Source organism: Calonectris borealis, chromosome 2 (assembly GCF_964195595.1).
Source record: "Calonectris borealis chromosome 2, bCalBor7.hap1.2, whole genome shotgun sequence".
NCBI lineage: Eukaryota > Metazoa > Chordata > Aves > Procellariiformes > Procellariidae > Calonectris > Calonectris borealis.
In genome coordinates this window covers 55,925,730-55,982,358 of record NC_134313.1, presented here as the reverse complement: position 1 = coordinate 55,982,358, position 56,629 = coordinate 55,925,730, and the positions used below count along the sequence as shown (strand labels likewise).

The window sequence follows — 56,629 nt, the reverse complement described above, 5'->3', positions numbered from 1 at the left end:
GTCGAAGAAAGAAACAGCGTGTCATGAAATTGTAAGAGGGATGCTTCTTCCACACTGGAGGGAATTTTTGTACAGGATTCAGAAATACTTAAAGATCTAAGACAGTTAGTTCTGCCTTCTGAATGCAAATGTTTAAACAACGGAAAGTAAGCGATCGCCTACGGCGGATTTCGGCAGGTGGCCGTGTTTTCCTCCCTGTGACACGCAGAGGACACAACAGACGCGGAGGGGCAGAACGGCGGCCCCAGCCTTTAACCGCAGACCCGTGCGACAGCCCGGCAGGTACCCCTGCACAGCCCGAGCGCGCGTGCGGACACCCGGCACTCCCGCAGCCGGGGGGCGCCCGCCAACCCACACGCGCCAGATAACTGCTTTTTAAAAATCCCGCCTAAATTAACGCCCCGCCCCGCCCCGCCCCACCCGGCCCTACCGCTCCTCTCGGAAAGCCGCGACGCCGGCGCGGCGGGCGCGGACCCCGCGCGCAGCGCCCGGCTGCCGCCTCGCGCTCCCGCCGGGCGCGAGCGCCGCTTCCCGCCCGCCGGGGCGTGTCTGGCACGCGGCCCCGCCCCCCCGAGCGCCGCTCAACGGCGCACGGCCGCCTCGCGCCCTTCCCTCACATCTCGTTCCCTCTCTCCCGCCCGGCATCCGGCGCGGGGCCGAGCCCGCGCCGGGCTCGCCGCCGTGCGCCGCCAAGGCGAGGCAGGAGCGGGGAGGTGCCGCTGGGCTCGCACACGCGGGGCGCAGGCGCGGCGGGGCGGATGCCCGCGGCGCGGCGGGAGCGGCTCCCCGGTGCCCGTTCGGCGAGGGCCGCCCCCGGGCGCCGCGGCGCGCGCGCCGCCGCTCCCCTCCCCCGCCCGGCCGCCGCCGCCGCCTGCGAGCGGGCCCCCCGAAAAGGGAGATGGAGCCGGCGCGCTCCCCCCGCTCTCCTCCCCACCGCCTCCGCCTCCTCCACGCTCCCCGGCACAGGCGCGCCCTGCCCGCACCGCGCATGCACGTACCCCCGCCCCCGGCGCGCGCGCGCGCACTGAGTGCTCGTGCAGGAGGCGGCGGTGACGGCCGGAGAGACGCGCGCAGACCCCCCCCCAGCCCCCCTCCCCAAATTCCCCCCCTTCTCCCTCCCTCCCTTCCCCCCCCTCCCCGGCCCCCTCCCGCGCGGCGGCAGCGGCGGCAGCGGCAGCCCCCCGCGCTCCCCGGGAAGTGCGGTTCCGCGCGCGCGCGGGCGGCAGGTAAGCGCGAGCCCTCTCCCCATCCCCCCCCTCCGCCCCCGCCCAACGGCAGGGCCGCCGTTGCGCTGCGCGCGCGCGCTCTCCCTCGCGCGCCCCCCTCACTTCCCCCCCTTCCCCCCCCCCGCTCACTGCCGCTGCCCCCAGCAGTCCTGGCTGCTGGCGGCCGCAGCTGTTAAAGCCCAGGCAGCTCGCGCTGGGTGAGATGGAGGCGCCGCGGGCGCGCCCGCCGCCGCCGTCAGCAGCTCGGAGCCGTCGCGCGCCTGCCTCCTGCGCGCGCGGCGGGCGGGCGGGCGGGGAGGAGGAGGAGGAGGAGGAGGAGGAGGAGGAGGAGGACACGTCCAGCGACGGATGCGCACGTTGGGGCGCGCGGGCCCCGCGCGGCGGCGGCTGCAACAAAGGGGCGCGCGGCCGCGGCCTGGCGGCGGGAGCCTGGCGGCGTCTCAGCCGGCGCCGCCGTCACCGGCGGGGCGGGCGCCGCGCGAGAACCGTTGTGGCGAGGGGGAGGGGAGCGCCGTCCCCGCGCAGCCCCGTGAGGCGGCGCGGGGCGGGGGGAGCGCCGGGCTCGCTCCGGAGAGAGGCCGCCTGCTGCTCGCGGGCGCCCCCGACGACGGGCCGGGAGCGCGGGCGTCGTCTCCCTGCCGCAGGGCCGCGCCGGCAGCCGCGGGCCCCCGGCGGTGGCGGCGCGGGTTCCCGTGGCGGCGGCGGCGAGCAGGCCGTGGCGGCCCGGCAGGGCTGGGCCCCGCCGGGAGCCCGCCTGCGCCGCGTCCTCGCCGGCGGGTGCATGGAGCAGGCGTGCGCCTGGTTGGCTTTGCGGTCGCGGGCACGGCAGTCAGGGCGGCGCCAGCGCGCCTTCAGAGCCGTGAGAGCTAATGTGGCGAGCACCCAGCGGGGCTCGGATGGCGGTGGCAGGAGCTGCACGAACAGTTACAACCCCAGACGCATTTTTCCCCCCGTTCCTGTGGTGGTAACGGCAGTATAAAATATGTGTGTGTGTGTGTGTAGGAATAATTAGAATTACGCCGCGGAGTAAGTAACCCAGTGGCAATGGGAGTTTCCCCCTGCCTCTCCGTGCTGGAGGTACTCTGGTCAAGTGCCTACCGTGCTCCACTCGCAGAGTAGTAACTTTGTTTCTTTCACCAATTACACATGCCTGTGTACTCAGCAACACTGTTTTCAGCCGATTACTTCTCCTATAATTGGTTCTCGCTTAGTAAGTCTCAACAGAATTGCAGCAAAATTGCACACTGTTTAACAAAACAGGGTGGGATTGCTGCTAGATTATTAGCAGTGAGGCTTTGCTGTTTGCCTGAAAAGAAAGCAGCGTTTTCCCCAGCTTGCAAAGAACTCTAAAGGGATGCTGTTGAAATAGTTGTTTGACCTCCCCTCTTTGGTGCTGGATTGATACATTTTCCTGGGACGGTAGACCCAGACAGCCCAGAAAAATACACACAGCGTTTCTTGGGTTTGTTTTCTTTTGTGTATTTCAAATATTTATGCACTTCCTGTATGGCTATCTTAACATCTGATTATTTAGGACTAAGAAAAGAATTTTGGCTTTCCTCAGGTTTTTTTGCAGCCAGTGGCACTATATGCTGAGATGCCAGACCTGCAAAGGTATTTATAGGGAGCCAAGTGTTCCCATACCGTGTTAAAACACCCAGCGCCAAGCGTGGAAGTTGCATACCTGTCATCTGCTTCCATTTTGTATATGGTCAAGGATCAAATTAGAATTTAGGAAAGGAGTTCCCAGTAGCCCTGTGCCAGGTGATGGAGGATTTGTTCTGAACCAAATATTAAATTTCCCTCCTCTCTGCTGCATTTCCTGCTTCTGTCACAATTAGATGCCTGTGGGAGGTTGCGATTGAATAATTTAAATTCTGCGTTTTACATTATCCTTCTGCTGTTCAGGTATCTCCATTGTTTGGAGATCTGGTATCCTTGGTGTCTCTTTCCCTAGTCCTGGATGCGCATCCATCCACAGCCCAGTCTGCCGTCCTTTGGGATGCTTGCTCTGCTTGCCAGACCTGGCCTCCCCTAGGCTTGCTCAGCACACTAATTCAGCAGAAGACTAATCACCTTTTTGATGGGTTGCTTACTGGGTTAACGCTGTTGATTTCTGTAGAGGCTTTTCAGACTTTTAGATGTAGTGCAAAGTAAGTAGCAGGAAAGTGGAGTCAGGGAAGTGAAGTAGCCAGAGGAAAGTAAACACATGGTTTATGACAACAGTGCTATCAGATCAATTTATGCAGTCATCTGTAGAACCAGTCAAAATAACTGGGTATTTTAACAGTGCATTTTGTATAATTTTAAGTAATCAAAAATGCTGTGTTTTAACACACAAATTTGAAACCATTTTTGGAATAGATTTTATTCATTTCTTAAAATGTTATTATCTTCCTGTCTTTCAGGCTGAAGGTGGCCCATTGTAAGAGTTAATCATCTGTCAAATATTTAATAATCATTTGTTCAGAAAATTTCCTGCATTGTTCATGGTAAGGCTTATATTTGATATTTCATGTTTAGTTGGTTATGCTGACACATTTAGAGTATTTCTTATACAGTTTTTAGTATTAACATTTGCTTTAGCTATAAGAATGCTGCCGTTGGATCATACATTTACTGGGAATTGCAACTTCACAGAGGAAGTTTCCAATTTTGGATAACTGAATCAATAAATATTTAAATAAATTAATATGTTAATACAAAAAAATTATCCTTTATAAATCAGTATGTGTAAAGTGTATAACCTAGGGAAAGACCTTTATGTATTCACAATTTTAAAAGAAGTTTGAGAGTAATGCTTTTGTAATCTGAATATTAAGCAAAAAAAATTATTTGGCGATTCTTTTAGTGTGTAAATGACATCGGCTGTTGGAATTTTATGACTTCAACTACTTTGTAAAAATTACAAACCTTTCCCTTGTTATTTTCCAGGAGTTTTTCATCAGTATGTCTGAAACCATTAAATACAATGACGACGATCACAAAACTGTGTTCCTGAAAACATTAAATGAACAACGCTTGGAAGGAGAATTTTGTGACATAGCTATCGTGGTTGAAGATGTTAAATTCAGAGCACATAGGTGCGTGCTTGCTGCCTGCAGTACCTACTTCAAAAAGCTTTTCAAAAAACTGGAAGTTGATAGTTCATCAGTAATAGAAATAGATTTTCTTCGTTCTGATATTTTTGAGGAAGTTCTCAATTACATGTATACTGCAAAAATTTCTGTTAAGAAAGAGGATGTAAATTTGATGATGTCTTCGGGTCAGATTCTTGGTATTCGATTTCTGGATAAACTCTGCTCTCAAAAACGTGATGTATCTAGTCCTGAAGAAAACACACAGTCCAAGAGCAAGTACTGTCTAAAAATAAACCGTCCTATGGGGGAACCTAATGATACCCAAGATGATGAGGTGGAAGAAATTGGAGATCATGATGATAGTCCATCAGATGTGACGGTGGAAGGAACTCCCCCAAGTCAGGAAGATGGAAAATCACCTACCACTACCCTGAGAGTGCAAGAGGCGATTCTGAAAGAGTTGGGAAGTGAAGAGGTCCGAAAAGTAAACTGCTACGGCCAAGAAGTAGAGCCTATGGAAACAACCGAATCAAAAGACTTAGGATCTCAGACCCCTCAGGCTTTGACATTTAATGATGGCATAAGTGAAGTGAAAGATGAACAGACACCAGGCTGGACTACAGCAGCTGGGGATATGAAGTTTGAGTATTTGCTTTACGGTCACAGGGAACACATTGTATGTCAGGCTTGTGGTAAGACCTTTTCTGATGAAGCGCGATTGAGAAAACATGAAAAGCTACACACTGCTGATAGACCATTTGTTTGTGAAATGTGTACAAAGGGCTTTACCACACAAGCTCATTTGAAAGAACACCTGAAAATACACACAGGTTACAAGCCTTACAGTTGCGAGGTATGTGGAAAGTCTTTTATTCGTGCACCAGATCTAAAAAAGCATGAAAGAGTTCACAGTAATGAGAGGCCATTTGCATGCCATATGTGTGATAAAGCTTTCAAGCACAAGTCCCACCTCAAAGACCATGAAAGAAGACACCGAGGAGAGAAACCTTTTGTCTGCAGTTCCTGCACTAAAGCATTTGCTAAAGCATCTGATCTAAAAAGGCATGAGAACAATATGCACAGTGAAAGAAAACAAGTTACTACAGCCAATTCCATCCAGAGCGAAACAGAACAGTTACAGGCAGCAGCTATGGCTGCTGAAGCAGAGCAGCAATTAGAAACTATAGCTTGTAGTTGAAAACTAAAGCAGAAACTTTATCAGAAATAATATAAGAAATTAAATTGAACAAAATCTAATGTTGATATACGTTTAGACTGAGAATTATCTTTTCAAGAAAACATATTTTTAGAGGATTTGAATGCTACATAGGAACACATAGCATTACTTGGTTAGGTATTTTAAAACATTTCAGAGATGGGTATTCTTAGAATATGAAATAGTTTTGTTGTCATTAGCAGTATAATGCACTAATACCTGATTTAATTTGAGAATATGATCAAGTTCTCTATAAAACAGGGATCATCACCGGCTGATGTTTTGTTCCATCCAGTATGGAATACTGTATACGATGTAGACCTCGAAATCAGTGAGTTATGTTTAAAAACGCTGAGATCTCAGAAAATAACAACCATGGAAAGGAAATACTTGTTTTTCATAATTTTGAAAGTGTTATACCTACAATTTTTGAGAAACAGACGTTGATTCCCTAAGCTTTTTAATTCCTTCTTTTTTCACCTAATGTAGGTGCTAGAGGTTGGTACAACAGTGTGTAAGGGGGCATGGTGATCAAAATGAAATTGCTTCTTATTCCATTCCCTCAGATATCCTCTTATTTTAATCAAGGTGGCAAGTTTAATGAAATACTTGCTTTCCTGAAAAAAACTGCATTATTCACAGTGGTCCTGGCTGGCAAAGCAGAAGGGTTGTGGCATTCACCAATCCCTTCTGTGGGGAAAAGAGTCTGCCTTGTTTGTTTCTGTGTTCACTCTTATGCAGGCCCCTGGAGATGGGACAGAGCCACAAAGGAAAAAGGGTGCAGCATGGAGAAGGAGATGTTTTCCTTACTCGGACCCAGTAGAAATTAGTTAAAGCTAATACAGCCTGAGGCTGTAGTTTTTATTATGCAGCTTTCAGTTCACTTAACCTAGCACAGTTAAGGCAAAGGAGTGTTTCTGGCAGCACAGGAGGATTAGCTGCACTGGTGAGTGACTGGGTGTCACTGCCAGACTTCCGGAGCTGCAGAGCACAGCCACAGGCTGTCGCGTACCTGCCCGCAGCGTTCAGGCTGGGTTCTGTGTCATAGCTGGTCATGCCAGCTAATAGGACCTGTTCAAGTTTAAAAACTTGCGCTTTCTGACACACCACCTCTCAGCAAGAGAGATCCAGAATCAGTGTTCGCTAATAGTCTGTTACTTAGAGTTGACTATTTTTTTTTTCAGACAAGCTGGGGTAGATGCTGCTAATTTAACTATTAACTCACAGAGTCAACAAAATACATGGTCTTTGGATTGCAGTCTGCTACGTGTAGTCAACAAGAGAAGACACAATAACAGTGGTAATGTAATCCAAAGGGATATCGAGCCTTTTAGATTTGTAAATACTACAACTGTTGTCAAAACTTCATTTGAAGTTGGAATGGGGAAAAAAAACCGCATTCTTGGGCACGTGGTTGGATAACATTGGTCACTTGCGATACCTATAGCATATGAAAGTGTTAGACCAGTTTCTGGTAAGTTACTGTGTGGTAGATCACATCTTGCTTTTCTAAATAGAAATTGAAAATAGCGTTTTTGGAACTGTTATATGGAACTTTGATTACTGTTTTTTTTTGTTTGGTTGGGTTTTTTTTACAGCTTCATTTTATTCATGTACTCATCAGGTTAAGCAGTTATTTTAAGATGCCAATAATTGTTTGAAAGCTGGTCTGTAAATAAAACATGAACTTAATATTTTAGAAAATGTAAACTTTGGACCTTTACCAATATATTTTTTTAAAACGTTGTTTCATTTTACATTCAGTAATATTAGTTTGTAAACAAACTATACATTTTGTATCTGTGCAACATCAGAAGATGTGTATTCATTGCATTTTATTGGTTCTCTTGAGGAACATGATAAAAGACCATTGTTAAAATGTTTTACTGTATATGATCATAGATATAAAGATAGTAGGTCCAAAATGGGATCTACTTTTTTTTTCTAAATATATTAGTCTTGCTATGTTTTCTTATCTAAAATTGTGTTCACTTTTTCTTAGATGATAAAATTGGTGTTGATAAGTCTGTACAAAAGATCTGTTGTGATAAGAGTTCAAAAGTGTAAAAGATGAAGAAAGTAAATTTTCTCTAGGTCTATGAAGAGTGCAAGAAGTAATGAGCTTAAATTATAGCAGTGAATGTTTACATTAGGCATTAGGAAAAATTTTTAAAGGGTTGAATAATGAATTATTAGAACAGAATGCCTGGGGAGGCACTGCAATCTCCACTAGTGGTGGTATTCAAGAATGGGTTAGACAAACATCTGTTAGAAATGGTTTAAATACAGTTAATTCTGCCTTGAAGCTGAGGGGTAAGCTAAATAACCTCTCAAGAAGAGCCTCATTGGTTTTTTTGGAAAGTAGTAAGTGAAAACGGAGCTCACTGGGACAGCAGACACTTGAATGGGAAGACATTCACAATGGGAAGAGCTCAAGGCTTACAGTTAAAGAAAATTGCCCTCTGACATTTGAGCACAAGCGGTCAGGCTGTGAATTTGGAATTGTTACAGAAAAGCAGGCTTGCATTAGAAGTCACACGACTGAAAGTGTGATAACATTGTGTTTTACATCAGAGTAAATTCTGCTATTGTTAAAAGTTACAGCTGTAAGAGTTATACAAGGTTACAGCTGTAAGGGTTGCATGATGTCTAGCTTTTTAAAACTGGGACAGATTGATATTATACATACTCTCATACAAAAGTGTGCAGAGGCAGGAACAAATGTTTTTGTTGCACATTCTTTGGACAGGCATAAGCATCTTACATGAGACTTGGCCTTAACAGTCTGTCATAGGAACAAATTCAGTAAAGCTAGGGGAATTGCTCCCATGTCAAAGGTTTTGAAAGGGGCCTCGGCCTTTTACTAGTTTTTAGCTGCTTAAGAGTCAGAAGACTGCTGTATGTTCCTGAGACAAACAATGGCAATATTGATCAAGAAGGCAAAGGCTCAGTTATTTTTGTGAAGTTGAGAATTTTGTTAGCAATTTCTACTACTGCCATCGGTTTTAACGATGTGAACCTACCTTATTTTTTCTTTTTTTGAAAGCCAATAGGTAATTTTTCCTTCCCTTCCCAATTGTTTTTATTCAAGACAGGGAGAAAGCCTAGAATACTTAAGCTTAAAGTTTTGGAAAAGGTTTCAGAAAGGAAGTTGTAGCTTATATGTTATGAGGGTCTGTCTGTGAAGTTCAGGTAAATCTGTCTGCATCTTAAGACGCTACTGCTCCCAGCTCTCTCCTGTCTGTGCTGGAAGATGCCATGTACAGAAGCAGATGTATGTCAGCTCCAAGCCACAGAGGTTTTCCAGCATGATAAACCATAAGCTGTGAGCTGTGTTGATTGAGGAATGGGCAAATTTTTATTTTTGCTTTTACAAGGATGGCAACTTCTTTCAGAGCTTATGAGACAGTGGATGAGATTCTGTCCAATTAATGGGAATTTTGCTGTTGACTTTATTGGGGCCAGACTAGACTAATATTCCTAACAAGGTTTCCAACAGTGGGCAAATTAGTTAATTGGTGTGCGTGCAGGAATGACAGAATTCTATGGAAACATAGATGACTTAAAATAACATTAGATATGAATTAATTGTTTTTCTCAGAATTAAGTAGCAAAAATATCATGCATGGAATTAGTCCTAAACATACACTTGTCCGTCGATGGTATCTGAAATCGGAATCAATTATGTCTTTAAAATACATAGAATAGCAAAAACTCTTTTTTGGCTTACACTGAACGTCTGTCCACGTTATATTAGGTGACTAAGCGGTTTCAATGGAACTCTCCGTGTATTGGAATTGCGTATATGAATAGGTGTTTGCGTGACCAGGGCTTACATACATATAAGGCAGCAACATGTTAGCTGATGTGAAATGAGGTTCTTCTGGTGACCCAAATGGGTCTGTATGGTCAATACCAGTTGAGATGCCAAACCAAAGTTGTCTCGGTTGCAAAACGATCTAAATATTAAGGAAGTATAACCATTTATAGTTAAAAAGCTTTGTGTTGTAAAAGACTAAATAACTTAGAGTGAAAAGAAATATTTGAAATAAGAACTTTGCTGTTCTGTGATCTTAACTGTGTGTTCTTAAAAACACGGTGATGTTTTGTAAAGGGAAAATGGAACAAAGAGAACACATTTTGAACACTCTGGTATCTGATTAAATTCTGATCCAAATTGTGTTAGCCACGGGTATGCTGCTGGTTATTTGGCACAACTCAGTTTGGAAACTGCAAAAGTTCAGGAAGTAATACCTTCTAGCCGTTCTCCACTCCCCCCCACTCTTCTACACATTCTTATCAATATTTAAACAAATATTAGAAGATGAAGCAATTCACAGTTGAGTACTTGTGTTTTCATTTTTCTGCTTAAATCTTTGAAAAAGGTTTAGGCCTGGAGATCAGAGTTTTAAAGGTTGTTGTGTGAAAGAAAATGCTGACTTAAGTAGCAGGGTTTTGAGGAGTTCGTCTTCTATTTCATGTAAACTGCAGAATACTAAATACTCCTCAAAATCTTGCGATTTAGGTACCCAAACTGGAGTTCTTTTGAAGATCAGGCCCTAATTTTCTAATCTAGAGATTATATTCCTGATTCCAGTGAGTAAGGATATTTAAATTAATAGTTGGGTGAGATATGGAATAAAATATCAGTTGATATCAGAAAGTCTGCCCTAAGCTTAGAGTATATTTTTAGGGACAGATTATCTGTTCTTAAGTCCTCTATCAATTTAGACACCTCTCTGTCTTACAGAAGAGACAAAGCATTTCTGAAACAAAGTACATCTACTGCTAACAACATACGACTTTTCTGAATGTAAACATCTACACATCAGTACAGAATAGGATAATTCTACCTAGAAGGTAAAGTCAGACCTAAGGAATTTTCATCTCTTTCAAACAGCTAATCCATAGATCACAGTAGTATGCCCAATCAGCCAGAAACTTGCATGTTTCATTAAAAATTCCATTACAGCAGTTGCTCTGTCATCTGTCTCCATATAGATCTAAAACAATTATAGTAACATTCATTTCGGAACAGATGGAGGATTTCCATGAATAGATTTTGTTAAATATGTGTCATAAGAGTCGAGACATCTTTTCTCAGGAATGATTTTTAAATGTAGTACAAGAAATCTGGAATAATAGGATAGCTAAAAATAGTGATTTATACAATATTGATATGTTTTTCAATGTATTTCTCTCCACTGTCCCTTTTTTTTTATTTGCAGGCCTTGCTTCTTTAGATATTTATAGAACTCTGAAACTTTATGAACTTTGGTGGTTCCAATATGAACAGATCTAGAGCTATCATGTTGAGAGCTCTTTAAAATAGAAATAGACTTTTGAAGTCTTACTGTTTTTTAATAATCTGTAGCTAAACATCTAATTTTTTATAGAGAAACTTGAAACACATGTAGACCATATGAATAAAGTTGTTCCATGTCTGACCTGTTTGGCATATGGATACCAAAGGCATGGCCAAAGCAGAACTTCCGGATACCTGTATCCCATATTCCTTCCTGTATATATGTTGTAGTTTGTTTTTTTGTTGTTTTGGGGTTTTTTTTTGTTGTTTGTTTGTTTTTAGGTCTGTAATTCTTGAAAGAACACAAATTTATAAAATGAGTGGCACTAGCAAGAAATTGAATTTTTTACTGAATGGAAATTCCAAGTATATTTTCTTTTTAATAATACTGAGCTATTTTGAATAATACTGAGCTATTTTGAGTAAGTATATAAGACAATAACTACATGTTACATATTATATAAACAGATTTAAAGCTGTATTTTAATGCAGAAGTAAAAGAAATTAATGAAAATAATGCATTGAATATTAGATTGGAATTCTTTATGGAATCATAAAATCATGAGAATTATGAAAATTGATAATTTCAACTTTTTTCCACCAAAACATCAGAGCAGTATTCTGTTTTAGAAAAATGTATTTTCTGATGCAAAACCATTCTGTTAAAAACAATAGCACCACCAACAACAACAAAACATACCCCACAGTGCTTGCATTTGTAGTTTTCTGACCTCCTCCCAATGGCCTATTTATACTTTTAATATGAGTAATCTGCATCTGCAAGCAACTTAGCTGCAGGGAAGTCAATCTTTAGAATATTTTTAAAGACAAAAATATTCTAGGTTTTCATTCTTCACTAATAAAGACACATTTTTTTCAGGGTCAAGGGTACCACAAGCAGTGCTTACAGGAACAAACCACTGTAGTGGCATTGCAGATTGCTCAGACAAGAGAATGTAGAATGGTAGAACTCCACTCGGTGAGATCAAAAACTCATTTCTTTCTACTCTAGAAATTGGAAATGGTACTGACACAAGATACTGTGTAACTTCAGGCAGGAGTTCCTCTTCAAGGGAGGTTATCGGTCATCTGTAGAAGGTTTATGGCTGTTTTTTACTTGTCATCAGTATAATTGGGGTTTACAGAATAGAGTTGTCAGGACTATGTCTTTAAAGATATTAGTTGGTTCTATTTTGCATACTGTCAAAGATTTTTACATGTTTCTGTTGTGTTTAAGGTTGCATGGGCAAAGTTAGGGAGAAGAGTTGGAGTAAAAGCAAGAATATACTGTGAAAAATGTTCTAAACATTGCATTTATTAAACTCTAATACAAATTACATGCAAATTTTTATTTAATATATTTAAAGTATGTTATATTCAAGAACATGTTTTCACTTGCTTAAGAAGTCAGTAGCCTCAGATGATAATTTGTTGATTTGTTTTCATTACCTTAACCTCCAACATTCAGAAATCAGTGTATAGATTTATTTTTCTTAGGTATGAAAGCCATGAAGTATCTGTTCATACAGCTCTATTACACTAGAAATATCTAGTTATACTGACTGTCTATATCTAAGCAGCATTTAACCCTTTTTTCTTTACACTAGGGGATCTATCTTCTTTGTATCCCAAATAAGCCCATTATCATTCCCCTGTGTCTTGTTACAAGATAACTGAAGTTTTCTTGAGATCTGCTTAGGACATTAAGGAGTGTTTTCTCAGATGGCAATACGATTTGATCTGATTACTTTGCAAAGATGTAAAGTGAATAGAAAGTGGCTTCTTCTATGTGGAAAGATAGTTTACAATGGAATGTTTCTCTGTGTTTATTTCAAAATTAAGCATTGTTTTTTTTATTTTTTTCTGTTCTGCTATAAAGCTTGTTTTTTGAGAATACAGTCTTCTAAAGGCATAGCAAAGTAGTCTTTGTATGGTAAAGCTTAATTCTGCTGAAAGGGTGAGTCTTGTTCCTCCTACCCTCCTTTCCTTCTCACAAAGGTGTCTGGTGAACTTCTGTGTCAATGCAAGGTAAGTGATGAAGGTATTCAGGCAGAAGCAGGGATGAGGGTAAACGGGGAAGAGGAAGGAGCAGGACCTTCTCATTTTAACTGTAGTGAAATGAGTAACAGCTTGCTCCGTCTTACATAGTCACCCCCTTAAAGTTTGTCTTGTCCGGAAAAATCTCATGCCTAAGTTATGTTCTTTTATTCTTGTTGAATTCTTTCTTTTTGCAGACTTTTCAGGTTGGAGAGGTTCAAGTGAAGCTGAAAAGAATTTCACCTATTTTCTCTGTGTAGAATTTACTATGCATAGAACGATGGTAGAGCTAATATTCTGGTTACTAGTTAATATGCTATATAATATGTGCTATTTTCTTAACAAACCAATGGCTGTCGGCTTTGATCCAAAGACGATTTATTCTCAGCTTAGCACTCTTCTTAACTCAAACCTATTTGTCTATCCTAGGTGATAACAAAAAGAGAGAAGTAACGCACCAAGGCAGTAGGCTTCATGTCCAAGGCACAGCTAAATCATGAGATGTTTCCCTGTTCGCAAATTAAGGGAAAAGCTAAGCAAGGTCAAGGCATCAGATCCATGGTGATTTAAGACAACCAAAGTTGTGGTTGCTGCAGTTTATTGTTGTTCTTTTGTCTGCAGTAGCACTCATGTGATGTCTCAGTGAACCACTTCATGGAGAGCCAAAGCACCTGAAAATTAATAACCATTTTGAGGCATTTTTTTTCTTAACCTTCTTAGCAGCCTCACATGATTGCCTCAGTGCTAGGGTCAGTGGAAGAGCAGCCCCAATTTAGATTGACTTTGGGTATGGTGGAACTGCCTCCTAAGATAGCAGCTTTCTATTTCGCCTGCCATAGGAAAACTGCAAATTGTTGCTAAAAGGGGTAATCCCATTCTCTCCTTTCCTCTCTTGCTGTTACCTTTTGCATCTGTTTCCTCTGTCTTGTTTGCCTCAGATTTAATGGTTTTTGTGGCTCTAGGATAAGCCAGTCGAGTGAGTTTCTGTAACAAAGTAATTCAGTTCTTCAGTGAGTTAGTTTTAGGTTGACCTACCTTGTTGAACCAATTCATTAGATTTGATCCCAGGTAAGTGGCAGGAGCACATAGCTAGAATTAGGAGAACGAATGGAGCAGGACTTGCCCAACTTTGGCATCACATTAAATACAAGGTGATGAAACACAGCACTTGTTGCAAAGTGTTTGCAAGAAGCAGCCAGGCAACAGAAAGGACCAGACGTAACTCCTTTGCAACAACCACTGGTTGTAGACTGGCGGGATTTTGCAGAGGGAGATGTGTGTGCTTCATTTCTGCTTTTTCAGGAGAACAGAATTTGGTGTTTGAAGTTGTGGGGCGTTTTGTTTTCTTTTTTTTTTTTATTTAAATTAATCTGACCCTGTTTGCCTCTCATCCAACAATCCTACGAAGTCTTGAATTGTGTCAAATTGCTCAGATCAAGGAGAAAAGAATAGTTATAAAAGACAATAGGTATTTAATTCACTGAAGGACAAAACTGTAACACCAAAAGTATGAAAAATTTTACTTTTGCAACATAGGTGAATGTTTACAAGTATTAGAAGTAGACAGTATTCACTTCATACTTATTTAGGTCTATTTTAGATCACTTGCTGTGTAAAAAATCATCAAACAATCTTTTTAGTTATTGCAAATAATAGAAATCCAAAGTATAGGGGTAGATTCTATATTTCATTAGGTGATGTCAGCTAGGCTGATTTCATGTTAAGAATTTTTTTTTCTGCCTTCCTAGGTTAGGCTTCTGTGGTAAACTTGAAGTTTTTACAATGATTGATTTTGATTTCTTTCCAGGTATAAATATGAATTCATTTAAAGACCTGAATATAAAAATCATAGGTACTTTTACATTTCCATTTAGTACTTCAGATTAAGGAGTTTTCAATGTAGTTCTTCGTTTGTGTGGCTGAGGCTGCAGAAGGCTTTCGTTGTCGAGAGTTGCCTTCTTTCAGTGAAAAGTTATTCCCTGGAAATGAGTTCTGTTCTCTGATATTTCTCATAGTTTTCTGTGCTTTACTTTTAACAAGACTCTTTTTCCTCATCTGAAGTAACAATATTTGAGTATTTTCTTTTTACAAGATACCTTATTTTATATTACAGCTATTATTGACTTTGTTATTTTACCCAGTAATATTTTACTAATTCATCCAGATTTTCCAGTAAGATTTATATCATGGCCACTATATTCTTGCTCTTAAAGTGTAAAATAGAGATTAAACCAGGATTTTGACACACAAACTTTTTAATGCTGGTGTAAGGTTTCAATCCTTAACTTTTCAGCACTGAATGTGAAACCTTATATTCCTGAAAAGCAGTAAGATCTCATTGAATGCTTCTATTGGAGACACTGGATTTTTTAAAAAAAATAAATATATTCTACTTTTTTTTCTGGAATTCTTGATCTTAAATCAAATAAGGGAAAAGAGTTCAATCTGCCTACTTGGCAAGTAGGAAGGAGCAGCTATACCCTTTGTTTTGTATTTCAGATGAGTTAGAGGTCTGAAGATAACTGGGCTTGTTTACTGGACTAACAGTTATGTACAGCTATACACATAGTAACAATTAAAACCTACAGTTTTTAAAATGCGTGATAGGCAAGTTTACTTATGCTAGAGTTTTGCCATTCAGTCTGCAAAAAACCTGAAATACATCAGAAATTCTTCCTTGAAAATGTCATGGCTGCCATCATAAATAGAGATATGTTAGACAGAAATGTTTTAATTAAAAGTTAACAATTACCAATTTTAAGAGAATTAGTAAACGTTTTCAATATGAAACATAAGTTTAATTTTCCACTTCAGTAATTAATTTTTCTTTTATCCAGTTGCATGACTTTCTTGTAGATCTCCCATCGTTCTAAGGATGGATTAAATGCAATCAGAGGGGAGCTCTGATTTGATGGATGTGATAAATTCTGCTGGAGTAGGGATGTCCTATTATAGATACTTCTCAATTGGACGTGGATTATGCTCTATGAGTCTTGCTAACCTAATTTAAAGTTTTGATACTCTACTGTTTTAAATCCTTTCTTTTGTAACAAAGTTGATGTTTTCAAACATAATTTAAAATTCATATATTTATCTTATTCGGCCAAATTGTTTAATTTTTAGACATGCATGATGAAATCCCCATTCTTGTGACTCTATAGGACAAGTTAGGAAACCGCATTGTGTATTTACTGTTTGTATTTTATATTGGTGTAATTCAGTATAGTTTCCTATTCTCAGTTCTTGAACAATCTAAGCTGTTTAGTAGCATGTTAAAATGATGATTTTGATATTTATATGTATTTGTTCTCTTCTTTGAGCGTTAAATTAAGCATGTAGCTTAATATTTAGGTAGTTTACATTTATCAAAATGTTATATCTGAATTTATTGAGAACTTTAATGAAATAGTATTTTCTTGCAAGTTTTCAAATTTCTTCATTTACTTTAAAGCTGACTTTTCTTCTCCTTGGCTCACTGGCTAGCAGTTTTGCCATGGGTCATAAGTGCTTCTTTGCTTTTCTCCTTTTAAGTTCTTTGAAGACTTGGGCAACTTTATGACATGTGTCAAGTTATACACACCAGTAAGCTGTGGTATGATCAGGGTCTTAAAACACTTTTTATAGAAGAGAGGAAGATACATGCAAAAATACTCATTTTTAGTCTAACAAATGTGTTGTCATGCTGGTGGAAGAGAAAAGGTTTGAAGATGAGAATTTTACTTGTGGCAGACTCCCAGCCTAGCCTATGAGTCTTTAGCATGGTGCAGAATGGTATGGCCTTGTCATGAGTCAGTGGTTGTATGTGAGGTCCTTTAAGGTCTCTTCCTATGTTTCAAAGTGTCTCTGCTAGATCCAGAGTCATTATCAAGAACTTGACTGGACTGAATTCCTCGCTGTATAAAAGAATTCCTGTGTGATCTAAAGGTTCTGAATTTTGGACTGTGACTCATTCATCTGTCTCAGTGAAGGGACTGGCTCTCTACAGAGGTGTGGCAGGTGGAGCAGCAACTACTTTGGCTCCACAGATTTTTGCACAGTTGTATATGTAGTAACATTTTAGGTGAATCATTCAGTCTTGTATGTAGACCTCCTAAATTTACCTAGGTCTTTGCTTCTTATTGGTTGGGTTTTGCTTTGGGTTTAGCTTCTCTGTAATTTGATGACTCCCATCTATAACATAAAGATACCAATTTACTTCTTATGGGACTGTTGGAAGATAATCATTAACGGGTGTGAGGCATTCAGATATTGTGAGGGCGGCAATGTAATCAGCTGGAGAGATTCCCTAGGTGGAAGTGGGGCTTTTGGGATCTCTTTACATGCTGTGAGAAGTCCTGGGGTGGACTCATCTTTGTGATATTTAAAAAACGAGACAAAAAAACCCCAAAACTATACAGCTGTTTCTCCTAGACTTTATCTAAAATTTATCCGTCTGTGTAAATCTCAGCCCTGGACTACTATGCAGTTTATCAGATTAATTAAGAAAAATTAGTAGACTAACGTATTGAAACTCTAATGGCCACATTTATGTTTAATCTAATGGTATTCACTTTTTCCTGTCTCTGGAAATGTTGCATGTTCTTGCTGCTAGCTTTCAAGGTTTCATGTCTTTGGCTGCTGAAAATCTGTGCATTGCTGTTCTTCTGCAGTACTCATGGAAAGGTAACTGGCTTTACATTTACTTCCTTTGTCAGGGGAATGGTACTTCTACCAGTTTGGATTTTTCTCTTTTCCCTTCTGTATTTATTCCCTACATCTGTCTGTTAGAAGTATATTAATCACAGAGGCATTCATTATTCTAGTCTAAATCTAGGACACTGAATATTGTGATCCCTGCTATACAAATTGCCATTTTACACTTCAAATATTAACCTAAGCAATTTTAGATATTTCTTGCTAGCACTCACTCAGTCACAATTATTTCCTCTAAACAGTTTCCTTGCAGTTTCAGGTGTTATATATGGCACCTTGGCTAGTAAAGATTTTTATTGGTAAGCTTAACCATAAGATAGTTAGTGACTGTAATTGCTTTTTGAAGACCATTATAATAGTACCCGGTTTAGCAAAAGACATCAAGTGGTTCAAGCAGTTTACTGATCATATTAATCTTCCCTCCCAAAGAACTAGGTTTGATTATTAATGTTGACAGTGTGAGGAAATTAAAAAAATGGCTCAGAGCTAGTTTATTCTCAAAGTTGGGGAGAAAGCTTTTTATAAAAGACGTAACAAAATCTTCCAGATTATCTCTTTTTACCTTTATATTATTTTATTATAAAATGTTTTCATTTATATTTAGGTGATTACTTCCAAATGATTCTTCCAGAAACACTCAGATGCCTACCTGTAAAATGTTAGCTGTACATTCTTGTTAACAAAACATTGAAACATTGAACATCTTCAGGTAAAAATGGCTTCTTCCTTAAAATATGTTTACTAAGCTTCTGAATCCATGTGACCAAATAATTGTTTTCAGCTCCATTAGAATAAAGTGTTTATTTCAGATGTAAAACCATAGAATTACAAATAGCAACGGATGATTTAAAGTGACATCAGTCAACTTGATTTTTTTAACTGTCTAAAAATGTTAAAGTTAACTGTTAAAAATGTTAAAGTTCTTAACAAAGAACCCTCTAAGTAAGTCTAGACTTCTTCAAAAAAATCTTTGAAGACATATACACAAGAATTTTTAAGTCTCTTGATGTTATACAGAAACTAGTAATTCCTCACTCAAACAGTAAGAACTGAAATGATACACAATGTGGGGACTGTATAATTACTAATAAAAATATAGACAGATGTTTTTGTAAGTGCTTTTGTATTTTCTATTTCATACAAGTTGATGGTACATCTTTAAATGAACAAGGCCATGTATTGTATTTTAATGATATTATTTCATTTTTACCACTGTACTCAAGGGCTTTTTTGGAATAACTGGACATAACTGATGTTGTTTTCCACTGATCTGAAGTTGAAAGATAAGTTACTAGTGCACTGTTTGTTTTGGTTGTTGTACTGCATTAACTGCACATTTTTTGAGGTGACAATTTACTACAGAACTCTGTCCTGTGCAATTATTCTGGTGATTTTTGTGCATCTGAACTTGTGACCAAATCTGAAATTCAAAAAATAATTAAATGAAAAAAAGAAGCCCAAGATGCTTTTAGATAACACTTTTTTCCTCTGTCAGAAAACATTAATTGCTGGTAGCTTTTAATTTGAGCAAGAAAATGAGAGACTCTAAAAGAAAATGTGCCTCTTTTGGGTAATTTATTAGATTAAATACAGATAGCAGGTAAGGAAAGATGTGTGTAGAACATTTATATCCAATAGATTTTTTTTTTTTTTGAGAAAAGTGGATTAACATCTTTCTTTTTTTTTTTTCATGATTACTGAATCTCCATTGAACAGATGAATCAAGTATGTAGGGGCCACATAACATATGCATCATAAAAAATACCAGTGCAAGTTTTCCTACAGTCTTTCCAAAATATGTATCAGTCCTGCTTTTCTGAAGATTATAGGGTATCCTTGATCTGTCTCTTAAGAATACTGCTGACTGTAATCTTTTCTGTATTTTATGTTGGATACTTGTACTAGAAATTATTCTAACTCAGTTTGTAGGTATCCTGTTATTTCTCAGACATAAGGTGGATGAGAACGACGATAAATGAAAAAAGGATAGATTAAAGATTTTTGAAGTAACATTCTTAGAGGGAACACCATTTCTGAGCAGTCAGAGGTGTAATGTTTAGGTTAGTTAATTCAGTTGCCATCTGAGAGAAGTGAAATTGAATCTCTGAAATATCAGACAGGAGACAAACAAATGGCAATAAAGAAGCTGAAATTGCTAAGGGGATAAAAGGATAATCCAGAAATTATGTGATAAATGTGATAAAAGGAATATCCAGAAATCAGATAGTAGAAATGGTATGTGATGATGAATCTGGAAGGCATTCCCAAGGAGAAATTCTCTTATATAGTGTTCCAAAAAAAGAAAAAACTGTCACCAGATGATTAGTTTGACTTTGATGGTGATGCCATTCTTGAGTTCTTACTGAAGTATATAGGCAGAATTATTTAAGCAGGTCAGTGCTTTTCTGTATCCATACTTTAAGAATAAGGCCTTATTTGGAGGCTTAAAATATTCCAGATTTAATTGGAGGATTCTGTGTGTATAAAATGCTTGATTATGAAGAGAATTAAATAGGTTTGTAGCAATATCCGTAGGTTATGAACATGCAGTCGGAAAATGTATCGCATATTGCAAAAACTTACATGCAAACATTCATGCTAAAAATGTTTTGGTTTTTTTTTTGATCTACTTTCTCTAATTTGCAGTGATTAAACAATATTTTTCAAAATACCTCCTGCAGTTGTAGGCTTAAGCAGGAGAATCAGTTTCTCTAAATTGTGTCCCACCTGGCTGTTGTGCTTCTCACTTCCGTTATAGAAGTTCAGAGCCCACGGGAGCCCTGAGCATGGGTTTTAGAAATAAAAGCAAATTAAATGTGAAATATAAAAGTCGGTGGAAAATTTTATGGTTTGTCTTCTCTCTATGCTTACCCTCCTATTCTTTATTTTATTACTTATTCATTAATTTATTTACCTTTTGGCTCTGATGTCATCTTTTATATGCTGAAACATTCATGTTCCCTCTTAAATCAAAGTGCTTCTGTTCAGTAGAGCTGGGTTAACAGGCCTGTGAGATCAGAGTATAAATTCCTCAGCATTTGAACCTTTGAAAACTAAAATACTGTGACAAAGTCTGGTGTCGCTGGAGCCTACTAGCAGGCAGGGCTGTTAGCTTGCGGTGAAAGCAGTGCACCCCGAAATGTCAGGCAGCGGGGCTGTTGCCGAGAGGTAATTGGGAGCAATTAGCCGGTCTCCCTGCTGGGCAGATCGCTATTACCTTTCTCCTCTTTGCCCTTCCTCCTGCTGCCGCTGCAGGGCAACGAGTTGTGGGAGTGATGATTCCCTGAGAGCGTGTGCGTGTGTGTGTGTCCGTGCGGGCGGTGGAGGCGCGGGGCCGCCCTGCGCCCCGGCCCCCTCCCCGCCCCGCCGCATTGTGGAGGGAGGGACCGCGGCCCGCAGCCGCCTCCGCCGCCGTGCGGGGCCGGGCGCTGTCCGAGGTGCTGAGCCGTGCGGGGCCGGGCGCTGTCCGAGGTGCTGAGCCGTGCGGGGCCGGGCGCTGTCCGAGGTACTGAGCCGTGCGGGGCCGGGCGCCGTCCGAGGTGCCGCGCCGCGCCCGGGCGGCACCATGGTGTTCGCTCCAGGTAAGGGCAGCCGCTTCCTGTGCCTAGCCGGGGGGGCCCAGCGGGAAGGCCCCGACCGTGCCGGAGAGCTACTCTGGGGGCTGCGGGGAGGGGGTAGCGGCTGAACCAGAGCTGCCGCCGAGCAGAGACAGGCAGTTTTAAAGAAGGTGGCTTAGCTTAGGATGTGTTTAGCTGTGGAGCCAGAGGTTATGAGGGTCACCCCTCTGGTTCTCATCAGGGACAGGAGCAGGGACAGTGTGCAGGGGACTGTGCTTGTCAGACTGCACAAAAGGGTCAGGAAGGGGGACGTGGCCCTGCAGTGACTGGAGAGTGAGTCCCCCCCGGCACCCACACCAGTGGCTGCCAATGAGACAATCTCTGAAACTCATGGAGATATTTTACACGTTTCCATTTCCCCCCCTTCGCCCCCCAATCCCCACCAAGTGTTTGAATGGAAGAGAACAGAAAGTTTGTTAGTCCAGTTTTCACTGGAACAAAATTGAAGACTTCAGCTGGAGCTCATGTCTAATGCAAGACCTCACTCTATATGGGTGCAGAATCTCTGCCGTGTTGTATAGATGTGTTACACCATAGAGGAAAGGAAGCTACAGAGAATCTGCATTGGACTTGGTACATTCTACTCGGAAATAGGGAGTTTGTTGTTCAGAAAGGGATGAGAGGCCCCGGAGCTCCAGGATATAAATGTAAGTCATGCATAATATCTTCTGTAGTGAAATGACTTGAAATTAACGTCTTTAAAGATGTATAATTGTCAGTAAAAATAGTGGGTCACTAGGAAAGGGAAAGTAAAGGCTGCAACTTGACAATGAGTAACTATTAATACCTTTGTTTTGCAAAGATAACAGAAGTTTTGTCTTCCTTTGAAATTCTATATCCAGTCTGTGAAGGGACAGGAATCCAAAAGCTTTATACCTTCATGAAAGAAATAATCTTGGGATTGATTTTGCTAACTCAACAAAGTCTAATTTTTTGAGAAATTAATATCCTTTTTCAACAATTAGAAGTTAATTTTTTCTCTTTGACTGCCCAGTTGCTGTCTAATTTAATACTTTCCTGTACATCATGTTCTGAAATTGGGACCAAGTTATTTATCGTAATAGAACCAGCCACTGTTTTCTGTAGTACGCCTTTTGGTATTAGTGGCTCCTTTCTGAACTCCTTTTATCTGACAGACTGTCACCATTAACTGTACTCATTTTTGAAATGCACCATGGGACTGGAATACTGCAGGAAGAGATTACCTCTAAAATGAAGAAAACATGCTTATTTTCCCCAAAGGCTGACAATGAACAAACCCCAAATCTCATTAATAACTGCATGAATTGTTCTTTTCACAACTCTAATCCATAAAGGAAAAAAAACAACTCTCTAAATCTGTCTTGTATAGTTGTTCTTCTTCAGTCTGCTTTTACTCAAAAAAAATCCCATGGTTTTGTTGCAAATGAGATGATAAAGTAATCAGAGGGGCTTGACAATCTCCTGTATTTAGACAGAGCAAGCCTGGGTAGATTGCATTTTTTAATTGCTTTTCTTCACTGTAAATCAGCCCTGCCCTGGCATTATCTCTTCTCCAGATATTTAAAAAAAAAAAAAAAATCAGGGTTTTGTACATCTTTAACATCTTCATAGTACTTAAGGCTGTATGATGTAGGAACACTATAAGCTTACTAAGAAATTGAGTTTTATTTCTTGAGTCAACTTTCTGATTTTATCTCACTGTGATGAATGACCTTATTTTATGTTTCATTTATTTGTTCGGGGCGGGAGGGGTTGAAAAAGATTTGTCTAATTATAAATGGGTAGGGTCAGAATGATAAACATCCTTCCAGGACAAGGGTGGAAAAAAGAAAAGAACAGAACAACAACCAAAAGGAAACTCTTCCAGAAAAAATAATGGAACTTCTTTATCTGAAGACAAAGATAAGATTTTGCATATGAATAAGATGATGCTCTCTTCCTTAAGGTAGTGGATATGTTATTGCAGAGCACTGAATTAACATTAATGTTTATTAATGTTTATAAACTGTTAAGTAGAAGGAGCTTACCAAGTTTAAATATACTTTTTAAAAGGCGAAGCCAGCTGACTATTGACAGAATAGATACTTTCCTGTTAAACTTCAATTATTTTCCCTAAATCTTACAGTTATTATGTAAAAAAACCCCAACACCCCTCATCAAAAACCCACAAAACAAACAAACAAACAAACCAACCCCAATCTGAGCTAGATAGATCAAAATTGTTACAAAAAGGCCAGTATTTCATGTTCAAAACTGGACTTTCTGGCTCATTCTAGACAGTATATTGCTATTTACAGGTATGCAAAAAGCTACTATTCATATGTGATCTTTCTTCATACCCAGCTTTAATTAACTTTGAGTCTGTTCCAGAAAAAGGAACTGAGAAAAGTACGTTTTTCCTCACTTGGTTTAATCTGACTGGGGCTTCGCTGCACTTCATTGTGCTGGTTGACTAATGGTAGGTTGGTGTATAGGAAATGCAATCCAAACTCTATGAGATGGCGGTTCATTTTACCTGGAGAATTCCCACATGACATGCTGCCCTTACAGTGGGGCATGATCCATGTAATGGAAATGCAGACAAGCTACACATTACAAAGATTAGCTTCTTTACTTTTCCTGAATTGAACTGCTTTAGGCAGCCTGAGAAGTAGACAAAAGTGTTATTGATTATTGGATGTAAGGATGGAGGTATGCATGGGACTGCAGTAGAGCAGTATGACATTTCAAGGTTTTGGATTAGGTCAAAAAGCAAAGAGAAGTCATCATTGTTGAATTGGCAGATTTTCTTAGGAATCTTCAGAAGTGTATTTCAGATTTTAAAAAAATATCACTGCCAAATTAGCTTATAAAAGATTGATAACTATGAATAATTCCTGATTTGCCTGAACAAGTGGGATACAAAGGTGTTTTTCATTCTCCAAGGATTTTTCTCTGATGTTATTTTGCACGAGTCACTCAAACACTTATGTCTTAGACCTTTGCCCTTATGTGTACATACTGATATAGCACAAAGATGGCCTGCATTTTTAAAACTAGCTTGGGAATAAAGTTAGAAACCTGTTAAGGATATCTGAGCTACCTAATGGGTTTTCTAAGCAACTCTCACTAGGGTATAATTTCTGTGATTATTTTAGTATATTTTGAGAATTTTACTCTCTAATGTAAGACCATAAAAAATTTTACCAAATTATACAGTCTCATCATTGCAGGCCATCATTGTTTCACCCAGTCAGTACTGTACAAAGCTGTGTTTGGTTGAATAGGAATTTGTATTTTTGGCTAAATAATATCTTTTAGAAAGGTATCAGTTTTGATCTGAATATGTCAAGAAAGATTGCAGCATTTACATTGGCTGCTTCTTTCAGTGTCTGAACGCTCCCATCCTTTAAGCTTGTATCTACTTTGAATTGTGTGATTTCATCTTTCAGGTGAATCTTGTCATTTTTCAGTGTAATTTGAAGAATTCCTTCTTACCTGACATTTTCTCCGTAACTAGGAACTCACAGGCTTTACTTGTGGCCCTGCAATCCCAAAAGAAGGAGGAGGAGGTAGAACTCATTTTTGTATCAATATTTTTATGCAAAAACAGATGTGTGAATACCCTTAAACTTTAAAGATAGACGTTGGAGAAGCCAGAATATTCACTGCTCAGCACCTTTTTCTTGCAACAGCAACGCCAATAGCTTTTCGACTAGCTTTTCAGCAGCACAGCTGTTCTTAACATTTTTAAGCTAGAAGCAGTATAGCAGACTTGCGTAATGACACTGAAGATCAGAAACGCATCCTGTACCAAACATTTTAGGAATCTCATTAAACTGCAATTGAAGACATAGCAGCTGCACACTGAAACAGATGTGCTTACTTGGCTGAATAGTCCTGATTTTCTCTAGCGGAAAAGCTGGGAAAAAAACAACCTGTTGTGCTGCAGGATGTGAAGACATGAAATTTCTTGATAGCCTTTTTCTTTTTTGGTTATATAGTTACAGGTACTGTGGAGAACCCTGTCCACAATGCACAGATCAAGAAACTATGGAGGGACCTGTTAATGAATGGAAAAATTGCTACCAATAACTTTACTTTTTTGAAGGTAACCTGTTGAGGGATATCTCCAGTGTTTGTGCAGAGCGTGGTACTCTGGCACTCTCAGTTATGAAGTGCCTTTCACCCATGAGAACAATTGTAGTAAGGCAGGACACAGTCCTTGTCCCCGTTAACTGCTACATTCTGCTAATGCTCTAAGTTCTGCAGTACCAAAAAAATATCCTAATATAAGATCTAAGAGTATATACACGTAGGATTCTTTCTCGTTAGCTTAGTGTTGACAAAGTCCATGTGATGGATGTAATTCGGAGGCTACAGACAAGACTACTTTGCAGACTTCATGCAGTCTGGTATAATGGTTTTCTTGTCCAGAATTTGAGATGGCTGGTAGTGAGTATGGAGGCCAGTTGCCCCCAAAAGTATCTGAATGCATTTGCAACTAAGAGCTCTCAACAATACTTCAAAGTGTTTGCTGCCTGGTAAGAAGAAATCATATAGGAGGAAATTTCTTGTTCTTTTTTGCTTAGGAAAAATGTTTTTTTGTGCTGACCTCTCCCCAATGACGCATTGATCTTTCCCCTGCTGTGAAACTCCACTAGCAGATCTCATTAGTGAGGTGAAAGAAAGTTAGTTCGTAGATATTCAGAAATGTGATGAAATTAGCAAACTTAAAAAGTAGTGAACAGTCCTACGTGCAATATTTCTTTAAAGCATGAATCAACATAGTGTTAAAAACTGGCACAGAATTTACTCTTTCAAATTATTTTTAACAGAACTGAAGGCTTAAGGCTTAAACAAGTGAGGCTGGCACCTTTCACTTCCATATCACTGGGTTGAATCCTATTCAGGTTAGCAGTGAAAAGAATTCTGTCTTCACAGTGGCTGTGTACTGGCCTATTTTGAAGGAGTTGTTCATAGTTGGGGGATGGTGGTAATAAGTGATACAGTCATTATTAACACCCTTACTGGCACTGTGTATGGGCTCCATGTATTGAGCAGAAAAGTCAAACGATGAATGTACAAAAGGAATGAGTTACACTGACCTCTAAAGTTTGTCCCTCCAAATCTTTATTCCTCTAGATGAATTGTTCTGTTGTACTTGTTATAGACATACATGATTCCAACACTGGAAGCTTTATCATGATAATGGAAATTAAATGCACTTACTGTAAAGTACAGTGAAAGGTAGATTTATTCCTATACCTTCAATCTTGTCTGTTAAGGATTTTGTTAAGGACACAATCCATTGTATTATATTTACAAATACTAAGTTAAGCAAAAATTCTCTGCAAGCAATGTATTAATAGTTTCTTTATAGGCTTTCTGAAATAATTGAGTTACCCATTTGCAGTGTGCTCTTTGCATAATAATTTGCAAACTCCTACAGAACAAGATTTATTATTTTTTAAGGGATTGCAATTGGAGCAGAATCTTTACTGATGTTAGCAGAAATGAAAAGCTGACCTGAATAGCCATAAAATGCTTCAGGTTGCTTTAGAATGCCTTGCCAGGGAAGTCAAGGCAGGTGAGCTGTGCTGCTGTCATCTGACCCTACAAATGCCTGTAGTCATCATATCAGAAGATGCTGTCTTCCTTCTTCAAGAGAGTCTGAAATTTTCTGCCTGAAGAAGTAAATTGAGCCGTATTCTACTCAGATATTTATCTAATGGTAAGGCAAATATAATCTCCTGTGGATTACTTACATTTGCTTCACTTTGTAGAATGCATATTTTATATAATGACACTGTATTTTCTTACTTTGATCAGTGAATCCACTCACCAGTTGTCAGTATGGAGGGGTGCATATCCATTACTACTTCAGTTAAATACTCGCAGATTGACATTACATTTTGTCTTGAAGTAAGTTTTCTTAACAGAGTGGAAAACATTTCTCTGGGAAGTTAGAGAATTAGCTCCAAGAGGGGAAAACAGCATGTCATGGCATCCTGTTGCAAACAGGGATTCCGTCAAGATTACAGCTGTGAAAAAACCCTGGTTTTTACTCTTTCAAGGTGCACTTTAAATTTATATAATCTTTCATTCACTTTCTCTTGTGAGTTTGTGTATATACATACATATAAAATCTCAGCCTCAATTACTAATAGCCTTATGTACAGTTTTCAAACTCCACTCACATTCTAGAATAAGCAGGAAAGTTTTTCTAGACTGTTTTGTGCATGTGCAAATTTAGGGTTTTGTGTGGGTTTTTTTTTTTTTTTTTTTAGAGATAAGGAAGGGCTCTGCTTCAGCTGAGGTTTAACTAGACAATTTCTGAAATTAGACTCTCTGAATAATCTGGTATAAATTGAAACACATCTAAAATGTAGCAGGATGTTTTCACTGATTTGCTGGCTTTTGACAGGTTACGTAAGTTTTTCCCTATTTTCTTCACTTAAAAAAAAAATCAGGCTCAGATATTGCAAATTTTAATTAACCTGTACATAGTTCTTCAAGACCAAAACCCACAAAGCATTGAAGAAATATAAACACAACAGCTGGCAAAATAAACCTTTAGTAGTGGAATATGCCTCCATTGAAAACTTTCCTTTCACTTATGCTGTACAGTAGTGGATACCAAAAGTCTTCTAACACCTAGCAAAGCTAGGTATTTCAGCGGGGATTTGTGCAAGTCCACCAAAGAGCTTTTTAGTACAGATTCAGAAGGCCTAAATGTTATCTAGCTTTCCGTGCTTAATGTTTTCCTTTTGGCTAGGAATCTCTGAGCACCTAAACAGTAGAAAACAAAAAGCAGAGAGGGTTAGATGACATATGGGTCACCTGTATCTGTGCCATTGGACCTCTCCCTCTGTGGGAAGAAGCACAGCATTTGATACACAGAAATATCTTATTTCAGTATTTGAAGTGTGTTGCCTACAAGAAATAGCAAAATTGTACAGATGAAGAGAATTTAAGTTTTTCATTAACTTTGGAGCAGCTGGTCCCAGATGCTCTCTAGGAAGTATCTTATTTTTAATACAGTGAACCCTAGCCTAAGAGTTAAAAACCCTCATACGTTAATGTTAGTTTACAGTATTAGATTCAGAAATTTTCCTTTTGGGACCAAAATCTGATTATCACACTTACGGGTTTGGGTGTGGCAGAATTTTCAGTGACTCCTACTTTGAACTACATCCAATCTTCAAAGCTGAAAAGACATAGTCCTTAAGGAGTGAATTTATTGCTATATGTGAAAATACTTAGAAAACATATAGATTGAAGTGTGTAATCTGTTTTTAGTTAATCTTATTGAAGTATGGCAAGAAATCTTACTAAAACATGTTGAGAAAATGCTTAAGAATAGATAACAACATCTGTAGATCCCAACAACCTCTTAATCTAAAAAACTTTGGAGCTTCATTTTTGACTGGCATATTTCAAATAATATGAAATAACTCACTGGAGCCTTCAAAAAGATAACTTTTATATAGCAAACAAACCAAAAAGACTTCCAGATACTCTTTTCTCTTAAGAAAGGGCAAAACTCAGTGGAAAAAAAAAAAAAATTACAAAAACTCAGTTCAGATGTAGCTAATGTCTGGATAAAAAAGATACAATGAAGTATTACTCTGGAGATATTATCATGTCCTTTGAGACAGTTTATCTGCATTTCTGCTCTTCGTCTTCGCCCTTCCGTTCCTCTTGGATTTGTGTTCAAAGCAGGGTTGTTCCAGCTTCATTCATATAACTTGTTTTGAAAAGCAAAGTAGTCTGTGCTGGCACCCTTCCTGATACAGTTCCTCTTCTGTGCTGCTTGCACGGCAGGAGTTAAGGAGTGAGGTTAAGGGCAGAAAATATAACTGAACTGAGCCATGACTTTTCTAGTGAAAGTGAGTGTTAAAATCCCCTGCACACTGCAGGTTAGAGAATTGAAAAAACACGATGATCCTACCTGAAAGTACTTTTAGCATTTCTGATACGTTCAGAGTCCTCCCTTCTTCCTCAAGGAATCAGGGTAACTGAGAATTGCCCTCCAATACTTGATAGCTATCAGTCAGGACCTCACAAGGCTCCATTTTAGAGCATGAGAAACAGTACTGGACAGAATTAACTCTCACACAGTTAAGAATATATTTCTTATTTAATTTTTTTAAGATTAGATTTACAACTTCATTGTAGGACCTTTTCATGAAGTCTCTGAACTGGCATCATTACTGACATTGAGACAAATCGGGTCTCTAATCCTGTAAATAGCTTAATGATACTCATGCATGAAGTTGAGTTTGTGCACATGTGTTGGACAGCCTTCAGTCCTGGCTAACTGCCGTGTTCATTCATTCTGGGTGTAATTAACATGACTCATCTATATATCCTGATTGTGGATGCTGTGCAGCCTCATATTTTATACTTATTCTTCAAATTAGGCTTCTAGTGCTGGAATCCTAGCACAAACCTATAAAGCAAATCAAAGAAGGAGATTTTTTAACCATTTCAATTCACAGGTTACAAAATATTCGCCAGAAAAGGCTCACCTGGAATTTCCATGCTGTGGCTGGCAAGATGGACGTCACTGCCTAATGCCAATGGGAGGTTAAAGAACAGAACTTTGTTTCTTGTAGTAGAAGAATATCAATATTGATGCAAAGAATGTTACTGTTAATTACTACAACATATATGTGTACATTATGTCGATACAAAGTTGCCAGGTTCTTTAATTTTTTGAAAGATCTACAGTTTGTAAACACAATTTAGGTAATATTCTGCAACTTTTTTTCCGTAAATACAGCTCCCATGCATCCATACTGGATCTTGTGATGAAATCTTATCGTCACAGTCTTGCTTACTTATACTTTCACTCCATTTAAAAATTTCATTAGTACTGTCAGTTGGATTATAAAAATTACAGCAGTAATTTTCAATAGAATTGAAATAGATTTACCAGAGAGCAGTATTTTTGTTGGATTATTATTAATTTTTATTAATAATGGAAAATAATTGATTCTAATGTTGCAATGCTGCAGAAAATAACATAATGGTTAACTATTGCAATCCAAATCAAAATATTGGTAAAACAAACAGTAAATTTTCTGGTTAAAGGATATACCTGCATAATCTTATGTAAAAATGAAGAAAGAATATTTGCTTCATGTCTCTTTCAGCTTCAGAAATTTTGCATAAATTAAAATTGTAGCTAACAGGGGAATACATTTTGGGTAATTGTGAGGTCTAAATTGCTCAGAAGTTTGCTTAGAGGCATGTGATTTTTTTTTTTTGTTAGTTTTAGATATGGTTAAGCTCAAAGCTGTTTACACAAACAAAAATTTCTTTTTTCCAGAAGAACAACTTCAGTGGTATTCATTTGCTGGAATTAAACTGCATTTGTTATTCCTGTGAAGCAGAACATAAACTTTTGACCTCTGATGCATGGCCCTTGGGATTCATGGAACCTGTCATATAAGCTAAGCTGTTCTCTTCAAATGCAATGTTTGTATTGTGCCTCAAGACAGAATGAGACCTAACCTGCAGGGGGACATGATGAGCTGCATAAATGTCACATGCTTTGAGGAAAGGTGAATTAAAATTAAAGGCATTATTTTTCTCCTGGGAAAAGGAGGTGAAGAAGCAAAAGTGATAACTGAGGGACAGTAGAAGTTTCCTGAGATTGGATGTACATTCATGGTCATGCATGCTCATACACGACTAATGTCTTCTCAAAAAGTGTGGGATAAATTATTTCTAGTCCATGTTCTCCAGGAGTCCAAGGTTCCTTCGTACTACAGCTCATTCACCCCTGCTCTCTTTCCATGTGAGAAATGTTGCTTCCATTTCCTTCTAAATCTCTGATTTTGCACACACTGAAAGGTGTCTCATTCCCCCACAGTTCATTGCCAGCATTAGCGGATCTGGGATGGACTTGCATCTTTGCAAGAGCAAGGTCATGCCTGTGGTAGTTTAGCTTCATGGTAGTATTCCCAACAATCCTATGAAAAGATACAGTAGAGAACTTAACTGCTAATTCAAACAAATGTTGTTGGGTGTTACTTAGTAGGACTGTTTATAAGGCATATTAAATTTAACTTGTAGCAAGCTGAAAGGGAAAGGCACAGGGGATATCAACAGAAAGTGCAGGAGACTACTTTGATTGCAGGCTGGAAAGGAAGCGACTCAGGATGCTTTGAAGAAAATGAAGTATGTAAATGAGAAAAGGTCCATGTGCAACCAGAGTGAAGTTCTTCAAGATTTAATCTGTGCTAAATGCTCTTTCTCTGTAGCTATCGTTTTCCATGTGTGCTTTTCTAGGCATATTCCATAGTCCAGAAACATCACAGAGAATGTGAAGTCTTCCACACAAGATGTTCTTGGACTTAAACTAATGTTAGTTCTAGTAATTGAAATGAATACTTGGAATCTACTTCAAATGCTTTTATTCTTTTTCCAAAGTGCTAGCATATTTTCCTTCATGGGGAACATCTTCAAGCGAGCCAAGGGAATTTCAAGGTACTGATATATGGCACTAGTTTTAGACGAAAGTGGAATATGTGACTGATTCCTGCAGTCAGTCCAAGATTTTGAGGTTTTTTTGAATCTCTCAAACTGTACTTTAGATTGCAGAACCAGGCTCGAGTTTCCAAATTACTTTTTATCTGCTATGTTAGTTGGCATAAAACCTACCAAGTGAAAGATAAGGTAATAAAAACATGCTAAAGAGTCTTTGTCATGTCTTAATGATAAAATTGCTACCTTGCCTTTAACATCACTTAACCTGGATTTTTCAGTTCTCTATTTACAGAATTAGGGTGCTGGGTTCCTGAATAAGTCAGGTGAGCATGTAAAGATAGAGAATAAGTAGAAAAGATTTTCTGACATCAAGAGAAAAAAGGGATAACTAGTAGGCAGAATGCTGTTTCTGCTATCCTGCAAGTTTTTCCCAGCAATTGCTTCAAGTGACCTTTTGTCATGGAATTTTAATTAAACTAGTTATTCTTCAAATCTTAAAAAAATCATAGATAAGAATTAATTGTGTCTTATCACCCTAGTAACTCTTATTTTGATTAGCTAAACACCAAATACTTAGACAACAGGAGCGATGTCTCTGTTTTACCTACTTGAAAATATGCAGTTCTTAAAAAGTCTGATTAATTCTACAAGCACTCAAATTTCTGCCTTTGTTTACGTCCACGGGAGTCTGTATTTCAGCAAGGTGGAGCAGTTTGATAGATATGTTCCAGCTCAACCCCTTTGGGATTCTTGCATGAGTCATCTCTGCTTTCCTTATTCAATCCCTCTTTTCTTGCTCAGAGTATGTCCAGCATATCAATAAATAAATGAGCTTCTCAGAAAACAGCTTTGTGGTAACTGCTTTCCTTAAAATGAATAATTGCAAGAAGAGGACGTAGTGGTAATACTCTTCCAGAGACTGCTGTTTACTCCTTCAGGAAGTAGAAAAGTTGGGTTTTATGGCAGCCTTACCAGCTAGAATCACAGGAACGCAGAAGGCTTGAGGTTGGAAGGGACCTCTGGAGACCATCTTGTCCAACTCCTGCTCAAGCAGGGTCACCTAGAACCATTTGCCCAGGATCATGTCCAGACGGGCCAGCTATGATAGACACCACACACCCAGGGGAGCTAGACGTTCATGTCTGACTGCTGGACGTGTCTGGATCCCGGCTGGCAGTCCAGCTCCTACATGTAATGGTCCCAATGCAGGCTCAGACCTCTACACAGTGTCAGATATCCCCCTCAAAAAGGGCTATTATTTTCACTGTTGCTTTTTAATTTAGATGGTCAGCATAAGCTGCCAATTGGTCACATCACTCCAGGCCGACATCTTTGACTCTCTCCGTGTCCAAAGCCAATTAGCTGGGTTACTATCACCCTAAATGTGTTACACAGAGGTAAAATGGTTATGTTTGTTTGAGCTGCCTTATTTCCTTTCTGTGCATACCTAAACCATCAGAGGCAGGGCAGAAATAGTCCAGAGGTTTTGGCTTTTCTGTTCTTGGTTTGTTTTCCCAGTGAATAAAAGAATAATCTATTGAGTTAGAGCTGGGCAGATGTAATCTAGGTCTCACTTATCTGAGTGGTGTTTTCAGGCAGGCCTTGCTCCATGATAAACAACTGAAAAACTCGGGTAGAAATTCACTAGAAAACTGTCCTTTTATTCAACTGGATGCTGTGGATGTAAAAATATTTAAAGTTCAGATTTTGTAGATTAAATGGCAAGAACGAAATAAATAATGAAGCATCCCTAAGGAAAGAAAACTGAGTAATTTTCAACAGCAACGTGCTTAATGGCAGTATGTTTTTAACAATAAATTCTAGGGTTTTATGGCTATAGGGGTTGGCAAATTTTTTAATTTCATATAACCTCATAGTCCATTCCAACATACTCATTTGTATTTACAATTTCATGTTTATCCATGCTTTTGTTAATATATTATCTTCTGGACATCAGCTGAGTTGGCTGATCTTTTTCAGCAAGACGACTAATTCATTGTGTAAAACAAAGTGAGTTCATATTTGAGTAATAAAGAAATATCTGTACTTTACTGTTAAGTAACATGGAATTTTATCCAAAAAACAGTTTCAATTGCTGAGGAGTGGAACAAACTGAATCAGGCAAGCTGATTGTGCCAAGAATTCAAGTGATTCCGTTCAGTCAGCTTTTCCAGCTTAAAACATGTTTTCTAAGTTTTCATGGTTTTAACCTCTTAATTGTAGACAAACTTTGTCATCTCAGTACAGTTGCAGGGTTTTTAAAAAATTATTCAATTTCAATAGAATTAAACCACATTTGTATTTTACATTTAAGCAGAACATATCTAATATGAACACAATAGAAATAAGTAATTTTTTTTAAGTCCTTTCAAAGAAACATGGGAGATAATTAATTATTTCTTTCTCAAAGAGTAAACTTTGGTCATTTTGCTGGTGGTTGTTTTGGGCTCACAGATCGTGGAATCACAGAATCACAGAATGGTTTGGGTCAGAAGGGACCTTTAAAGATCATCTAGTCCAACCCTCCTGCCATGGGCAGGGACATCTTTTGCTAGATCAGGTTGCTCAAAGCCCTGTCTAACCTGACCTTGAACACTTCCAATGATGGGCCATCCACAGCTTCTCTGGGTAACCTGTTCCAGTGTCTTGCCACGCTCATCATAAAAGATTTCTTCCTTATGTCCAATCTAAATCTACCCTCTTTCAGTTTAAAACCATTGCCCCTTGTCCTGTCACTACAGGCCCTGGTAAAAAGTCTCTCTCCATCTTTCTTATAAGCCCCCTTTAAGTACTCAAAAGGTCACAGTAAGGTCTCCCTGGAGCCGCCTTTTCTCCAAGCTGAACAACCCCAACTCTCTCAGCCTTTCTTCATATGAGAGTTGTCCCATCCCTCTGATCATCTTCCTGGTCCTCCTCTGGACTTGCTCTAACAGGTCAATGTCTTGCTTGTGCTGGGGGCTCCAGAGCTGGATGCAGTACTCCAGGTGGGTTCTCACCAGAGCAGAATAGAGGGGCAGAATCACCTCCCTCAACCTGCTGGCCACGCTTCCTTTTATACAGCCCAGGATACAATTGGCTTTCTGGGCTGCAAGCGCACATTGCCGGCTCATGTCCAATTTTTCATCTACCAGTATCCCCAAGTCCTCCTCCGCAAAGCTGCTCTCAATACATTCACCACCCAGCCTGCATTGATATTGGGGATTGCCTTGACCCAGGGGCAGGACCTTGTCCCTTCCCTCAAGCATATCACATCTTAGTAGTGTCTTCCTTAAGGTAAACAAGTGATTCTACTTTTTGTCTCTATCTTAAATTTCCTTGCACAAAATTCTTAAAGAACATTGGGAATTTACCACAATTCCAGATGTGGACCTCTCATAAAAGCAGCTGACCTTTAATTCACTCTGGTTTATTTCTCTCAGGACATAATTCTTAATATATGGCATTAAAACAGACAGTAAAATACAAATCCTGTTTAATGAAATACTTGAGCACAAGAGTCAATTAAGAAAGAACTGAGATAAGTATTTCAAAAACCTTTAAAATCAAATCTGGTGATGTAAATAAGCACCTAGCTTAAGCATTTCAATTAGCAACTGAGTACATTTTCCTAAACGCCAATAGGTGCTGGAGGTACCTTAATTCAGATTTTTTTTTTTAATATGAAGATCAACTTTGAACACTACAGAGCGTACTTTATTGTCCAAATTGTCATTTGTGTTAGGAGTCAAAATACTTCCAAAGAGAAACCTGTTAACATAAACTACTCTTCTTCATTACCAAATGTCAGTAGTCACACTACATTATTTTGTTCTTCTCCAGATTTTAGCACTTTGGCAAAACAAGGAAGTGTCACATAAGAAATATTTATTTGTCAGGTTGCTACAGACAATGTTGTAGGGGTTTTTTTTTCAGTTTTACCTATAACAATCTGAGCAATTTTTAATGCTTTTGCAAATATTTTTGCAAATGTAGCTAAGGATTAATAAACTGACACTTAACAAAATTTTGTACCTTGAAGTCAATTGGAATTTGATGGATGAAGGCTTTTAATCTGAAGTAAAAGTAAGCAGAAATATTAATGAAACAGCTTTTTCTCTGTATGGTGGTGAGGGAGAACGTGTCAGGCTTGCAAAATGAAGTCCAATTCCCCATCCAGGAGTACAGCTCAAGTCAAAAAGGATGTGATTCACAGCTGGATGAGAAAACCCTCCTTCCCTGTCTTGCTGCAAAATGCAGCTGTGCTTGTTTCAGCTGTGAAGCCACAGCTGTCCCCAGAGCTGGGAAGTGGGTAACTGAGCTGTATGACTCAAAATCTCCCCTTTCATTCACTCCTGTAGCACTGAGCGCACAGAGGCACTTTCCACCCTGCTTCATCATCTTCCGTATTAGCAGGTTTCCTATGTAATAAACTGCTCCCAAGCACTCTGTGGTTTTTTTTTTTCCCCTCCTCTTTTTCTATCCTTTCACAGAGTAGGCACAAATGCTTAGTTCCCTTTCTTTGTCGTTTGGTTCTGGCAGGTGAGAAGCCAGGGACGGAGCAAGATGAAGTTAAGCTGCAGAACGCCAGCAAGCAAATTGTGCAGACTGCCATCCTCCGAGCAGTGCAGCAAGTTTCCCAGGAGAGCCAGCAAAAGGAGAAGCGAACAAACAGCAGTACGAGCCTCCAGCTAGAAAGAGGAAAATTAACCAAGAAGCATGAAAAGAAGTAAAGGAGCAGATTGGGTTTTTCAATCCTCCAGTCTGCAGTGTTTTCAGCCTTCTCTTTAGTATCAGCTGTATTGCTAGTGCAATGTTACTGTTGTAAAGCAAACCAAAGTATAATCACACCTAGACATAAGGTAAAGCTGCAATAGTCCTCAGCTGAGAAATATTAAGTGCATTAGATGACTAACTCCATATTTATGCAGTGCCTCTTAACAGAAACAATAACCATAGCTATAAAAGTAGTTTCAAGCACAAGCTTTTATGGTATGGACTTATTCTCAAAAGCTTGTTGTCAGTGCACTTTCCTGTAAGTTCTGCGTGCAACATTTATGTCAGTTCAGCTGGACAGACTCTTCTCTGAGTTACTGGGTTCACTGAAGCTGTCTTCACTGAAGAAATAGTTTACTGTTGAGTGTAGCAGAATGCTTTCAGGCTGCCTTGAAGCATGAGTTTGTACTTTGCTTTGATTAAACATGGACTATGTGAAATGGCAGTATAAAGTGGATTTGGTAAGTTCCGTGAACCAATTTCTTTTTTCATCTTGGGAAAAAAAAAAGCAATCCAGTAAGACTGCAGTGACTGTGATCTATGACTGTGATCATAGACCTATGATCTATGTCTTTTTTAAAAGAAGTTAAAAGAAGTACTGAAGTTGTAATCTACTTATTTGAAATACTTCTATACTTCTGCATAAAAATCACTTGTGCCTCGACTGTTCCTTCTGATTTTCTTGATACTGAAAGAAGAGGAACTGATGTGCTGATAATGGCATTCTCCAGCTTTTCCTTCAGTTTTGCAAGTTTGCTGGGGATTGATTTACAGAAAGTGAAGACTAGAGTGGCTTGAAAAAGAGTGTTTGGATTTATTAATATCTTGAAGGATGGAAATATACTGTGTCTGAATTCTGTCATGGTAGATATTTCTCACCTGCTGGGCATAAAGTGACTTTAGATATTTGCAATTGTTACATAGATTCACCTTAAATAGCACTGCTTTAAGCTGGTAATACAGAACTTATCCTTTAACTGCTCTATACAGCTGAAGAAATCCATGATGTTTCTGAAAATACAGATTAAATAAATGTAGCTTTCACTTTTATGCTCCCTTACTGTAATGATGATTGCACTATTATACATCTGAATGAATAACAGTATATTTAATTCTAGAAATGGCTTGTAGCTCTGCTTCAACTGAATTCTTGTAGTAATACACCTAGAAATATAGAGAAGCAGATGCACAGGATCTGCAAAGAAGGAGGCAAACTTTCATAATTGCTTTTCTACTCAGTTAGATGATTCTCAAAGAGACTTTTTGGTTTAAGTAATTGGCTATTACTTACTGTGTCCCACTGCTTGTGTTAAACAATTTCAGGGTTCTTTCTCATGGCCGGAGGTTTAGTCATGAATAGCCACATACTGTAATAGTAAGCCTTTGCAATCTGCTTGGTTCCTTTTTTTTTTTTTCTTTTTTAATTTAACAGCACTGACTCATGCCAGATAATGATTTAGCTCAATCTTCTTTCACTTAAAAATGAAAAGAAGAATTTGACATTATTGAAGTTGTTCTAAATCCTCTAATTGTGAAAACTGACTTGGATTGCAAGTACACAGTTGGTTCACTTCTACAGACACTGGGTGAATTTTTCCAGCCAAGCAAACTTTGAAAGGTGGAAGTATTGGGTCTTGAGGCATGTGCATGTTTGTCGTAATAGTAATTTTTTTACCATTAGTTTTTTAATCAGGTGACGATTGGTTGGGAGGTAGCTTTTTTCTAAGCACTCTTTGCATTTTTGCTTTCTGAGAGCCTAAGAAAACTGATCATGAGTAAAGGTTCAATTCTGAGGCTGATGGGCAGGCAAGTCTAGTGGATGAGGGAGAGCAAGCTCTGTGGTGCAAATGGTGTTTGCCAAGGACTCACCTACAGTACTGTAGGAAGGAGAGCTATAGGACAGCAAAATCTCCATTTCTTTGGGATTGTTCTGTTTTTTTAAAATGCTTTTTGTCCCCAGAAATTTGCAATATGTCTTTTTTTTTTATGTTCCTGGTAATTATTTTAATAATCTTCATGTAGTTTGGCAACTTGTTTGCATGTCCAATGTTTTTTTTAAATCATCATGTTAGAAAAAGAGGAATTTCAAAAGCCAGTGAATCCAGGCTTTTGCCACTGCTTCATATGAACCTATTCCACTCTTCCTCCCACTATGGTCTTCTACAATATCCCTTTACTGTCCTAGCCCTTTTAGACACACTGTTACTCAACCATTAAATCATGCCCATCGTTTTCAGTACTGTTAGACGTTTAATGTCTTGGAAAGATAAAAATGGTAGGAAGCCCAACAGAGTCTTGAGGAAGCCTTCTATTGAGGAAAAACAAATACTGTAGCTTAAACAGTGTAGTTTTCACCAAGAGCCAAATAATGCATCTCCTAGCTATAGTATATATCCCTAAATTAAGGCATGCACTTAGTATCTCCTATTGACAAAGGGTGTTCTGCACACCACTTGCCTCCGGGATATGTAGTTGAGATCTGTACCGCATGTGAGAGAACTGCACAAAAGAAAACTTTACCCTTGGCTTTTTATATGCTTACTACATGGTGAAAGTGGGTATTTTTGGTATCTTCACTGACAGATTATATTTTCTGGAGAAAATACAGACTATAGAAATTACTACAGATGTGATGCAGGTCTGATGACAAATAAAGAAACTCTTAAAGAAACTCTTAATACCTTACATGTCTCTGGTTTCTCTTGTCAAAAGGGAAGCAGTTTTCAGATTCACTGGACAATCTTATGAAGCAAACAATGTGCTCGTGAGGTTTGTAGTAATGAATGCATTATTCAGCACAATAATTCATATCTTAAAAGTACAAGACAATCAAAATGGTATCTATATGTGTTTAAAATAAACTTACCACTTTTAGCACTTATCAGTGGTAAGTAGAAGGATGCACAAACCTGTGAAAGTACATTAATCACAACTCCTTTCATGAAGAATAATTAGGTATCTATGGCTATCCTGTACCGTGCTTGCTATGTTTTCATTCAGGTTGATTATCGCAATTTTATTACCATACTTGTGCTATTCTTTGTAGTGTAATGAAACAGCAACATCTAAACTGAAAGTCACATGGCCACAGCACGATGTTGTAAGAGATTGCTGAATACCACCGTTCATAAAGTTTTTGGTTCTGTGCAGTTACATCGGAAAGCCCTGCTCTAAAATAAAAAAAAATGAAACTGTGACTTGGAAACAGCCATCTTAATTTTATAATTTCAGAAAAATAAAAGCATTCTGTGGTAATATTATAGTTAAGAGTTGGAAATTCTTGAACATTTATTCAATAGCAAACAATGCACCTAAAAATCTACTCATGTCGTGTCTGATTTTTTTTTTTTTGGTGATGTTTTTAAGTATCTGAGAATGTAGTATGTCTACAATGGTAAGTATATAAAAATAGCTATGTAACTATTCTCAATATGACTACCATGAAATATGCTACAGTTGTTCTTTAAATGTGTGCTAATCTCAAATACAGGGGTTAATGTGTCATTACTGAGGGCTTTTCTGAAAAAGTTTAGTCTAAATTAGGGGAAAACATAAGAGGAAGTAGAATAAATTCTTGAAAGGATGTGGGATTCACTCTATATCTCTTGCTTACCCACTCAGGTATGAGAAGAAAGGAAATTAATGAAAACCTGAATATTGGCACAGCCCAATTTCTCTCAATGGGTTCCTGCAATACAGGGATCAACTTGTTAAAAGAGTTTGTGGGAGGGAGGGGGAAGAGCGAGCTGCTGATAATGTCCTCCTCACCTGCACTCAGTAAGGAGTGAGCAGCAGTACTGATGCAACCTCATTTCTAATGGGTAGGTTTTCTCATCTATGAGAGAGAACTGCATCAATGGCTTTTGGGGCCTCATGGTAACCTCTGGCAGAACCTTTTTCCCTATTTTGCGTTTTCCAGAACAAAGGGATTCTCTGAGGCCTAATAGGTTTTTAATTTGCACTGTATCCTGTCTTTCAAATGGAACAGAAGTAAGGTCTCTTTTCTCTACTTCCAGAGCTTCATTCACAAAACCTGGTGAATGTGCATGGGCTTTTGTTTTTAAAGACCACTGCATCTTCACCGGATTTAGTCAACAGGACCAACGATTTCTTTAATGCTTAAGACTGAATGGATGAGCACACACACTAGCTGTGTTTGAGTGCTCTGGGGAACACCAAGAAATAGATACATATTTTAAATGCATTTGCTTCTAAGCTGTTCTTGTCTGCCAGGCAGATTTTCTTTGTTTAATTAACATAAGCAGCTTTTCTTCTTTAATAACTTTTCCTCCAGTGACTTGCTACTTGGATTTTGTTATATGAGCTTGCTAGTCTTAACACTAAAGCAATAGTTCATGTGTAGTTTGGGTTTGATTAGAACCCCTGTGGAATTACACGTTCCATTGTGGTGTGGTGTAGTTTTTGTCTTTTCTTTCACCAAAGGTGAGTGGCAACAATAAATAATGTTCTAAAGAAAAGGAAGTGTGGGGTTTGTGGTGGTGGTGGTGTTTTTTGTTGCAGGTTTTTTTCCCCCTCCGTTGCTTATAGCAGGAGGCCACACGGGACATATCGTCATGAATCATTCACATGTGTTGTGACAGTAGCTGGGTGTAGAACTTCTACAGAAAGAGAGAAAATTAACTCTTATGCAAGCTGGAAACTGAACCCACCTAAGCTGATTCTAAAACATTGAAGACACTCCGGGTAGCTTTAAGGGGAATGTTCTGTGTGTGCTTTCAGATTCGAAACCCATTTAGAAACGCCAGCTAGTGAAGACTGTAATTGCTTGCTTTGTGATATGAGGTGGAAGATGAACATTACTGCACTGTTCTGAAGACTTAAATGCTACCTTCTTGTGTCTATAGAAAACTTTGAATTGCATCCTTTGGCAGAGTGACCCATTTGCTCCTGCCCTTGGGAGTGAATAGCTGCTATTCTTTGCACACGTGCATTCATGTGGGCACATGCATCCCAGAAGGCTAAGCCCCTGTCTCTAGTCGCTATAGTAGACGCACTTGCCACGTATTTGCTTTGTAAACATACCTCCTACTAACGCTGTTTCCCCTCATTTCTTCCACATGAGACAGCTGATTCTGAAAATCCTCAGCTACAGGAAGAACTATGAAAGCCATCTGCTTCCAGAACAGGGAGAGCGAATATAGTAAATCTTCTTTGCCTCACTGGTGGGATATTGACCCTTTCCCACAGCTCACTGCATGTGTTTATTTCCAAGGAGGATAACTGTGTTAGCCAGCACTTTGTTGCCCTCTCTTGCTGAGGGATTAACCCATAAAGTAGTGATCTTTAGTATTTCCTTCCAAGGCAAAAACTGTTCCTGGGACACAGTTTGCCCTGACTTGTGACAGTTTAGTAGGTCTGGCTGACTTCAGATTTCCCACAGACTGCATACCTGTTTCTTTTTTTCACTATAGTGGAAGAGCAGACTTTCAGATCTGAGTATCTACAGTGGTGAGGATCTAAGAGTTTGCCTGGTACTCCACCAGCTGAAGAAGTTTGTATACTTGTAGTTCAGCAACCTGAAGTAAAACGTGTCGGATCTTGTAATTCCTCCTATCGTATTTCCCAGAATTATAGATACTTTTACACAGCTGCTTTGTTTTACTGAGCATTAGTCTTCCTAGATCTATAGGCAGGAACTTGTTGTCTTGTTGTCCTCGTCTGCTTAGATCACTGAAACCTGCAGTGAGCAACAGAAGCTGCACTGTTTAGGAAAATGACCCTCTCAGTGCTGAGCTGTTTTTGTGGCTCTTCTCTTGACCTCTTTTCTTTATTTGCATGTATTTACTTCCAGACAACAGTCAAATCAAGAGACCCACAAAACGGAGACATCTGCAATACCAGAGATGCAAGGACCCAGTGCATCCTTGCATCATCCTCAAGTTTAAGGAAATCAGCCCGATGCCATGCTTCCCTCTGGTAACTGGGTGAAAGGAGATGAGGCTGCAAATTTCCACTTGCAATACGAGGACGCCCCCGAGTCAAGAGCTCTGTTTCAGCTCAGGAGGTACACAAACTCGCTGTTCTGTTTGCTAAAGCTGGCTTCAAATATCAGTGCCTGAGTCAGGCGACAGCTTGCTCATCACTGTGCTCAGAGGAGCTGGGTGGAGGAGACCAGGCATGTCTCAATCCAGGCTCCAAGGGGTGAAACTGCAGAAGGCACTGGGCTTCTACCTGCCTAGGAATGTTCCTCCACCGGGTGGAGCAGCTAAACAAGTCCCTCCTTATGTGGGGTTGTGTTGTTTTGTTTGTTCTTATTAAAAAAAAAAAAAAAAAGAGGGCAGTGGAAAGTCCTTGCCTGCTCCATGTTCTCTACCAGACAGGAAAGCAAACACAGTACTCTAGCAAACAAATTTGGCATTCAAGACCACTCTTCAGGGTACCTGACCTCAGAAAAAACGTTTTCTTCAAGGCCAAATTGGCACATCTACTTCTGTAACTTGATTTGTGCCTTCAGCCTTTTCTCCTCTTCTGTATAATGGAAGGAAACACTGAGGTCTGCAAGATAAAGTTAACCTCCACTCTTTGGTTGTTGTTTTTTTTTTTTGCCTGCTGTTTTTTTTTACTCCAGTTAACCTGTACTCTTGTCTCTCAAGGTCACCTTTTTCCTTGCTCTGAAAAAAATGAGAAAATGCTCTGAGAAAAAAATATTGGATCCGTCCTGTAGTCCCTGTTTTAATCTTTGTGTTCCAGCATATCTGAGGCAACATGTTTTTCCTTGATATAGGCAAGACCCCCTGTCATTATTGCATGTTTAAGTCTTTAAACAGTTTTCCCTGTACCTGCATTGTGTGTAGAAGTAGCATTGTAGAAACTACCGCCACATTATGATTCTGAAGCTGCAGAAACTGCTGTATATCATATATGCTAAATCCTTAATTCCTTGAAAAATCCCTTACTCTTAGAAATCAGATTATATAACTCCATCTGCCCTGGTAAGAATTAGGTTAACATCTATTTTGCCTGCTGGCGGGCTAGAAGGCTTTTTTGGTTTTTTTCCCCTTTCAATTATCTACATCTTAGGCTATTGGCTTGATTATTTGGAAAGTTAAACGTCCAGCTAGGGAGCACAGTGAGAGATTGAGAATTAGGATCCTAGCTAAGGTAAGGGGACTGCGTACAAAGCTAATGACATATAACTCCAGGATCTGCATGACCTGCAATTTGGAGGTACAATAATAAACAGCTCTTAACAGACTATGATGTCCGGATACTAGCAGCTTTCAGTGTGCAGATGGTGATGCTGTCAGGAGATGTCAGCCTTCGGTCTCTAAATGCCTGTCATATTTCATTAGGGCACACAGATGACTCTGTTCCCTCCACCACTGAGGCTCGACAGCAGATAACAAACGAGTTCTACTGGTAATTGCCCTGTTCCTTATTTTCTGATCTGTTCATTTCACCCAAGCACCCATGTCTGCAGAAGCAAAAAATGCTTCCATGTATGAATTTTCACATTGTTGGTGACAACGAATGTGTCATCACTCAGGGACGTGCCAAATGCTCTGCAGAAGGGCAAAGAAACCCAATTTCTTTCAGTATGACTCTCTAGAGGAACAATGCATCAGCCTAAGGATTCCGTGTATGTTTGCAGACACCTACGGGAGACAAACAACTCCTCTTTGTTTTGTGACTGTCACTTTGGGTATGAGACTGTACTATGTCTCTCCAGCTCTCATTTTGCCTCCACCTTGGACTGAAACTCCAACAGTGCAGACACAAGGAGAACAGCAGGTGGTACAAAGGGACACGAACAAGCCATGGTTTTGCCCTAGCAGTTCAAGAGCAAAGCTAAAAAGCCTACTGCCTCCCCAGTCTTTCTGGCATGCAGTAATGAAGCAACAACTGAAGTGGTGGGGTCTGGGGACCCTAGCCTCTGCTGTTACATGACCTTCCTGATCAAAGTACAGGAGGACCCCACCAGACCAACACAGAAAGCAACAGGAAAAAGGCCAGAAGTGGGCATTGATGACCCTTGAAAACATCAGTCCAAACTCTGAGATGACACTAGAGCTACAGGGCTGTCTGAGGAAGCAATTTTCCTACAGACTTTTCCTATAGATCTTTATCTCTAATACGTAAATCATTTACAGTATGTTTTTGCAGAGAACATTATTTTGGGTGAAATGAAGCAGCAGTCTCTTTTGGGGACATAAATTACTTACCAACAGAAACTTGCCCAGCTCAGAGCAGATCCTCATGGCTCAGTCTTTCTTGCCTGCTTTGAAGCCTGTATTAAAAAACAAACAAACAAACAAACAAAACAACGCAGTAATTTTAGTGTGAACATTCTGTGATAGATGAAGTCTAGTGCCTGTGCATGATAACAGAAAGCCTGTGATATCCTGTGACATGAAGCCCACAACTGAACATATATGTCAGACTGCCAGCACCGCTTTCATAGTCCAGTACAACTCTATATCAAAAGTCTTGCGCACTACTCCTGGTTGTTTCTGGTTTGCTGATTAGGCTTTTGCATGTATATGTGTGAGAGAGAGACAGGTTGATATCACGCTTTGTTTTTTTAAAAAGTCTTTCTTTTGCTGTTAATGGAAAACCATTAACTTACCTGGAAACAAAGAAAACTTGTTCTGTCTGCAGCTGGAGGAAATAAAGCGATGAGGAAGCAGCTGCATTCTGTGTCCACGTTTGGTACATTAAGAGGTTCAGAAACCATTTGTAACTTCAGAAAACAAAGATTTCCAAGGGTGTTTTCGGGAGCGTGTTAGAGCAGGAGTAGCTAATAAATATTCAGGAGGCTTTACTTTCAACAAACACCTCTCCAGTGTACTTATAAATGAACTTCTTATTATCTTACTGTCATCTATGGTGGTCCTAAAACCTCATGTGAACAGCTGCTGGTTTTACATATATTCTCAAATGCACCTCCTAGAGATAAATCAATAATAGGGAGTCATTATTTTCTAGCAAGTGGAGTAAAGGATTCTTATAAGTCATCTCTTTTCGCAGACTAGCTCTACCTGCCCCTCTGCAAAAAGGCAGCCTGCCAAGTTAGCCATTATGCATCACTCTATATCCATCACAGCAAATCAAGAAAAAAAGCCGCAGGCCCCAGCAGAGGTTTAGAACTTGTACGTGCTTATGTTTTAATTGTGTTAAAGGCAGATGATGTTTCTGTAAGAACAGCACCTGGCGGAGCATTGGCTTTAGCTCATTCCCGTTATGAAATCTGTAGTATGTCCATTTTTTAAAGTGTTATTATTTCGGAAGATTATGTAAATAAATACTTTGAACGAGGTGTAGAAATTTTTTCCTAGGAGCTGAGAAAATCTTAGTCATGTTTGCCTTTATTTCCGAACCCGGTTGCAGTTAATGAGTCTGAGCTCCTAAAAGTTCCTGGCAGGATTCTCACCACCTTGAAAGGAGCCTGGATTTCACCCAATTACCCTTCTAACACTGGCTTCAAAGCTGCTGCTGTTGCTTACACGTTGTACAAATCGCAGTCCATATCTCGGCGACAAACCACACGCAACAACGCACAATGAGCTCAGCTGAACCTGAGTTACCCGTTTATGTGAACGTCTGAGGTCAGTGGTGGAGTTTTCTTTGCCTGAATTCCTAAGAAAGCGAGGTTTACACGCTCACATTAGCTGTCTGTGTTTGTGCCTCCCGACAGCTTTTGTATCTGTACCATGCAACAAAACCTGACAGAAGGGTCTCGGGACGTGACACCCCTTCCTGCATGGAGATGGAGCCTCATGGGAGAAAGAGTGGGGAAGGCTTGGTTTTGAGGGATGCTTTAAAGAAAAAACATTTCTCCTGAGCGTGTCTGAGCTACATGCTCTTTTACTCTCAGATATATATAACTCGATTACTCTAGAGTTTATGTTATTATTTATAATAGGTCTTAGTTCATTTCAAGACATTTCAGTACAGTTGGGCTTTTGGAGTTTTGGGTGGGGTTTTTTAAGGTTTTAAATTCTTTACACAAGCTACAGGAGCACTCTTTATTTGAGACCTAGACAGCAATATTTGACAGATTTATGATATCATCTAAGCCAATTTACAAAAGGAAAATACTCTCTCCATAGATGTATTTGGCAAAGGACTGGAAATAAAAAAAAATCACACATTTTACAAAAAGGAGAAAACAAAGGGTTCCTAAAACATGGGAATGCATTCACTTCATACAATATTCTTCATATAAACATGGTATACTCAATTTTTGTCAAGTTTCATACTTTCAGTAATGCTTAAAACTTTGTAAGACACAAACACACACACAAAATCAGAAAATGTAGCTGGAATCAAACTCTGAATACAAGTACTTTAATACTAAGACACACAAACAAATGAAATTTCCTTCCTTTTCGTCTCCTTTGCCATTATGTTTTTTAGCTAAAAGATGCATTTACGATGAAAGAACTTGTCATTTATCCTTTGTTGCAGCTTATTCTTCAAAGAATGCATTACATTATAAGCTGCAGCAAATACAAGATGTGATTGTTCTTAACTTTCAAACTCTATCCTAAGAAACTCCTCATTTGTAAAAGAAATATTAAATAAATATTAAATTATATATAATATTAAATTAATTAAATTAAAATAATATTAAATTAAATAAATATATTTATTCACTGGAGGTTTCTCTCAGTCCTTTTAATGTATAAAGTTGCAGCTATGCAGTCTTCACCTGATGCACAGATAGAAATCCCCAGAACATAGAAAACATGTTAAGATCCTTTCAACTGCAAATAAAAAATTAACCACTTGGTGAAGATATGCCTCAGCATTTCTGAGCATTCAAGTGAAATATCCCTTGCACTCTGAAACACTTGAAAAATGATTGAAGATTCAAATGATGACAGCATATTTTCCCATGATAATGTTTTCCTGCATTATTAGCCACCAATGTGGCATTTGCCAAAGTTATATCACCGTCGTCAACCTCTAAATTTGTAAATATTCCCAATTCCCCTTCACTGCAGTCTGAAAATGTTCAGATGATGGAGAATTCTCCTATCCTGCTAATGAGCAGTAACTCTTAGGAATATTTGAATAACTCCTAGGAGTATTTGATATTTCTGTGAATTGTGGCATCAAAGGAAAAACATGTCTTCTGTAAAGAAGTCTTTGATTTCTGTCTACATAGAGATGCCAGCAATACAAGAAGTTTTATTTTACCAGGATATATAGCTCTGGTTGTGTGTGGATGCTAGAAAACAAGGCTATTTCATTAGTGGTTGCAGTCAAGCAGTGCAAAAAAGATCAATGTCTCAGAGGGTTTTTTTGTAAAAGTTTTCCATTTCATTCTCCTTTTAAACATTGCTTTAACCTTAAAAGCAGCACCTTTCCCTTTCCATTTCCATCACAGAGCCCTGCAGCTTCCTCAGCCATGCCGACAGCACTGCACTCTGCCGTGCCGTGCCGTGCCGTGCCGTTCCACACCGCAGAAGCCCCCTGAGCTGGCTCATGCACCTTTGCGTGGCTGGTAGCTCTGCATGGGAACTTCAGGGAGCTCTGGTGGCGATGTGCCCCTAGAAACAGCTAGACTCCTCCAGAGGGTCTTTACTTCTTCATTGAACATTTGCGATGAAACATACTGAACCCAGTGTGTGGCAAAGACTTGCTGTTTTCAAAGCGAACTTTCGAGACGTTTACTTCTTTGTGTATTTTTTTACCAGGATTGTAACTGCTAAAACAGTGCCTGGGAAATAGAACGCAACAGGCAACTTCTTATGGGATTTTGTTAATGATTTTTGTTTGAGTATTTTTAATTTGGTCAATACAAACTGAGAATTTTGAACTTTATGATAGATTTTCTCAGAGGATTTGATTGTTAGGCTTGTTTTCTACACTGAATGTAAGGTTTAATCAACAGTTACCTCAAACACACTAAAAGGCTTTTGCAAGAGAAAGGGGAGGACCAATTTTTTCTGAGAGAGGAAGCAATGGATGGATTAAAACTGCAGGGAGAAAAAAAAAAGGAGTTTAAACAGCAAAGAAACTGCAGGTTTTCCAAGTTAGGGTGGAAGAGGCTGCTGGGAGGGATTGTGGAGTTCCCATTCCTGGAGAACAGATGAAAGAAATGTCTGTCAAAAACAACTAGGTGTAACTGCTCCTGTCCTAAGATCATGAATGGGTTAGAAACCTTCCCAGCAACATTTCAGACATTTTTTTTTTTTTATGATTCTGTGATTGTTTAATATTGTTGTATATATTATACTGTGAGGGTGACCAAGCTCTGGCACACGTTGCCCGGGGAGGTTTTGGAGTCTCCATCCTTGGAGATACTCAAAAGCTGTCTGGACATGGTCCTGGGCAACTGGCTCTTGGTGAGCAGGGAGGTTGGAGCAGATGACCTCCAGAGGTCCCTTCCAACCTCAGCCATTCTGGGATCCTATGAAATTTGGTTGATTCAGTCTCTCCTCATTGATATGAGATGTGAACAAAATAAGGAATTAAAGAAATAAGGGACTGTCCTTGAATAAGGGATACATTACAACAGACAGAAGACTGTTAAAGAGTGATAACCTCACTCCATGAGAGGCCGCAGTGTGAGCTCAGCTCCTACTGCATGCTAAAAGTTTCCTTGGGCTGCAGGATAAAAAATTTAATGGGTTTAAGGGGGAGAAGAGACATGGAGAAGAAATCCATTGAGGGTTACTAAATACAAAAATACTTAGAGACCTATGGAAATTGGAACTGAAAACGGTTAGAGACTGGGAGAATATTCAAAAGCTCACCTTTGCTTGCTTGGTTTCTACTCTTCCCTTGGTGTTTGCATGAAGGCAGGACCTCAAGGCGAGGGGGGGTTCTCGACACAGCCTCTCCCCCTATGCATGAGCCAGGGGAGGACCAGCCACCTCCTCCCTCTGCCCAGGGAAAGCAAAGCCCAGCTCATGGCCCAGGGAGGACCTTGGTCGCCACAACAGATGCCCACGCCAGAGAGTCAGGAGACCTGTCACAGCTGGTGGTAGCAGGTAAGCGTACGTGCAGCCCCTGTGACTGCCCTAACTGTATATAAAGCATCCATCAGCAAGGAATCAATCAGACATAGCTAGTGATTCTCCACTCTGCAATTCAGATTATGAGTCACTGTTTAAGTCTTTTTTAAGCAGGTGACGTGACAGGTCAGTTATTGCAGTTGTTAATGTTTAGTGCTCTTATTTCAAAATCAGGTTGTCTGCCGCCACAGGTCTGTATTGTTCCCCTTTGCTGATGTAGAGCAGAACCCTTTTAAATCAATCAATTATAAGAAGAATATTTTTCTGTGCCCTGCACTAGGGAAATGTATTCTAACTCAATGCAAATGGGATAAAACTATTAAAAAGAGATTTCCTGTTCCAGCCAAGGCTCTTGGGTTTCATCAGTCTTACACTACGGTATTTTATGCTGAAGTATGGACTTTGTTTCAGGAAATTAATATATTCACAATCACAGAGTCTAGAGGTAGAACTGAACAAGGAATAGCAGAACAGATCTCATTTTGGTGTGTGTCCTCCTTAGCTGTACAGACTAAACTCTTTCATTTGCTAAAGTTGTGGCTGTAGTTCGAAAGCGCAGGGTGACCGGCAGCTGCCACGTAAAACACAACATTGTATGATGCGCTTGGAAATGACTGATGGGGCACTGTCATGTGATGCTCAGTGTTTATTCATAGTAAAATGGTACTCCCAGCGAGACTCCCGTCCTAAGGGAATGAGTGGGCCATGGGGAATGCAGAGGTGAGAAGAGAGCAGAAGGGCAGGGCTCAGCCAAAACTGGAGTCACAACCCACACCTACCCCTCCCAGGTTGCTACCTCCAAAACATGGAATGAAAACTGTCCTGTAGATGTGCATCACCAATGGCCCAAAGACGAGATAAGAGAATGGCTGAGCCAGGGCAGCCTTTCCCTCAGCGTCCAGCACTTTGCCTCTGAAAAGGAATAGACACCAACAAGAGGGGTGCTACAGAGGGCTGGTGTTATTGCAGCTTATTATTATCTGTATGTTATTAGCTGCTATTACAAGGCCTGAAATAAAGTTTCTGAATGTAAATTCTTGCTAAGTAGGAAGAACTGAATGTTATTCAGTGCAATTTTTGTCAAAATGCAGAAGAAGTGTTATTGAAATGCACAATTTATGCCGAATGTGTTTAATAAAACCAGTGACTCAGCTTTCTGGAGGAAAAGTCTTTATACAAATGGTTGATATCCCCTGCACGGGAAAAAAAAAAAAAAACAAACAGCAAGACAGAACTAAAGCTCTGTGCAGTTTGATTATCTTTCTTAACATTGTTTTTTTCTGGTCACTGTGAGCCATGTGCAAAGTCTTAGTAAGTATTTGCTTAGTACGATTTTTAAAAGATGGTAGAGGATGGGAATCTTCTCATAGAATGAAAAATATTTTTTCAAACTTATCACAAGCACACACTAGAGGTAAAAACTCTGAGATTATTGGAGTTACACAGTTAGTAAAGACATTTCTGAGATATTAGTTGGTGAAGATGTAAAAATCAAAACATGGTCAATTTTCTAACTGAAAAGTTACTACAAAAAAGAACAAAATTCACTCTTAATGAATGGGCTGAATATAATCAAGAACTAAACCTAAGAAAGGTCCAGCAACTACAGATTCATTTACCTGAATCATACAATGTGTTTAATTTCACAATAGCATGGGCTCTGATGCAAAATATATAGTTTGTGTTAATGAAACTAATTTTAACACTAATGTGGAAGTAAGTTATCTGTGTGATAATATAACCTATTTGTCCTGCTGGTTATAATTTTCTTTGTATTGGTCCCTCCCCCACCATGGGATGATTTATCTCAATTTCACTGTCATCCTCCTAATCACGTTAGCCAAGATCCTCCAGCATTAAATTACAGAGAGCACACAGGCCAATGATTTGGAGCTCTGAGCTCTTTAAACTGGCAGTCCCTTCTTGGGGCAAACCTCTTTATTAAAGATTTATTTCGTCTGCCCTTTGAAACTGGTGAATTATCATCAATTTGAAAGTTTTGCTAAGGTTATTCCCTGGCAAAAGAGGGGAAGTGGAATCAATCTCTGCTGCTGCAGAGCTCTTTCTTGTGATATCTGTATCAGGCAACCTTTAAAGAAATTGGATTGTAGTCAGGTTTCAGACACAGCCATATTATATTTCTTTTTTAAACGTGACTGCAGTCTGGTTTATTTTAGAGCTGTTTAAAATGGGATAATTAGTCCACCAATTAAATGGATGGTGAAAGGCTGCTGCTGCCTGCTGCAGAGCATGCTGCATCCCGATCCGCCCCAGAAGGAGTCGGGGTGCAGGGTGGATGTTCCCATGAAGCGGGGAACAGCAGCTCCTGGTTCGGTTGGCACGCTTAATTGGAGCTCCTGCTCTTCAGCCACCTTGGGGATCCCTGAAGCGCTCTGCTCGAGCCTCAGTTGCCCTCACAGCCTTGGCATTTTCTGAACCATTTCCCGGGATGAAAACAGTGCTACAAACAAGGGTGCAAGATCACTGCTGCTACCCCAAGCGCTTTCTTGATCTGACATGTCAGTCACCACAGGTGGCTCATGTGTCATTTTCAGCAGTCTTCCCTTCACTATTGTTCAGCCCAAATATTAAAAATTAACTGTTTTCTCAACATTTAAATGATTTTTGAGGCTGTATGAGGCAATAGTTGAGGTTTTGAAAGGAGTGTATCTTTTTTGAGCACAACACCCACGTTAATTAGAACCCTAAAGTTAAACTGTGTTGCGAAAACACCTTCCCCTGAGCATTGAACACATGAAGTTTTAGTTTTCCTCTGCTTACCCTCGCTGTGCGTGTTTTTACAGTGTAATCTGGGGCCTCGCAAGCTCTGAAAATTTTAGATCAGCAAAACTGCCTGGGTATCCTCAAACACTTGCACGGTAATCCAGAGCTTCCCGCCTTTTGGCAGCAGGATAAGGCAGCCTCTGTGCAAACAGTGCTGCCCCGAGGATCTCTTCAGCCCGCGAGAGGTGAACAAGCCGCCCCTCTGAATCAGCAACGCAGATGAGCTTTGTTTATTTTTCTCCTTGAATGAGCATATTGGGCACTGCAAAGAAAATGGCACTCATCCACATTTTTTATTCCTTTATTGCACTTCAGCTAATCCAGAGCAAGTGGTATTTTAGAGCTGTCCTCCAAAAAGAGAAACCCTGTATTTGACACAGGACAAGTGACCATAAGTAACTGTGCTTACGAGGCGATCCATCTCCCCATTTGGTAGTCGTTAGGCAGGAGTCACAAGCAAATTAATATCTATTATTTCTGAAAAGCTCTCTCCTTGATACTTTTATCTATTTTTTCCTATCTGGTACCTGGGTAGGGGAGAGGTAGTAGGGTGGCTGGCAGTTTCACGTGCGTAGACCCACTGCAGGGGGGACCCAGGGGCTGTGGGTGGCATGGGCCAGTGGCAAAGGGGCACAGTGACAGCCAAGCCACCACCAGCACCAGCTTTGCTGGCTGGTCGGGAAGGTTTCCTGATTCAAATCAGATGGAAATCCTACACCTAGGGTTTGGATGCCTCTTTCATGAGCGTTGTGAGCAGGAGTTTTCTGCTCCTCACCCTGCGGTGGTGCACACTGGTCAGGAGAGTGTGCTGGGCTTAGGAGAAAGGAAGCATTTTGGATGCTCTGGCTTTTCCTGTTGGCTGCTGTAGATATCAGTTCAGTATATCCTGACTCTTCTGAATTACAGCATCCTTTTGCCAACACACTGAACAGAGCACAGGTTGTCCAGTATCTGACCTGCAGCCTGTGTCTGGCCTCTAAATTAAAACCCTTATTCCCAGCCTCCTGCAGAAGCAGGTAAGGTGTGGGATTGGGGATCCCTCTGAGAACACTTCTAACAGCTACCAAAGGCTTGAGCCTGGGTTTCCTGGGGCCCCTGCAGCTCTTCCTTCCCCAGGCATCCTTCATCTGAAAATCTTTCACTTGGCTCATCAGAGAACGGAAAGTTGATGGAGCAGTAGGGTAGGATGGCAAAAGCATGGTACCGCAGTCAGACCCACTCATGTGGCCATGCCTACATCTGAGGAACCCCCAACTGAGGCAGGATAAGGGAGGGGATACCCTTTGGGAGAAGGATGCATGCAATTAGATGTCAATTCTTCCTCTTCACTACTCTCTGAGCAGCTTGCCTAAGAAAGGAAAACAGTGATGCTCTTATTCTGTGGTTAAACAGAGTTCTCCACCTTGCTGGAACAGTACCAATAAGTCCATTTCTTGAGGTCCCAGCCAAATGCTCATGCAAATTCCACCATTTACCCCTCTTAAAAAAGGGAAGCAAAATACAAGTGTGGACTTCTCAAGATGAAATGATGTGATGTTAGAAGGACATTGCAATAGGTTTGAATGATATGCCCCAATTTCATTGTTAGGTATTACAAAGAAACAGGATGGGACTACTGGGTTTCCACTACTTAATCATCATTCAGTTTAGCTTCTCCACAGTTTACATGGGAATTCAATTCAAAATTTGACTGTCTAGCAGGGAAAGGAAGATCTCCTGTGATTCTTTGAGTACCTTTCCTACCTTCCTTTCTGAGGCTATTTCTTTTTTTTTCAGAGCACTTCAGCCACCCTCCCAGATCAAGGTATTTATAACAGCAATTGCCTCTGATTCCTGCAAAGAGTATTCAGCTGGTCCAGAATGGAGAGGAGTGGTATAGTTGTCTCCTGTCTCTTTGACAGCTGCAGTCCAGCCTCCCACGTATCTCCATCCCATCTTTGCCAGCCTGCTCCAACAGCCCCAGGGTGTTACCCATGCCCTTGGTTACATTTCTGGGACCTGTAATTGTCTTTTATGGAAACAGTGTGGGCTGCAAAGCTGGAAGAGAGGTAGTAAAAGTCTTTTCAACAGAAACCAGCAGCAGGTAGCCATCCTGATCACCAGCCAAGGGTTCATTTATTTTACACAGGAAAAAAAGAAATAAACCAACAGTAACAGAATGAGATGGTGTGTGCCCTTCAGCCCTGCAGGAATATCCCTCACTTTTGTCCTTCATCTACTGTTGTCATCTTAGATCAGAAACGAGTTGGATCCTTGCTAGCAGAGAAAGCCAATGGGGAAAATGCAGATTTTCAGTGATGTTTGGTGCACCTTTTCATCACTGTTAAAATAGAAGAACTGCTGCATCACTTGACAAACAGAGAAGATGCTTGCAAGTTCTCTCAATATAAAATGAAATAATTTTGATATTTGGGATCTATGTTCTATTGCCTTTTAGGGCAACTGCTCTGGAGGTGAAATAATGAATTTGACATTTAAGGATACTGATAACAACTACTGTGCTCAGTTACTGAGACTGAGAAGCCACTTGTTTTTTTTACGGAGAACTAATAGCTTAATTAATATTCATTTCAAGTCAGAGGTAAGTATCCTATTGGAAGGTAGATCAATAGTGCCCATCACAATTTATAATGGGAAACTGTTGATCATACATGCCACTCCCTGGCGTAGAACTGAGGATTTATAGCACAGAGGATACACGAGGATATTAAAGTCTTGCAGTGTGCTGACGAGGGGGCAGGCAGAGAATACTTACTCAAATGTTAATTAAGAATTTTCCACATCAACACACCTTTTCCACTTCTTGCCATTGCATATTGAAATATCATAGGATACTTCAAATCATTATTTTCCTTTTGCATATTTATCACAATTCTGAATATTTATTTTTAATGTCTTCTGCAGATAAAAGATCATAAATCTTCCAGCTGAAAATGTTTTCCAAACAGAACATTAAAATGATTTTCACACCATTGGGCTAACTCTTCTGAAAGATCCTCTTTTCTAATCCTGCTCTATGACTCACACTGAGGATGAGGGAGAGAGAGGGGTTTTTTTTCTTCTTCTTCTTGGAAACCCAAGAAGCTGGATTGGTAAAAGCATGTGGGAAGCGGGAAGAAGGCCTTTGGTGATAAGGATGAAGGAGGCTGCCCTGTGGTCAGTGAGAATTACGTGCCCAAGTGAGTGGTAAATATCATGACAGGAAAGAATTGCCCTCAGGCACAAAGTTGGCAGTAATGTAGTGAATAAACAGATTGATGTGCTTGCACTATTTCTAGCAGAAACTGAGTCCCTCCAGAAATGGCAAGAGAGACATTTGAGCAGTTGTTTCACCTATGTAGCACATTTTGAAGAGCTGGAACCTGCACTTCTGTGACTTTCACAGAGCGCCAACGAAGTTGCTACATTACCCTGAAAAGTAAAACAACATCCCCCAAAACATAGGCCAGCAGAAGGACTTCTCAGAAGTTATCTAAGGGCTTATTGTTGGAGGGAAAAATTCTGGAGTAATGAGGTACTGTAAAACCAGAAAGTAAAAGTTGTTCTGAAAGCTCAGTGCTAATGGGAACTGGCTTCAGAGTTGGAGTCTTGTGCTTGATCTATCAAAAAAAGTATTTTCCTTGAATGATGGCATCTGGACAAATCTCTCTCTTAAGTGGATTCTCCAGTGTCCGGTAACGTACGAGCTCCCACTGCAGACTCTCCCTGAATGGTCTATGCAGCCAGCTATTTTCACAGACTTTGCAAGAGCTTAATTTCTCTGAGATCGCTAGACCTTTGTCAAACCTGCACGAAAACAGACAAGAGACTCAGCAGACTTCATCTTCCCATTTCGGTTGATCTGAAAGCTTTCTAGCCGTGTATTTAGAAAAGCCTTAATTTGAACATTTTTTTTAATGCAACCACCTAATGTTTCCTGGTAATAGAATTTCTTCATCTCACTTACAGCTCTGCTAGTAATGCCATTTATCAATGGGCATTTTGAGAGACTGTATTTAGTCTAACTTGTGACATTTTAATGTGGTCTGAGAGTCACAAAATTTTGGCCAGGCATCCTCTGAAAATCAGGGCCTTGGAGAGATGGCAAATCAAACACTCAGAATCAGTCATCATTTTTGAAATATTGGTTTATGCTCATGTTAAAATAAAAAAAAAAAGGAGGGAAATGGTAAAGCCTGTCAGATAGGAAAAATACCTATGAGTGGCAGGATTTAGACTGCAGTAGTTGCCATCAGGTACAACCCACATGTAGACTTTTTTGGGGGCTGTACAGCACTGTCTAAACATGGACAGGCTCCAGCTGAGGTTTTTCTGGAGGCAATGATTGCCTACAGCATCTTCAAGAAACAGGTCTGTTTCTAGTTGCTTGAATATCCAGACCAGTGTCTACTACACACTTCCAATTCTAAAACTTTAGGCTATATCGCATGGTGGGGACTGAGAAGACTTCTGATTCCAGCTGAGTTGTTTAAA

General features: G+C 39.9%; 2 protein-coding genes across 3 annotated transcripts; both read left to right on the top strand.

Moving 5' to 3' along the window:
* Positions 1–1,011: 1,011 nt before the first annotated feature.
* Positions 1,012–7,471, top strand: ZBTB14 (zinc finger and BTB domain containing 14). Its single transcript, XM_075142053.1, has 3 exons — positions 1,012–1,226; positions 3,635–3,718; positions 4,161–7,471. The coding sequence occupies exons 2-3, from the start codon at positions 3,716–3,718 to the stop codon at positions 5,502–5,504; spliced, it is 1,347 nt and encodes a 448-aa protein (XP_074998154.1). The 5' UTR covers positions 1,012–1,226; positions 3,635–3,715; the 3' UTR covers positions 5,505–7,471.
* Positions 7,472–17,415: 9,944 nt separating this feature from the next.
* Positions 17,416–43,259, top strand: AKAIN1 (A-kinase anchor inhibitor 1). Of its 2 annotated transcripts, none has more exons than XM_075142052.1 (2): positions 17,416–17,526; positions 36,153–36,420. In XM_075142052.1, the coding sequence occupies exons 1-2, from the start codon at positions 17,433–17,435 to the stop codon at positions 36,341–36,343; spliced, it is 285 nt and encodes a 94-aa protein (XP_074998153.1). In that variant the 5' UTR covers positions 17,416–17,432; the 3' UTR covers positions 36,344–36,420. The 2 variants fall into 2 exon arrangements, 1 of the variants encoding a protein (XP_074998153.1); XR_012672368.1 differs by lacking the exon at positions 17,416–17,526 and adding an exon at positions 20,961–21,137 and having other exon boundaries at positions 36,153–43,259.
* The last annotated feature ends 13,370 nt before the right edge of the window (positions 43,260–56,629 follow it).

Coding starts and splice junctions, on each gene's coding strand:
- AKAIN1 (XM_075142052.1), top strand. CDS start 17,433: ATGTTGCATGTTCTTGCTGCTAGCTTTCAAGGTTTCATGTCTTTGGCT. Junction 17,527..36,152: donor TCTGCAGTACTCATGGAAAG/GTAACTGGCTTT, acceptor TGGTTCTGGCAG/GTGAGAAGCCAGGGACGGAG.